The sequence below is a fragment of the Brachyhypopomus gauderio genome, chromosome 3, assembly GCF_052324685.1.
Source record: "Brachyhypopomus gauderio isolate BG-103 chromosome 3, BGAUD_0.2, whole genome shotgun sequence".
NCBI classification, from domain to species: domain Eukaryota; kingdom Metazoa; phylum Chordata; class Actinopteri; order Gymnotiformes; family Hypopomidae; genus Brachyhypopomus; species Brachyhypopomus gauderio.
The window spans coordinates 37526634-37596633 of record NC_135213.1 but is presented as its reverse complement, the minus strand read 5'-3'; the positions used below and the strand labels follow the sequence as shown (position 1 = coordinate 37596633).

At 43.7% G+C, this 70000-nt stretch overlaps 1 protein-coding gene and 3 long non-coding RNA genes across 7 annotated transcripts; 2 read left to right on the top strand and 2 right to left on the bottom strand.

The window, feature by feature from the left end:
- Window positions 1–36554: 36554 nt before the first annotated feature.
- LOC143509408 (uncharacterized) lies at window positions 36555–68167 on the bottom strand. Of its 4 annotated transcripts, none has more exons than XR_013129654.1 (4): window positions 67739–68167; window positions 44355–44558; window positions 36953–39155; window positions 36555–36838 (listed from the first exon to the last, which is right to left on the bottom strand). It is a non-coding gene; the product is annotated as an uncharacterized LOC143509408 (long non-coding RNA). The 4 variants fall into 4 exon arrangements; XR_013129653.1 differs by lacking the exon at window positions 67739–68167 and adding an exon at window positions 44630–44780; XR_013129655.1 differs by lacking the exon at window positions 67739–68167 and having other exon boundaries at window positions 36953–38944; window positions 39076–39155; window positions 44355–44691.
- Window positions 41269–44904, top strand: LOC143509409 (uncharacterized). Its single transcript, XR_013129656.1, has 2 exons — window positions 41269–41527; window positions 44640–44904. It is a non-coding gene; the product is annotated as an uncharacterized LOC143509409 (long non-coding RNA).
- On the top strand, window positions 46005–53436 carry nr2f1a (nuclear receptor subfamily 2, group F, member 1a). The gene is made up of 3 exons (XM_076998094.1): window positions 46005–47321; window positions 48673–49200; window positions 52115–53436. Exons 1-3 carry the CDS (start codon window positions 46889–46891, stop codon window positions 52387–52389), a joined length of 1236 nt encoding a protein of 411 aa, XP_076854209.1. The 5' UTR covers window positions 46005–46888; the 3' UTR covers window positions 52390–53436.
- LOC143509410 (uncharacterized) lies at window positions 53462–62936 on the bottom strand. Its single transcript, XR_013129657.1, has 3 exons — window positions 62625–62936; window positions 58660–58741; window positions 53462–54434 (listed from the first exon to the last, which is right to left on the bottom strand). It is a non-coding gene; the product is annotated as an uncharacterized LOC143509410 (long non-coding RNA).
- Window positions 68168–70000: the final 1833 nt, after the last annotated feature.

The window sequence follows — 70000 nt, the reverse complement described above, 5'->3', positions numbered from 1 at the left end:
GTGCCGAGGTGAAACTGTCACCAATTCAGCCAGCTGCATCTCCACACCCATGAGCTCCACCCATGAGTATCCAAGGTAAAACCTCTCTGTTCCACTGTTACAGAGACACAATTCTAGAAACACGTTACCACAAACCAGAAACAACTAAACAACTGCAGACTGTGATCCACACTTGATTTACAGTGCTTTACAGAGCCGATCGGAGCCAATCGGAGTCAATCGGGGGCCGATCACGTGGACGTGAATTCTGGCATTCACGCCAATTCAATACAGTTCCACATTTCGAAATCAGACTGCTGCTTGATACCCTTACGCTGGAATGATATAGGTTGTTTTGGGTTTTTTTGCCCCTCAACACGCTCTTACCCCTCATTCCCCTGAAGGTGCCCCCTGCCCCTCTCTCTGGCCTCTTCCCCTCTGCTGTTAAAGCACACCTTCCCGCTAAAGGTCACCAGGGTCACACATCTGCATGTGAAATGTGAACCTTTTGACATTCCAGGGCTGGACCGAGCCCTTTTGCAAGCTCACCAACCTGAGTTGGGTCTAACGAGCTCCCTGCAGAATGGAGTGGCGTAATGTTAGCTGTCTCCAGCGGCCAGCCCGTAAACAGCAAACACTCGTGATTAACGAGTGGGCAATGCGTTAGCGTCAGACAGAGGGATAGAGTATCAAAACCAGGCATTAGTGTGGCACGAAAGGTCACGGCGGGTCTGCCTCGGTTTGTTGATGGAAAAGCAGAGATGTTCCAAGCCTGACACCATTTCCACAAAATAAAGGAGCTCTTTGAAAAGTTTCTTAATGTGGTTCCTTAATGTAGTAGAACACAATTCCTAATGTACTGTCTAGTCCAAAGGCAGCATCAGGGGAGTGTGTTTTCTTGTGTGTGTTTTAATTATGCGCTTGTGGAACTCGGGAAGGTAAGGTGATCAGGAAACACGTCGTTAAGGTTGGTGGTGAAAGGAGCCAGTCTCCTCTGGCCCTTTTATGATGCCCATAAAATGGAAGAGTGCAGCTTAACTTTAACTAATAACACGGGGGCTTACAGGCCGTGATTGATGATCTCCAAAGTGAGCCGGATCGCTCTCATCTTTCTCCAGATTTTTATCACTGACTTGTTTGCAGTCATGTGCAATCATAAGATCCAGGAGAGGTAACAAGTGTTTGATGTATGATCCCTACGCCACTTTTGTCAGAGATGCATTTCTGTGTTTCTTTGCTCTCGGCTGCCGCTGGCTTTTACACATCAGATGCCTCCACCGAGAATCCTGTGAGCACTCCCTGTTTGTTTAGTGCTCTCTCTCTCTCTCTGTCTCTCTTTCTCTCTCTCTCTCTCTGTTTCTCTCTCTCTTTCAGATGGTGGGAACCAGCCTCTCTTGGGGGTTGGGCCAAGAGGTGAGCCAAACATTTTTCTAGTTTGAGTTTTGCCAAGAAAGCAGTGCAGAAACAACAGTGGACCACAGCAACACCCCCTGCTCCTGAACAACACATGCACACACTCACACACACACACACACACACACACACACACACACACACACACACACACACTCTTCTCCCTTTCACACGTACATGCCCAAACCCCCTTCTCGTCCTGCTATCAGAGATTAAAGGGTTCTTCATAGGAGGAGAGAGCCCTCGCCTCCCTTTGAGGACTTAATATCCTTTATACTGTGCCAAGAACGCACATCTTTTTAAATAATATGAATCATGTTTATGGGATGGGCTGTTTGTGTGTGTTAACCCCTCTGCTGCCCGCCGACTCCAGAGGGGATCCTGTATGCGGCGTCTGGGATTGGCTCGCCCAGTGGTCAGCTGACGCCTCGGCGCCGGCGTTCGGGGGCTCGGGGGACAGGGACGTCACGCTCCTGCTCTGTGTTCAGGCAGGACGGGGCTGACTGTGCCTCGGAGCGGCCGGGAGGGAGGACCGCGGGTCGGGTGATGGAGTGCCGGCACTGGAGTGAATTGACGTAAATTGTAAACTGGGTCGACGTGGCCTTGCTTGCTAGTGTCCTTTCAGAAGCACGGCTGCGCTAACAAGAGTCATTTTATATTCATAGCACTCACTGTCCTCAAACCCTCATCTCTCTTTCTCTCCTTCTCTCTCCCTCTCTCTATCTCTCTCTCTCAACCGTTCTCTACTGTCTGCTTCTCCTCTTCTTCTCTTTTCTCCCATTTTCCCTGCCCCCCCCTGTGTCTTTTTCTTTTCCAGCTCTAAGATCCCATCTTTCCATCTCTGTATCTCTCTATTCGTCCATTCTCTCTCTTTTTCTTCCTCTACCTCTCTTTTCCTCCTTCCACCACTCCCTCCCTCCCTCCCGGTGTATCTCCTTCACTTGTTGAAGGATACTGAAATGATTGATTGTTTCTCCGTGGGTCCTGACAGGATAGGTAGTGGCAGGCCGCCCCTGGGCCCCAGGATGATGGTTCTTCTCTGATGGAGACCCCTGTGCATGCACCAGGCCCACACCACACACTACACAACACACACCACACACACTACACAACACACACCACACAACACACAACACACACCACACAACACTCGTCATCCACACAAAAGAACCAGAGAGCCAAACGTTCTTTCCATTAACAGCAAGTGTCGCCAAACGATCACATTCCCAACAGGGTTAAGGAGCTGCTGCATACACACACACACACACACACACACACACAAACAGCAAAGGTCTTAAACTCAATAAAGTTCTACTTTCCTTCACCAGTGTAAACCACACAAGGCTTTAAAACCCATCACAACGATGTAATAGTATTACAGATAGAAATCGCATCACTTCACAGGGGGAGGAGAGATAACTGGATGCACTCATCAGTGTCACACTAGTGAAGTGGGTGAGGATTGAAATCTGCCTGGACACAGGACACGTATCTTGTGCGGGTTCTACTCCTGGGACCACTGTGCCATCAAACTTCGGAAATGGGAGTGGGTTAAGCGCTCCGTGTTGTGCATGCCTGTAGTCTGAAGTTTCTTTGAGAATCTGAATAGTCTAGCCTGAACTGACAAGAGTTTTCACCGTGCTATTTCAGCTTTTCACAGAAACATCGCAATCTTGCTGAAAGTAAAATTCAGCAGAAAGGTGACCTGTTCTAGTCTTGAACCCTTGAATAAAATATACCTTTGTGTGTTTGTATGCCATAATGTCTGTGTCATTATCAATCTCTATGCATAAAGAACTAAAATCCCTTTGTGCATAAAGGATGGTTCATGTTTGGTCCAGTTTGCGAAAGACACAAAAGGACAATAATGCTGCAGCATTTCAAATTCAACGCTGTCTTGCACAGAAATGCACTGGATTTCGACAAGCGCCAGAAACAGGACCCGCGTCCTGATCACCTGGCTGTAACGAGCCCCAGGCAAGAGACAGCACAGATTTCTAATCATTGCTGCAGACAGAGAGCACTGAAAGCATGCGCAGATCAGATGGCATCGTAATTGGTCATACAGCCCCGTGTCCTCATCCACCGCCACAGCTCTGGGTGGAGGAGAGCTTGATTCGGTCTCTACGCACCACCAAACTACAGGCCGGCCCACTTCACCTTGGGCTGACCTTGTGAGCAGCTAGCTCTGACTTATTGGTGCCCTCAGACATTATTTGGTCTCACTCTGAGATTTTTAGGGGTTTTGTCTATTTGTAATGAGGCTAATTCAAAAAAGGAAAGTCTTGTGGTGCTTTGGAAAACGGACAGTCTAAGAGAATGAATGAATGAATGTGTGTGTGTGTGTGTGTGTGTGTGTGTTCATATGTGCTGTGTGTTTTATGTATAGTCTGAATATTTGCTGATGATTTGTAAACTGCTTCTCACCGAGGTCTTAACGAGCGGCAGATCTCATCAGAGCAGCTGATCCTGCAGTGCAGACCCGTGGGCCTGGTTCCAAACGGAGGTGTTCAGGGTTCAGGGCTGCTGCTCGGTGCCTGGACGTGCGCCAGGCTCCCTCCTTACATCACAGGTCCCTCAGTGGAGCTTTTGGCAAACGGTGCAAATCCCCTATGGAGCCTCAACACGTTCCTCCTGGTGTCCCTGGATGTTTTAGCCAAGGTCATGCCAGCGTTGCCCTCTGACTGATGGCGCCGCTCGGCCTGCCACCCCTCCAGCCCCACATCGTTTATCGGGTGTCGCTGCCGCAGGTAATATATGCTAATATATGCCCATTGATTTTTGTTCGCCGGCGTTAATTGATTCCACACTTCGCTAATCATATTGTTGATGTGGCGATCGTTAGCGTGGCGAAGGCCTGATAGCGGATTTGAGGGGTCAGTGTCGTCGTGTTTAGCCGGGCCAATCGGAATTAGCCCACGCGCTAAACTTTAACTTTTTGATGGAGGGTTAACAAATGAGACACAGAGATTCTGTTTGCGTCTGCGCCTGCGTCTGCGCCTGCATCTGCATCTGCGGCAGGGAGTGAAACACTGACTAGTCCCCGTTAATCTACCTAGTCTCAACACAGCTGCCTCCAGCTGCACACTGTACCACACACACACACACACACACACACACACACACCGGGACCATACAAGTGCTCAGCACACATAAAGCATGATTGGCTGTAACAGCAGGTAAACCATTAATGGATAACTATATTCAGGCAGTAAAAATGTATAAATGCAACACATGTTCGTTTGTGTCCATTCTGCATAATTAACATAAGTAAGATTCTAAATGATGCATAAATAGGACATTAATTGTTGTTATCCACTATTTCAAATACAATGGCTGCAGACGATTACTATATAGCATTAGAAAACCGTCTGTCTAGTTACATATATTTTACATCATACGACCGCTGTCTAAAGCAGAAAAAGAAAGAATGAAAGAAAGAGTTCTCAGTGTTGGAGGCCGTCCTGCCAAGTTAGTTTATTCCTGTTCTTCACTATCTCTGCAGGTACTCGCGTGAGCAGACACGACGCTGTCAGCCGTGCCGCTTTGATTGCGGCGAAACGGGGAAACATTGACTTTTGTCTTGTTAACAAAATTTATTTCTCCCCAAATGACAGTCCTTTAAGTGGGAGCTGGGCAGGCGGCCAGACTGTTGTGTCATGCGTGGCTGTTTTGCGATCACGGTGCATGTTTTAAAATTTTGCGGGGGGCGAGCACCCGTAGATCTTCCCACCACGTGGCTTTGGTAATGAACAGACCTGTCTAAGCTTATCCAGGTTTGGCGTTCTCTATTGAGAGAGAGAGAGAGAGAGAGAGAGAGAGAGAGAGAGAGAGAGAGAGAGAGAGAGACTATGGTGTAAAGACTGCCAAACCTGTATTCAGCAGGCATTTGGACACCGTCTCAATCAATAGAAATACATTAGTCAGCGTGTTGAGGGGGGACGGAGGGAGGATGTTATGCCAGTAATAAAGAGAGTGGAGTTTGGAGCCACTAATATATGAGCTGGTGACACCGCTACACACGTCAGCCTGAGAAGAAATCAATTGGAAGATGAGACAGAATTATTACTTCAGCTCACAACAGCCACCGAGCATTTGTAGCCCCGCGAGAAACCATGTGGGCCATTGTGGAGTTTGTTTCTTTGGCTTCTTCGTCTCGCTCCCTGTCCTCTCCTGTTCTGTCTTGTCCTATCCCGTCCTGTCCCATCCTGTCCTGTCCTCTCCTGTCCCATCCCGTCCCGTTCCAACCTGTCCTGTCCTGTCCCATCCCGTCCTGTCCCTTCCTGTCCTGTCCTGTCCTGTTCAGTCCTGTTCAGTCCTGTCCCATCCTGTACTGTCCCGTCTTGTCCTATCTCGTCCTGTCCTGTCCCATCCCGTCCTGTCCTGTCCCGTCCTGTTCAGTCCTGTTCAGTCCTGTCCCATCCTGTACTGTCCCGTCTTGTCCTATCTCGTCCTGTCCTGTCCCATCCCGTCCTGTCCTGTCCCGTCTTGTCCTATCTCGTCCTGTCCTGTCCCACCTTCCCTCTCAAGCTCGTGCTGTCACTCACTTTTGCACCGTGTCCGTGTAATTCACAAACACCTCCGATTTCTGTGTAAATATGTTTTAAGAGATCAGGATAAGAACTTCTGTCTTCAAACACGTCTCCTTGTCAGACAAACGGGTCTCGTAATGTAACTGAAGTTTAGAGTTTTCATCCATTTAATCGACCCGGTTCAACTTCTACATCTACCTTTTCCATGCTGTTTCAGGCACGACACCAGAGTTGATGAGGCGGATAGATAGATAGATAGATAGATAGATAGATAGATAGATAGATAGATAGATAGATAGATAGATAGATAGATAGATAGATAGATAGATAGATAGATAGATAGATAGGCAATAATGGTCAATAACATTCAAGTACATAATATTGGTGAACCCAGTGGTTGAACTGTAAATAAAAAAATAATAGCAGGTGATGGTCATTTTCACCTTAAGGGGTGCGGTGGGTGGGGGGGTGGAGGTAGGGAGTGATTAAATAATATATCTTGTGTTTGTCTGAATCTGCTTTACAGCAGCTGCACATAGTGAACAGAAGAGGAATATATGTAAAATATATGTAAATATATGTGTTTATATCTACAGTAAATGTAAGGCACATTATGTAAGGCATATTAATATTGCAGTACAGTTTGGGGACTTTAATCGAACATGATTGACAGTGTGTGTTGTGCAACTACAGTCTTTTTTATGTTCTTTACATATAAGCAGCCCTGCTTCATCGTTTCCCATTTGGTGTGTGCGTGTGACGGCGTGTGTGTGCGTGTGACGGCGTGTGTGTGCGCGTGAGGCGTGTGTGCGCGTGACGGTGTGTGTGCGTGTGATGGCGTGTGTGCGCGTGTGGCTGCCCGCGTGCTGTGTGCCACGTGGAAAATGCCACCGCTTCATTAACTCGGCACGGTCAACATATTGGATTTACACATTCCGCGTCTCGTATTCTCACTCGCTGTTATGTCTTTAGGTGATATATAAAAAAGTTATTATTTAAAACAAGCCTCTTTATGGATTGCTTATGTGGTATGCTTAGCACCAGATTGATTTGACCTTTCCCGGATGGTCGGATCGTGCAGAAAACACGATACTTGGCCTTTTTTCTCTGTTGTTGAGTTTCGTATCAAACAGCGTCACGCAGTAATGAGAGAGAGAGAGAGGGAGAGAGAGGTGCAGTGTCACGTGTCACTGCAGCATGGCAAAGGCGAAACTATTTTCATCCTTAATTGAAAGCGCATATACTTTAGGCATAAACTCCAACATCAGGACCAAAGCAACAGCAGCATTTCAAATACCTCTTTCAGCATCCATCCATCCAAGCTCGTCAGTTTGTTTAAACTTCACGATGTCCACAACGTGTGTGTTTCCGCAGAAATGCACACACGCACAGACTGATGTGTGATGAAGACTGATGTGTGATGAAGACTCGTGTGTGATGAAGACTGATGTGTGATGAAGACTGATGTGTGATGAAGACTCATGTGTGATGAAGACTGATGTGTGATGGAGACTCGTGTGTGATGGAGACTCGTGTGTGATGGAGACTCGTGTGATGAAGACTCGTGTGTGATGAAGACTCGTGTGTGATGGAGACTCGTGTGATGAAGACTCGTGTGTGATGAAAACTCATGTGTGATGAAGACTCGTGTGTGATGAAGACTCGTGTGATGAAGACTCATGTAGTGATGAAGACTCATGTGTGATGGAGACTCGTGTGTGATGAAGAGTCATGTGTGATGAAGACTCATGTTGTGATGGAGACTCATGTGATGAAGACTCGTGTGTGATGAAGAGTCATGTGTGATGAAGACTCATGTGTGATGAAGACTCGTGTGATGGAGACTCGTGTGTGATGAAGACTCGTGTGTGATGGAGACTCGTGTGTGATGGAGACTCGTGTGATGGAGACTCGTGTGTGATGGAGACTCGTGTGATGGAGACTCATGTGTGATGAAGACTCGTGTGATGAAGACTCGTGTTGTGATGGAGACTCGTGTGTGATGGAGACTCATGTGTGATGGAGACTCGTGTGTGATGAAGACTCGTGTGTGATGAAGACTCATGTTGTGATGGAGACTCGTGTGTGATGGAGACTCATGTGTGATGGAGACTCATGTGTGATGGAGACTCGTGTGTGATGAAGACTCGTGTGTGATGAAGACTCGTGTGTGATGAAGACTCATGTTGTGATGGAGACTCATGTGTGATGAAGACTCGTGTGTGATGGAGACTCGTATGTGATGGAGACTCGTGTGTGATGAAGACTCGTGTGTGATGAAGAGTCATGTGTGATGAAGACTCGTGTGTGATGAAGACTCGTGTGTGATGAAGAGTCATGTGTGATGAAGACTCGTGTGATGGAGACTCATGTGTGATGAAGACTCGTGTGTGATGGAGACTCGTGTGTAATGGAGACTCGTGTGTGATGGAGACTCGTGTGTGATGAAGACTCGTGTGTGATGGAGACTCATGTTGTGATGGAGACTCATGTGTGATGAAGACTCGTGTGATGGAGACTCGTGTGTGATGAAGACTCGTGTGTGATGGAGACTCGTGTGTGATGGAGACTCGTGTGATGGAGACTCATGTGTGATGAAGACTCGTGTGATGAAGACTCGTGTTGTGATGGAGACTCGTGTGTGATGGAGACTCGTGTGTGATGGAGACTCGTGTGTGATGGAGACTCATGTGTGATGGAGACTCGTGTGTGATGGAGACTCGTGTGATGGAGACTCGTGTGTGATGAAGACTCATGTTGTGATGGAGACTCGTGTGTGATGGAGACTCGTGTGTGATGGAGACTCGTGTGTGATGAAGACTCGTGTGTGATGAAGAGTCATGTGTGATGAAGACTCGTGTGATGGAGACTCATGTGTGATGAAGACTCGTGTGTGATGGAGACTCGTGTGTGATGAAGACTCATGTGTGATGAAGACTCATGTTGTGATGGAGACTCGTTTGTGATGGAGACTCGTGTGTGATGGAGACCGATGCTACAACTCCGTCGTCTCCAGATAATTAAAATCAAGCTCATAAAGATAATGGAGTCCTGCACAGGCTCACCGCAGCCCTCTCACTCCCACACATACGAAATAGAGCATATTAAGCAGTGTATATTTCCCCTTTATGTAGCACATTTAGATGTGGTTAAGTTGTCATAATGTGCAATAAACCCTACATGGGAAATTTGTAATCCACTTTGGTAAATTGCTTGCGATACGGCCTTACCGCGGTCGCTGGAAAGAGACGCGCCTGCCAGGTTTATAGTGGCTATAATTCAAACATCCTTAAATGCAAAAGGCCGTAAATATAAATGTGTTGATTCTGCGCTTGAGCGCGTAAACTCGCGGCTGGAGCGGACTCGACAAGATCATGACACAACTTTCTGTGTGTAGTTAGCTCGCTGGCTTCGGTTTGAAGGATGACTGTTCTGAATTAGGCCTATGTTAACGCCGTGGGCGGGAGTTCTGCGGAAATGGTTTTAATCAGTCTATGGTTCAGTCCTGAGGAAGGCATCAGGGCGAGGACTTTGACCGGAACATGCGAGCTGGTGTGAATTACACGACAAATAATGTTCTGCGACTCGGCCGTCTGAAGAGTCCCGGTCATTCTCTCTCTTCAGCGAGTTCAACATCTGACCCAGTCCCTGAAGGGGTCGGCAGAAAGCATTTAGTAGTAGATAAAGTAGAGACAGTGAGATGCTTGCTCAGTTTTAATTTTGGTCACATATACACCTTTCTGCTCGTTTGTTACTGCTGAGTATATGGCCTGCCATGAGTAAGATATTCATATTTCATATTACGGTGATGCAATTACCAGCTGTTATCTACAGCTGGGCTGTAGGAGAAGATAGGAAGCTCTAGACATCAGCACAGACATCTGTGTGTGTTTAAATGCTGACCCTCAGGAACTGGGCCTTGGACTTCTTCTCCATGGCAACCTCTCTCTCTGCAGGTGAGACTCTGAAAAAAAAGTCTTTCCTGGGTTGATGTCACGGACTCTATAATTGCTGAATGATAGAGAATTGAGAATTAAACTGTGTGTGTGTGTGTGTGTGTGTGTGTGTGTGTGTGTGTGTGTGTGTGTGTGTGTGTGTGTGTGTGTGTGTGTGTGTGTGTGTGTGTGTGTGTGTGTGTGAGGGGTGGGATCTGAAGAGAGAGCACGTGTGACATGTCATGTTCTGGACCTCATTGAGAGCAGCATTCGGGACAAACACTAAAATTTCCACACACACTTTATTCCCACACACACTATTATCTATACATCACTCAGCAAAACAATTTGAAAACAATTAACACTAAGGCTGCCTGTCAGTGACTGAGTGAAACTCATCCACCGTGCAAAGCACACAGTGTAATTACTGTGTATCTAACCACTGAGCCCCACCATGCATTAAATGTGCCGCCACAAGCATTCAGAGTGTGTGTGTGTGTGTGTGTGTGTGTGTGTGTGTGTGTGTGTGTGTGTGTGTGTGTGTGTGTGTGTGTGTGTGTGTGTGTCCACGTGGCTGGCACTGCATATGCAGGAGGTTATTTTTCACACAGATGGATGGTGCTGTTTCTCCAGGAGGAAGCCCCCCTACCCGTCCCTTATTTCAGCTTGCGCAGGGTAAACGGTTCAGGCCTGACACACACACGGCTTCTCCACACAGCCGTGCCCTCACACAGAACCCTTCACGACACCAGTGGAAGACCACGCTAACCTAGGAAGCTCTGAGAGTGCCCGGGGGGAGGGCAAAGGTCGTGGCCCGGGGTCGGTGGCGGTCCCGTGACCTCCGGCCACGACGTGGTTGGCCATCTTGGTTCAGACTGTGCTGCCACTCCAAATGTGGACATGCTCGTCTTACAGGTGAGAGCACAGTGGGGGGGGGGGGGGGGGGTGGTATTTCACCTCGTCTGGATTTGCCCCACCCCACCCCCCCCCCCAACCTCTCAACACCCCCCTCCCCCACAGGTGCCTTTCAGAAGCACTTAGACTTGATGCTTTTGCAAGTTGCTGGCTGGTTGACGAGTCACATCTGGGCTTGTCTGAGTAATAAGGACATGGCACTTGCATGTTGGACCAGATACAGCTGCCATCAAACGCTAAATATAATCTCCTAAATCGTGCTAGAAAGGCCAAAAAGCTAGAAGCTTGTTTTGTCAACATTTACCGTGCAGCGGCCTTGAATTACAGTCGTAAAAGTAAAATGCCATTTTGTTGTAGTATTTGAAACACCATGTTTGTCCAATACTGTGATCCCTCAACCAAACACTGAGCAAAATCGCAACGCAGCGGTGGTCCAAAGTCAGCCCCTCCCCCACCAAACTCCCCTTCCTGTCATAACTCCTTGTTACCTGTGAGCTAATCGTTAGCTCTCTGAGAGAGTCCTTCTCTCCTGGGGGCTTCCAATCCTATTAGCCTAAATGTCCCGACTGTACACATGTGAAGCACTCTGCAGTTTGATCACTGCCTCTTAGCCCAGAGAGTTGTCCTCTCGCAGAAGGAGCCAAGGGGTATGAGAGGGCTTTAATGCACACACTTGGCAACCTGATCTCCTTAACTCTGCTTGGGGAGACGGAGAGTTCAGCACCCCTAGCTCTGGTTTTGACACACCGCAGTGCCTGCAGGGCTTTTAAGCTCTGATAGCGCACGAGAGGCGTGACCTGGCACATTACTCCTCCAGCTGAGAGTTAGTGAGGGTGAACGCACTCCTGGGTGCGTGGGGGGAGGGAGTGTGATGAGAGGGTGTTGCCATATTATCAACCTCATCAAACCTGGAAATAATCCATTCATGGGGTATTATCTGCGATGGAGAAGTGTGTGTGTGTGTGTGTGTGTGTGTGTGTGTGTGCACTCATGATGTCTTCCACCTCTGGCCCTTTTTGTTTCTTCATGATGCCCCCCCCCCCTTCTTACTTCTCTCTCTCTCTCTCTCTCTCTCTCTCTGTCTCTGTCTGTCTCTCTGTCTCTCTCTGTCTCTCTTTGTCTCTCTGTCTATCTCTCTGTCTCACTCTCTGTCTCTGTCTCTCTCTGTCTCTGTCTGTCTCTATCTGTCTCTTTCTAACTCTCTCTCTCCCTCTCTCTCTGTCTGTCTCTCTCTCTCTGTCTCTCTCTGTCTTGCTCTTTCCGTGTTGCTCCAGCAGGCGTTAGGAGAGCCAGCCGGGTGTAGTTTGAGTAGACACTGCTCCATCAATGCGGTGCAGGGAGCCCCTCTCACCCACCACTCTCTCGTGCTAAAAGACTCATGTGTTTCCAAATGCTTCTGGATGGAAAATCGAAGCTCCACTTCTCTGTTTATCAAGCACCCGTTCTGTCACCACCTGGCCAAAACGCACCACAAATTGGTGACAGTGCCCCTACCACACACACACATACACACACACTCACTCTCTCTCTCTCACACACACACACACACACACACACACACACACACACACACACACACACACACTCACACTCACACACACACACACTGGGAGTACCCTGGTCTGTTGTTCATTTTTATTACCTGTGTCTGGAGAAAGGAGAGGGGTGAAAGGTGGCTAATGCACATACACACACACACACACACACACACACACACACACACACACACACACACACACACACACACACTCCACCTAATGATAGAGGGCTCTGGTGTGTTACCCTGTGACAGAACTATAGTTAGTTAACCTACTTGTCTTCACAGGGGTGGGGTAGAGGGGGGGTTCAGTGTTACCCAACATATCTGCCTGCAGTAACCACACTTGTATACCCAGGTATGAACTAGGACTGCTACACCAACCAGCCCACACACCTTCGCCCCATTCTGCCATCTGACTGCCGTAAGGGAGGAAGAAGAAGAGAACAGGAGAATGTCCACGTGCGAGAAAGCACACGTGAGACGACAACGCCACACTGTTAGCTCGATACCTTTCCCCTCCTCATCAATACTCTCTGGACTTTTTTCTAAACCCGAATGGACTTAAAGCTGTAATCGATGTCACAGTTACTGCTAATGTGCACCAATCATAGCCGGCTCCGATGCGATGCCACGCCCACTATCCAAAACCCCACCGTCCACAGATATGCATGTTTGCCACTTAGCCTCCATGTGCTTAGCTACATGCACGGGTTACGTGACAGGCAGTGAGACTGACCAATACAACAAGACAACAGGCTTTTACTTTACTTACAGATTACTTACAGATTACAGAGCGCAGAGATCACAAACCATCACTGTGATGTTTGTGTGTTTTCTTAGAACACTATGCTAAGCTTAGATGTTAGGTTGCAAAGACAATGTAGACGTGTTCTTTTCATAAAATAACTTTTATATGGAATATATAGTTTAATCACATCTGTGATTAAATAAGGACAGTCAGAACAGTGGTGTTGGGGCATGAGACATAAGACACTGTCCACCAAACCCGTCCTGATTGCTAGACATAAGATCTCACAGGATGATCCTGCTACTACATCCATGCTCACACTACTCAGAGTTCATGTGTTAAGATAACAGTCTCCTGTGATTAGCAGAAGGATCAGAGCCACTCCACTTCTGCAGAGATGAACACGACGAGAATGCAAAGTTCATCTAATACGCACAAAGCTTTGCTTCAGACTTTTATGCAGTTATTGCAGACTAATAACATATTTCCCCCCTTTTTTATTAAACACATATGCACTTTCAGGTCAAGACCCTTCCTTTGAAAAGGTTTTTCCTCCACTGAAATCGCCCACCATTATTAGACAAAACATGCCCTTTGAGGAAGGTGGTGTCTAAGGGTAGACACAGCCTTGAAGCCTTTTGAAAACGGCCCACGGAAATGACAGTTATTACGGAGGGCTTCATGCACTACGGGTGTCTGCCGCACGTGTTTCTTCTGCCATACATTCAATATCTGCTTTCACCACCCTAATGACCTCCACCTCCATAATGCCGGCCGTGGCGGAGCTGAACAAAGAGAGCCGTAGGTTAGACCACCGCGAGCTCAACCTGTGGCCTGTTGTACCTCGGGCCCACAATGACGGCGTTTAATAGGGCATTGATCCGTAAGGAGCCGGGTCAATTTGTGGGGATCGATACACTATGTTCAATGCCACGTGAGACGGAGCGCGGGGCGCGTCACGGCGTCCGCGGTCCGAGCGGAGCTCACACACTGCTGCTGAGCGACCCCTGCTCGCGTGGGTCCTGAGTGTGTATCCATACGGTGGAGATAATGGCTCCACGATCACAAAGCAACAGCAAACCACAGACGGGCCGCTAGTCAAGCGCTTCTGTTTATTATTCATTAGCAACAAGCAAAGTTTGCTGTGCCGCACAAATGTGGCGTAATTAGTTTCAGTCTGTCGGGGTTCATTTATGTTGTCTAAAAATCAAAATGCACAACGTTCTTTTCATGAGTGAATCACTACACTGTAAAAAAAAAAAAGTGTAAAAAAACGGTAATTTTCTGGAAATGGGGGCGCCAGAAAATTACTGTAAAAAAACAGATAAGTACTGTAAATTTAAAAACATACATAAACTGTAAAAAAACTGTTTTTTTTACAGTGTACCTGGGCAGCCATTTTGTCTCTGGATCATTCACATGTATAGGACAATTTGTGTTTGGAGAGAGAGAGAGAGAAACATTCTTAAAAGTGATCAGTTGTGATCTACTGTCAGCATGCGTGTCTTGTTGTCCTATCCCAAACATTTGTTTTAAATGGGTTCGTTCATGATTCTTTGTGTTAAATGGGTTCTTTGCGAGTGGAGGCCCCCGTTCACCAGTCAAACAGGCAGCACAGAGCACTGCAGCATTAAAAATTGATCCTCAGTTGTGGTGGGGTGAGGAGAGCTTAGCGCTCTGCCAACGACTGATTAAAAAGAGTCGGCTTTAATCTTTGCTTAAAAGCGTCGACAGGCTTGGCATGCCCTCTGCCCTACGCAGCACCAGCTCTGAGGGCTATAAGGGGGGCAGGGTGGTGTGGGTGTGGAAGAGAAGGGGTCCAGCTACAGAGGGGGGGGGGGGGGGGGGGGGGGGGGTTAGGTGAGCTCCTGGCCCTGTGAGCAGAGCCGGGGTAGCTGGGTGTGTCGGTGTGTGGCAGCTAGTGGAAGCGAACGGTAGTCACTAATGGGCCATTTTAATTGTGTGATTGTTTTTAATGTCATTTAAGCTGTGGTAATTTTGCATATGGTGTAACATTATTAAGAATGAATGGTGTAACGGGTATTGATTTTGTAATGTGTTATGTTTGGTAACTATAGAGAGAAAGACATTGAACAAGAGAGAAACGCAAGTTGGAAGAAACACATGGGTTAAAGAGACAGTGGTTATAGGAGCTGGCCCTTATTAAGATATGTGTGTGTGTGTGTGTGTGTGTGTGTGTGTGTGTGTGTGTGTGTGTGTGTGTGTGTGTGTGTGTGTGTGTGTATGTGTATGTGTGTGTGTGTGTGTGTGTGTGTGTGTGTGTGTGTGTGTGTGTGTGTGCCTGTGTGGATGTGTGTGTGTGTGTGTGTGTGTGTGTGTGTGTGTGTGTGTGTGTGTGTGTATGTGTATGTGTGTGTGTGTGTGTGTGTGTGTGTGTGCCTGTGTGGATGTGTGGATGTGTGTGGGAGTGTGTGTGTGTGTGTGTGTGTGTGTGTGTGTGTGTGTGTGTGTGTGTGTGTGTGTGTATGTGTATGTGTGTGTGTGTGTGTGTGTGTGTGTGTGTGTGTGTGTGTGTGTGTGTGTGTGTGTATGTGTATGTGTGTGTGTGTGTGTGTGTGTGTGTGTGTGTGTATGTGTGTGTGTGTGTGTGTGTGTGTGTGCCTGTATGGATGTGTGGATGTGTGTGGGAGTGTGTGTGTGTGTGTGTGTGTGTGTGTGTGTGTGTGTGTGTGTGTGTGTGTGTGTGTGTGTGTGTGTATGTGTGTGTGTGTGTGTGTGTGTGTGTGCCTGTATGGATGTGTGGATGTGTGTGGGAGTGTGTGTGTGTGTGTGTGTGTGTGTGTGTGTGTGTGTGTGTGTGTGTGTGTGTGTATGTGTGTGTGTGTGTGTGTGTGTGTGTGCCTGTATGGATGTGTGGATGTGTGTGGGAGTGTGTGTGTGTGTGTGTGTGTGTGTGTGTCTATATGGTTTACAAAGACTAAAAACAAGGTTACTGACCAGCCTTACAAGGACACCCAGGTATACAAGGACATCCCAAGTGTCCTTGTAATTCCGAGAGCATGAATGTTGTTTTCTGACTTAAATAAATCAAATCAAATCAAATCAAATATATTTGTATAGCGCTTTTCACAACACATGTTGTCACAAAGCGCTTTACAGGATTAAGAATCCCCAAGAGATTTTTGGAGTTTCCAAAAAATGTCCTTTTATACCACAATGTGTATGTGTGTTACAATGATGTCCTCTGAAACCAATGAATGGTATAGAAGTATTACACAATTTGGCGGGAATTTTTACAACATTTCCCGCGAAACAATGTAACCAATTTCCTCGGGGAACGAAGGCATCATTTTTTCCTGTGAAAGAGGAGGATTTTCACAGAGGCAGGATCTTCACGGAGGGGCAGGATCACAGAATTTAAAAGTAAGTAATTTGTTTGTATTATTTCCTATATTTCATGCCATGTGGGGAATACACATATTTGTCATATTGGGCCATCCACATGACGTCTGACGTTTAATATATGTTTACGATGACAAAACAAGCATTCATTCAAAACAATTAAAATCATAAAAACAGGTACGGTGACAGATAAACGCGCACTCTCATAAGCAGCTGTGATCATCGCTGTGCGTGTGGCGGTGTGGTCTGTCGCTGACTCGTTAAAGGAGAGAACGGGCCTCTACGCCTCCATGCTAATGTTATATTGGAAATTCCGTAGGGTCGCTAGCGGAAATTAGCATTATAATCGCGTTGCTAATTTGGTTTCTAAAACATCACGTACAGCATACTTTCTCATGTAGGAGCATCAAAGCACTGATAAATGTTTGTGATCTAAACAGCAGGCTAGAGCTACTCATTCTATATTATGTTTTGTACTGTGCTGGTGTGAATAGCTAAGAAATTATATGGCACAATTAGCTTGATGCTAATGTTATATTGGAAATCCCATAGGGTCGCTAGCGGAAATTAGCATTATAATCGCGTTGCTAATTTGCTTTCTAAAACATCACGTATAGCATACTTTCTCATGTAGAAGCATCAAAGCACTGATAAATGTCTGTGATCTAAACAGCAGGCTAGAGCTACTCATTCTATATTGTGTTTTGTACTGTGCTGGTGTGAATAGCTAAGAAATTATATGGCACAATTAGCTTGATGCTAATTTTATATTGGAAATCCCATAGGGTCGCTAGCGGAAATTAGCATTATGATCGCGTTGCTAATTTGCTTTCTAAAACATCACGCAGGGTTGCCAACTCTCACGCATTGAGCGTGAGACACACGCATTTGACCGTTTTCACACGCTCTCACGCCACACTTCCGATATCTCACGCCGGAAAAAAATATCCAGTTTATTTATCTCACTCCAAGCGAACGTCAAAAGTTGGCAACCCTGCATCACGTACAGCATATTTTCTCATGTAGAAGCATCAAAGCACTGTTTCTGCTTCTATCATGAATCTGAAGAACACACCCACGGCAGCTCATACTAACTGAACATACCCCTAACTGAAAAGAAAGAAATCAATCAATCTATCTATCTATCTATCTATCTTGGTATTTGTCCTTAATTCTGTATATGTGTACATTTAGTTATGGTTTAAAGGGACATGATTTCTGTTTCAGGCCTCAATTATTTAGTGTATTGGTATTTGTTCATGATTCTGTATGTGTACATTTAGTTATGGTTTAAAGGGACATGATTTCTATTTCAGGACTCAAGTATTTAGTGCCTTGCTGTTGGTTATGACTGACATCATTGTGCATTTATATATGGTTCACAGGGGATGATAGTAGCTATATCGTGACAACTATTTAGTGTCTTGGTATTTGTCCTTAATTGTGTATATGTGTACATTTAGTTATGGTTTAAAGGGACATGATTTCTGTTTCAGTACTCAAGTATTTTGTGTATTGGTATTTGTTTCTGATTCTCTATAATATGTGTACATTTAGTCATGGTTTAAAGGGACATGATTTATGTTTCAGGCCTCAATTATTTAGTGTATTGGTAATTGTTCATGATTCTGTATGTGTACATTTAGTTATGGTTTAAAGGGACATGATTTCTGTTTCAGGCCTCAATTATTTAGTGTATTGGTAATTGTTCATGATTCTGTATGTGTACATTTAGTTATGGTTTAAAGGGACATGATTTTTGTTTCAGGCCTCAATTATTTAGTGTATTGGTAATTGTTCATGATTCTGTATGTGTACATTTAGTTATGGTTTAAAGGGACATGATTTCTGTTTCAGGCCTCAATTATTTAGTGTATTGGTATTTGTTCATAATTCTGTATGTGTACATTTAGTTATGGTTTAAAAGGACATGATTTCTATATCGGGTTGTAGGAGTGCTCAGATGTGTTCCTGTGGGGGATGCAGGATCATGTGTTCCTGTGGGGGATGCAGGATCTGGTGTTCTTCCATAAAACCATGGGGGGCAACAAATGGTGGTTTACCTCAAGAGGTTCCCAGAGCAATGGGATAAAACTGACCATTTGTATTTTAGTTATGTCAGTATGTTTGTGTGGCATGTTTAGTCTTATTTTGCAGCTTGTTGTGTACTGGGTAAAGGTTATGCTAACAGGATAAGAGTTCCATCACTCCCTTATAAGGTTTGTAGACTTCACCCCAAAGGGGACAGTCCTGTATGGAATGCACACTGTATGCAAATGTACTCTGATGTCTTTACCAGCAACCTGATTCCCATTGGTTAACCTGGTTTTTGTGACTGCTGTCCCTTTGAGATGCTGGGGGGATATAAAAAGAGAAGTTTGTGGGTGCAGGGCTCTCTTTTTTCATCTGGGCTCTTCTTTTCATCTGGGCTCTCTTTTTTGCTTCCTTTGGGGTCCTTCTCCGTGAGGCAGCCTGCACCGGTTGGTATCTCTGTTTCCATTAGGTATTATTGTTACTTTAATCTAGTATGGTTGTTATTGTTTTATATTTTGTTGGTTATTGAATAAATCTGGTTAATTGTGTACCCACGGTCTTCCTTGATTATAGCTATACTGGGCCAGATGAGCTCATTATTAGTATCAGTTAAAAGGTAAATCAATGCTAATGCCAATTCCCTCTAAAGTATCCCATCTGCTACGCATGTTTATGATAAACCTCTGACAAAGCAGGCTATTGTTTATAGCAAGGTACTTTATAAAGTTGGTTAGGTATATTCTATAACCTGTACTGATCTATTTGAGAAGTGAGTTCTTTTAGATTCTTACCAACTATAATTTGGAGTCAGATATTTAAGTTTTATGCACGTCAATCCTTCTTCTGCACCTATTTCCGTCCTTGGTTGTAGGCAAGCAGGTAGGTTAGTTTTATCTCATAACTATAACCCCTACAGGGTCATGTATTTAGTGTCTTGCTGTTGGTTATGACTGACATCTTTGTACATTTATATATGGTTCACAGGGGATGATAGTAGCGGTATTTGTCCTTAATTGTGTATATGTGTACATTTAGTTATGGTTTAAAGGGACATGATTTCTGTTTCAGGCCTCAATTATTTAGTGTATTGGTATTTGTTCATGATTCTGTATGTGTACATAAATGTACAAAGATGGCAGACATAATCAAACAGCAAGACACTAAATACATGACCCGATATAGAAATCATGTACCTTTAAACCATAACTAAATGTATACATATTATAGAGAATCAGGAACAAATAGCAATACACAAAATACTTGAGTCCTGAAATAGAAATCATGTCCCTTTACAGTTTTTGACGACTGCTAAGCTGCGTTTGTCCAATCTGTAGTCACATTTTCAAAACTCCAAACACAGTGAACACAACAGCAGTTTTCAGTGGCTATACTATTAGTTCAATTCATGTTGTTATGGCACAAAATGCAGTCATTTTACATGTTTTTATAATGCTTAAATTTTCTATACACACAAGGTTATCCAATAACAAAATTCTGGATTGTTTTTGTCTTATTTACAATTGCTTGTACACAGCATGCCAAAAATGAAAACCTAAGGTTCAAAACCTTAAATATTGTATAAAATGCCAAGTTCTGCAAAAACAAAGGCAGCTGAAAAGTTATTACTGTTGTACACATTTTTTGCACATATAGATCAATGAAATAAAATGAAGTACAGTAATGTACCGGGTCAGAGAGGAGCAAATATAACGATTTGTCCTGCAATCTCAAGTGCTGGTTTGGTCCTTCACAAATGCCAGATTGGTCCCTATAACAGTGACCTCCTTCTTTGATTTTTGAATGAACTCTACCAACAACTGGTTCCAGAAGCAGAAATGGAACAGGTGGGAGGAAACACCAGGACATTTGTGATGGGACAATGTAGCATTCTCATGTCATCACAAACTGGTTTATAGACCATCCAAGAGTGATGTCCCTTTTCCTCCCACCCTACTCGCCTTTCCTCAACCCCACTAAGGAACTTTTTTTAGTCTGGAGGTGGAAGGCGTATGATCATCGGCCCCATGACCAAATGTCCCTCCTGGATGCAATAGATCCCGGCTGCAGAGACATTTCAGCTGAAGACTGCCAGGGGTGAATAAGAAATACCAAGCTTTTCTTTCCCAGGTCCATGGCAAGGGCCAACATCAGATGTGATGTGGATGAAAACATGTGGCCAACTGCTGAAGGCCGTTTAGATTAGACCTAACAAGACTGTTCAGTTGTATATTCTGTTTTTCCCCCTTGTGTGGCTTTTTTTGTATATGTGTATTTTTACACATATGGGACCATGGCTAATTATGTTTACAATTACGATAATTATTTTTTGGGTTAGGCCACAATTTACAGTAATGTCCCTAATACAGTAAAATATACCCTTTACTGCAAAACTGTTACTGACTCCTTTTTTGTCTAATCTACATTCCATATAGTACCTAACAGTAAATATCACTCATTGTGTAGACAGTATGTTGCCAAAAATGCACACATTTGAAAAAAAAGTCCAAATGAAGCGGATTACAGTAAAAATGAACTGACTAAAAAAACAACAGAAGTTACTGTAAAATGTCTGTTGTTTGCTGGGAGAGGGTAAAACATTACATGTAATACTGTTTCTGTATTGCCATCAAATGTTAGTCAATCACTGCACAACCACTGTAAAAAAACTATGTTCATCTCGAAAAGAGAATATGTGCTAGTGTTTGAAAGAATGATTGGATACTGAACCAGGTTCAGGTGTTTTAACAAAGTTGTTTGCATTGTGAAATGCAGAGTTGTTATTTAGTTAAGAAAATGCGCTTTTGAACACGATATTTACTATTTGGCTATTTGTGTGAGGTCAATGTGTTGCTGTGTTTAGAGTTTTGACAATGTATCACAAGTATTTGGAAACGCATGTTAGCAGTCGTCAAAAACTGTAAATCATAACTAAATGTACACATACAGAATCATGAACAAATACCAATACACTAAATACTTGAGTCCTGAAACAGAAGGGCTGTTAGAACAAAAAGACAAAAATTTAATAATAGAGATCAATAGTTATGTCCCAATGCTTCTTTGTCTACTGAAAACACTCTTATTCTTCTTGGACATCATCTGCACCCTGGTTCTGCTGGAGTCCAGCAGAGAGTTCTGTAGTGTGTTCTGAGATGACATTCTATTCTCTGCTGTTAAATGCCTATGTGATTTGTCTGGCTGATCTGGGGCTTATTCCAGTCCTAGCAACTTAATCAACAGATCTTTGACTCAGCCAGCTTCCCTGCTTCCTGCTCAGTGGGTCTTCAACCTCCTGTTTCTGAATCTGTCTTGTCCCATCTCTGGTCCATCACATCAGCAGTATGTGCATGTTCCTCTGGCTGAGGAACTGGCCTCTGTCTTGCATTTAGTAGAGAACATGTAGTGTTCCTGTTTCCCTGTTTTTACGTTGCGTCACAGGCCTCTACTGAGGCATCCAGAAACTAGAGCCCTCCACTGAACTTTCCAAGCTTTCACCGGACTTCCTAGAGCTTGGAACAAGGGTTTACTAGTCAGAAGACCAGGCCTGAAGTCTCCTTACCTGCAGTTGACATTGTTGTTGCTTCTGTTTCCCTTCATGGAGGACATCACCACTTTGATTAATTCTAACATTAATCAGCCTGTGGCTGTTCTGGGACTTCAGGTACTGTCAGGCCATGGTTGGGCTCCTTAAGCAACACTGTATCCCCAAACCAGGTGCCCCACTAGGTTCCCCAAGCCAGAGTCCCCTACCTGACTCCCGAAGCTCTAGGCCTCAGATACACCAAAAGCTAAAAGACACCTCTAGGCTCCTCAAGCCAGGCGCTCCCTGACTGAAAAAGTCACCTCTTAATCTATCGCTGCCCAGGGTCTTCACCTCATGTCAAACAGGCTCAGAAGCAACTAGCCTCCACCACTACTCCCAAGCCACAGGACCCTCCAAGTTTCACCAATCTTCCATTGGGCTTCCAATCCCTAGGTCTGAGACCTCTGCTGTAGTGTCTTTATCATCACTGATCCACAAGCCTCCAGCCATACAAGTCACGTTCGTCACAGTGCAAGCTTCTCAAGTCAGAGGCCCCTACTGAGCTACACAAGCTAGATACCTCCAACATACCACAGCTGCCTTCCCAAACTGCCAGCTTCATCTGCCATTTTCAGTGTGAGGCCTTTGCTGTGATTCTTAAGTCAAAGGGCTCCACTGGGGTCCTCAATCTAAAGGTATCTGTCAGGTTCTCCAAGCCAGAAACCTTCCCAAAGCCAGAGGCCTTCACCAGGCTACACTACAACGTTCCCTTCAGTCCTGCTCCATAAGATAATATTCCTAAAAGAAACTTTAAAGTTTTCCAATGTTTATTGCTAAATTATAATACAATAAAATATGTCCTATACTTGTAATGCTGTGCCATCAAAACAGTCAGTTCTTTTGTTATGTTCAAGTATTCATATGTATTAAGGAATTAATGTTTTGAGGGCTGTAGTACAAGGATGGATTATAGCTCTACATATGTTTAGAATTGTGCACGTTATCAAACTATTGCAAAAACGATTTCTGAAATGTACTGTTTAGGTGAAAATATTGGCGCAGACACTACTGAGACTTCTGTTGCTGGCAATAATGGTAGGATTTTTGATGTTCACTCTATTTTATTTGTGCATGTTTATTTCTTAATGACTGTTTAAAAATCCTATTAAACTGTATTAATTATTTATAATAGAGCTCGTCAGAAAAAGGAAAAGGGCCTACACAAAGAAGCCTTGGATCACCACGGATGTCAAAGCCGTCATGACACATTTTGGGCGGCACACCAGGAATGGGAAGTTAGCTTCTTTAATAGAATGTGATGCTTGCAGAAAGGCAGAACACCCAATTCTGGAGACACGGACAGTTCAAAATATTAGAGATTTTGTACGTAACAAGGGATTATATTACAAGGGTGCTCCACTTAAATAACTCACTATCTGCTGTAGGTGCCTTTAATAAGGCTTTATGAGTATGTACATCACTATGCATTGTAGGTTCTTTTCATTTATAGGACCTTATGAGTTTTTACACCCCCATTTTTAATATAGGGCATTCTGAGTTTGTAGTTTGCTTTAAAGAGGACCATATGAGCTTGTAATGTTCTGTAGGTTCTTGGAAGGGCCTTATAAGCTTGTACTTGACATTTGGAGTCTTTTCTTTTGTAAGGGCTCTCAAGAAGTCATACTTAGTGGTTCTTAAACTGGAGCCTTGAGTTATACTGATAGCAGACTTTTATAGTTGTGATTTATATTGTACAGTGGGGAAAATAAGTATTTAGTCAGTCACCAATTGTGCAAGTTCTCCCACTTAAAAAGATGAGAGAGGCTGGTAATTGACATCATAGGTAGACCTCAACTATGAGCGACAAAATGTGAAAAAAAATTGAGAAAATCATTTTGTCTGACTTTTAAAGAATTTATTTGCAAATAATGGTGGAAAATAAGTATTTGGTCAATAACAAAAGTTCATCTCAATACTTTGTTGTATATCCTCTGTTGGCAATGACAGAGGTCAAATGTTTTCTGTAAGTCTTCACAAGGTTGGCACACACTGTTGCTGGTATGTTGGCCCATTCCTCCATGCAGATTTCCTCTAGAGCAGTGATGTTTTGGGGCTGTCGGCGGGCAACACGGACTTTTAACTCCCTCTAAAGGTTTTCGATGGGGTTGAGATCGGGAGACTGGCTAGGCCACTCCAGGACTTTGAAATGTTTCTTATGAAGCCACTCCTTTGTTGCCCTGGCAGTGTGCTTGGGATCATTGTCATGCTGAAAGACCCAGCCACGTTTCATCTTCATTGCCCTTGCTGATGGAAGGAGGATTGCACCCAAAATCTCACAATACATGGCCCCATTCATTCTTTCATGAACACGGACCAGTCGTCCCTTTGCAGAGAAACAGCCCCAAAGCATGATGTTGCCACCCCCATGCTTGACAGTTGGTATGGTGTTCTTTGGATGCAACTCAGCATTCACTGTCCTCCAAACACGACGAGTTGTGTTTTTACCAAATAGTTCTACTTTGGTTTCATCTGACCATATGACATTCTCCCAATACTCTTCTGGAACATCCAAACGCTCTCTAGCAAACTTCAGACGTGCCTGGATATGAACTGGCTTAAGCAGGGGGACACGTCTAGCACTGCAAGATCTGAGTCCCTGGCGTCGTAGTGTGTTGCTGATGGTAGCCTTTGTAACGTTGGTCCCAGCTTTCTGCAGGTCATTCACTAGATCCCCCCTTGTGGTTCTGGGATTTTTCCTTATCGTTCTTGTGATCATTTTGACCCCACGGGCTGAGATCTTGCGTGGAGCCCCAGATCGAGGGAGATTAGTAGTGGTCTTGTAGGTCTTCCATTTTCTGATTATTGCTCCCACAGTAGATTTCTTCACACCAAGCTGCTTGCCTATTGCAGATTCAGTCTTCCCAGCCTGGTGCAGGTCTACAATTCGGTTTCTGGTGTCCTCCGACAGCACTTTCGTCTTCACAATAGTGGAGTTTGGAGTGTGACTTTGAGGTTGTGGGCAGGTGTCTTTTATACTGTTAACAACTTCAAACAGGTGCCATTATTACAGGTAATGAGTGGGGGAAAGAGGAGCCTCTTAAAAAAGAAGTTACAGGTCTGTGACAGCCAGAAATCTTGCTTGTTTGTAGGTGATCAAATACTTATTTTCCACCATTATTTGCAAATAAATTCTTTAAAAGTCAGACAAGATTTTCTCAATTTTTTTTCACATTTTGTCTCTCATAGCTGAGGTCTACCTATGATGTCAATTACAGGCCTCTCTCATCTTTTTAAGTGGGAGAACTTGCACAATTGGTGACTGACTAAATACTTATTTTCCCCACTGTATCTAGTAAATGTAATGTTCTGTAGGTTCTTGGAAGGGCCTTATGAGCTTGTACTTGACATTTGGAGTCTTTTCTTTTTTAAGGGCTCTCAAGAAGTCATACTTAGTGGTTCTTAAACTGGAGCCTTGAGTTATACTGATAGCAGACTTCTATAGTTGTTGTGATTGTATCGTATATAGTAAATGTAATGTTCTGTAGGTTCTTGGAAGGGCCTCGTGAGCTTGTACTTGATATTTGGAGTCTTCTTTTGTAAGGGTTCTCGAGAAGTCATACTTAGTGTTCTTAAACTGGAGCCTTGAGTTATACTGATATACAGTTAGGGAGCCACTGTCGAAGTGTTTTTCTGTTTTGTTTATTTCCAGGTTAGTATTTCAAGTTAGTTGTTGGATTGGCATTACGTTCTGGTATGCTGTCATACATTTTTTTATGTTGCATGCTAGATGGCATTTTTTAAAATGTTTTATACCACTGTATAATTAAATTTTTTTTAAAATTTTAAAGATTTTTTGAAGATGTTTTTAAAGAATTTTCAAAAGATTTGTAAGCCAGGGTAAAAGTATTCATATGTATTAAGGAATCAATGTGCTGCAGGGCAAAAAGTAAAATATTGAAATTGTAAAAACTGACTTTGTAATACACTCTCATAAACTTTTACATGTAAATCTGTTCACAAATAAATGTTTTCTCAAATATAAAATGTTTTTCCATGTGTTTTAAATAGTTGAGATAAACAATATTTTAATGCATGGATTTTATTTTATTTTTTAATTAAGTTACATATGATATTAAGTAATTTTATTAATTGCAATACAAAGGGGAGACTTAAAAAGAACATTAAAATATGATATAGGAATTTATAAGTAACAAATAAATAAGTAAATAATTTACTGACAAGATTTTTACTTGTATTATCAACATACTTTTGATTAAAAAGAATGATTCCATAGTACAGTCCTAGTAAACCATATATGACCTTGTAATCCACCTTCAGGTTTGTGTTTGTGTATTTTATATAAACAGTCCTAGTAAACCATGTTGTCCTGGTAATCCACCTTCAAGTTTGTGTTTGTGTATTTTATGTAAACAGTCCTAGTAAACATGTGTGTCCCTGCAAACCATGTTTTGTTGTGTCCCCTCAAACCTGTAAAAAGTCAGATGCTCAGTTCACATGATTTTATTATCCACAAACAAAATTTTAAGTGGGATGTATCTTAATGGATCCAAACTGAATTATTTGACATATATATTTCATTGATAGGGTATGAGGAAAGCAGTGTCCTCCTAAACCATGGTGGTTGCATGCTGTCCTCATAAACACTGTATACCTGTATGTGTGTGTGTGTGTGTGTGTGTGTGTGTGTGTGTGTGTGTGTGTGTGTGCCTGTATGGATGTGTGGATGTGTGTGGGAGTGTGTGTGTTTTCACTGGCATTGCAGAAAGGAGCAAGGGGAATAGAGAATCTGATTTCACAGAAACTGGAGCTTGCTTCAAAGAAGACAGCTACTATCCCCTACTGATAGAGCTAAGGCTAAAAGAAAACAGCACGCAACACACACACACACACACACACACACACACACACACACCGAGAGTACTCCAACACTCTCTCTCTCAACCTACGTCTGTCTCTCTCAGTTCCAGACCTTCGCCGCTGCTCCCTCCTCTCTCATCATCACACCGTTCTCTCCTCACTCCGTCCCTGCAACAACGCCGTCTCTGTCTGTCCGTCCATCAAGTGCTTTCTGCTGCTTACCCTCACGTCTTCCTCCTGACTAATCCTTCCTCTCCCCCTACACCTGAGAGCTTTGCTTCTTGACATGCTGCCTGCGTAAACATCTCCCTTCCCCTCTCTGTCTCTCTCTCTCTCTCTCTCTCTCTCTCTCTCTCTCTCTCTCTCTCTCCTTCTCTCTATGACGGGAAGGTTTTGACATAACCCATCTGAGCTCCAGTAAGACCCAACACACACAAATCCGTCTGCGCGAAAACAAGCTGGCGGCTGCGCCCGAACGCAGCTGAAGCGGGCCAGAGTCGTGGCATCCGCTCTTTCCTCTCGGGAGACGGGCCTTCATTAGCCAGTCTCTTTCCGAGAGGGATGCGGGGCGCGAGAGTGTGGGGGAACTCGCTGAATTATTTACCAAATCCAACTTAATTGGTATCAAGTTTTTAAATGGGGTCAAGTGTTGTGGTGCAGTCATCACACGCGAGGCCTTTCTCTGCTCTTACTTCAGGCCATCTCCACCGCCGAGGCTTTGCACTAGAGTAGCACTGATTGCCTTAGAAGCCTTTGATGAAGGAATCTGGTTGTGCCAGACTAAATCAGGAGTGGGGAGGGATTGGGGGGTGAAGAACACATGTAAACTGTCCCCTATCAGTCTTTTGGTTCATTAGTTTGTTATTTGGATAAGTAGCTAATGGCTAGGAGATGCTGGAGCCATGCTGCAGACCATGACTAGGCCCTATTAGATTGTATTTTTTTTAATAAAGCTAATTAATGCTGTAGCTCAAACACTTGTTAGGGTAACCTTAGCTTATAAGGCTAGCCTTCTCATTCTCTCCCGCTGTGAGAAATAGTTGCTGGAGTAGTTTGCAAAAGCCCAGAGGCTTTAGAGTTGGCTGAGGACATTCACAAACTGCAGAGAAAGCATGTCTTTTGTTGTGTGTGTGTGTGTGTGTGTGTGTGTGTGTGTGTGTGTGTGTGTGTGTGTGTGTGTGTGTGTGTGTGTGTGTGTGTGCGTGTGTCTTCATAAATGTGTGCAATTTACACACTTGAATTTCCATTTCTTGTCTTTAAGTGTCCGTTCTTTGTCTCCCCATGGCCAAATAACTGTCTCTCACACTGCATGACCACCTCGTACCCGTACAGGAAAGGAGGGCTTGTTGAGAATGGAAGGTAGCCTAATGCATGTAACACACAGTTTCACCCCCCCCTCTCTCCGAGGCTCACACAGGTGGGCTGATCCAATCTCCACTCACCCACACCACGGAGAGGCTTTGGTCCGGTCCGCCACGGGGGCCGCCGGTGTAACCCCACACCTAACCCACACCCCCCCCTCAGCACCCCACCACCACCCTCCCACCCCCTGCGTGCAGTGACGCTCCATTTGGTGGTATGAAGAAAAGCCCTCCCCTCCGAGAGAAGCTCTCGCATGCCACGGCGGCTGAGGGGAATCGGGCGCTGTCTGTGCTGGAGGAGCCCGGAAATGGCTTCTCATCCATCACGGTACGGGAGAGAGCTGGCAGGAGCCGAGGTCTCGGGGGGAGGAGGCGGAGGGAGTGGGCAAAGCTTCAGCTGCCTGCGTGGGCCACAGCCTGGAGACCGAGACCCAGACGTCCCCGTCCCCCGCACAGACGGTACCAAGACGGGAAAGGAGGTGGGGGAGAGAACAGACAGGTGAGAAGGAAAGGAAGAGTAACACCTGCAGACGTTGTGTGTGTGTGTGTGTGTGTGTGTGTGTGTGTGTGTGTGTGTGTCGGGGGGGTGGATTTAGTGTGTTCCGGTGAATTCCTGTAGGAGTATTTAAACAACTGTTCAATTTTTTTGTGCATTTGACAGAGATGCATGCATTGCTTTTTTCGTTCCAGTACCCCACCGTCACCTCCTACAAACCCCGCCTCCCGCTTCCTCTCACCCAACACCACAGCCTCACACTTAACTTCCATCCCTGCACCTTGGATGTCTCCACCAACTCCATCTTGGCTCAGTTTCCTCACCTCCCATGCAGAAGCCTGCATCAGCAGAACATCCGTCTGCTCGTCCACGTGTGCCTGCAGTCACGTGTGAACGCCGGAAGACCCGGAGCCGTCACGTTTGCGTCTGAGAAGCGCCGGCCGCCAACAGCCCCGCCTGCGGCCACAGGTGCGTCTGACCTAAGCCAGGTCACGGCTCTGGACAGGGGGATTATGGGAAGAGCCTTAATGGCCGCCAGTGCTTCTCCCCGGATTCCGCTGGTTTCCTTTTCCATGTTTTTCTGGAGGGTTTTTGGGCCAAAGTGAGCGTGCACTCCCAGACGTTCGTCTGTCACCCTGAGTCATACTTTTGGAACCCTTCTGTATCTTTTGTAAGTCGTTTCACGGTGAGCTGATGCTGTTTGAAGAATCCCTTCCTCAATCACTCCCATGTGTACTATGTAATACACACAGCGCTGCGAGAATCCGTCCAGGTTTTTATTTTTTGTGTAAACCTGGTGTCTGTACGGTTGAAGTCCGTGCTGTTTTCTCTGGATAAGGAGGTAGACGGGCCTCTATCCACTCATAATCTGTATTTCTAACCACCAGAAACCTTGTTTGCATAGCAGGACTCTGCTCCAATGTTGCAATTCAGTTCCTTCACAAATTTTCATTTTAACTTATGCACCCTGTCGTGTTATTAGATAATATACTGTACAGTTTTATGTAAATATGTGCTTAGGCTGGGATGATTATTTTTAAGTATCAGACCAATAAGGAATGATGACATGCATGATGTTTTTATTGTCCTGATAATACCGATGTCCAAATGTCAACCTGTTGTATCATCTGTGTGCTGTAGATTTCACAGGACTCGCATGTCTGTGTTCTGTGTGGGGGCTTTAGTGGACGATGCAACACTGTAGTCTTAACACATCACCACTGCTCTGCCAGACATTGATTCCAGACACTGAGGGCTCATCAGACTACCTTTGCTTTAGTGAATGAACTCTGTTCAGTCGGGTTCCATTTCTCTCTCTCTCTCTCTCTCTCTCTCTCTCTCTCTCTCTCTCTCTCTCTCTCTCTCTCTCTCTCTCTCCCCCTCTCCGACGCTATATTGATACACTCATCAATATCTCTATTGACCCCCTGGCCAACATGACGCTGGTGCCACTTTGCTTCATGGGAGATTTACTCCAGCTCGAGTTGTTCCACGTCTTCCTCCCACCGCTGCGCTCTTCGTGATTTAGCAGCCGAGCAGACAGACGAGTTATTGTCACGCGCGGGCGCTCCATGGCTGGGCAAAATGAAGAGGCTGACCGTAACTCAGTAGCCGAGTCTCTAGTTAGTCAATCACTTGATCTGTAATCACAAATGCTGCCAGATATTACATGAATGATGAGTGGTCATAAAAGCTCTTACTTTTCCTCGTGCTGAGGTCTTAAGTGTTATTGGCAGGGGCCACCTAGTCCCAGGAGACCCAGGGCTGTGAAACTCAAGCCCTGGTATAAACTGGCTCACCGGCTCCAGTAAGTGTGGTTGTGTGTGTGGTCGTGTGTGTGTGGTCATGTGTGTGTGTGTGTGTGTGTGTGTGTGTGTGGTCGTGTGTGTGTGTGTGTGTGTGTCTGTGGTCGTGTGTGTGTGTGTGTGCGTGTGTGTGCGTGTGGGTGTGTGTGTGTGTGTGTGTGTTTCTTGCCTTCTTACAACATGTTGATACAATTTCTCCACAATATGATTTAATTTCGGTGTTCAGTGCACAGGCTGCAGTGTTATCCCATCTGTGATGGTGTCTGTTCTTTTCCTCCGTATCTACATCTGCACGTATGTGTGCTTGTAGATCTGCGTCTTAATCCAGCTCAAGTTGTTTAAAGCTGGAGCATCAGACGAGATCTCACACAGATCATCCTCCAACAGAGCAAACAGCTCGATCCCTGCTCCAAAGTGCTCGTCTCTCGTCTCTGCGCTCATCTCTGTGCTCGTCTCACGCTCGTCTCGCGCTCATCTCGTGTTCCGGCATTGCACCTCTCTCCAGGCCGACGCACCGAGCATGACGGCTTTATTGATATCGAAGAGGCCGTAATAATTACGACTTGCACTATTGATCACACCTATTGGTAAAATCATATTTTACTGTAGAGCTGTGTGTGGCGTTGATGTAAGCCTGCGGCCAGAGTGGATAGCAATCACACAATCTCTGTGTGTGACCCAACCTAAACATTCACACACACACACACACATACACAAAAACGCACACAATATATATATATATATATATATATATATATATATATATATATATATATATATATATATATATATATATATATATATATATATATATATATATATATGCTATCAAAGGCACTTTTTTGTAATCACAATCACATTATTTCCAGGGAAATGCAACTTTGATCAATCCTATACAAGTCCATGTCAGATGGGCCCCTCTCAACCACATCACATGATCTCAGGAACACACTGACATTGTTTAGATGGTGCAGGACGGTCGTGTGTGTTGTCACTACTGTGCTCCACTAGAGAATATGATTTCGTTGTTATTGTGAATAGATATTAATTGGGGTGGGCGGGATTTGCACTACTCACATAAGTGTGTGTGTGTGTGTGAGTGTGTGTGTGTGTGTGTGTGTGTGTGTGTGTGTGTGTGTGTGTGTGTGTGTGTGTGTGTGTGTGTGTGTGTGTGTATTTCTGTGCTTTGATCACTGCTTAGACAAGCATAACAGGACACTAAAGTGAGCAGCCTTATGAATTACTTTCGAAGGGAAGGAAAACAGACCACATCACTCAGGTTCAAATGTGCTGCACTAGACTGTGATTCCGTTTTGGCCCACAGTTCAAAAGAATCCATTTCTTCATTTCTCCATTTCTGTCTCGTCATGTCCGTCCTCTCCCCGCTGGCCAGGCTGTGAGCCGCTGCCGTACTGATCCAGTAAGACCTCACCGCGGGACGGCGCTCAGATTTAAGGGCCAGGGGCTTGGCCTTGCGGTTCAAAGATGTGTCCCGGCTTGGGCAACATTACCAAGGCCACCTTTGGCAGGAGTGTAGCGTCATCAAACACACGCGCTGACCCTCCAGACCTGCGCCATTCATATTTCATAACCATTATGCATCTTGCAGCAATCTGGACAACAGTGAGCCATAGCTAATGTACATTAGCTACTATACATTAGATACTGTACATTAGCTACTGTACATTAGCTACTATACATTAGCTACTGTACATTAGCTACTGTACATTAGCTACTATACATTAGCTACTATACATTAGCTACTGTACATTAGCTACTATTCATTAGCTACTATACATTAGCTACTGTACATTAGCTACTGTACATTAGCTACTATACATTAGCTACTATACGTTAGCTACTATACGTTAGCTATTGTAAATTAGCTACTATACATTAGCTACTATTCATTAGCTACTGTACATTAGCTACTATACATTGGCTACTATACATTAGCTACTATACATTAGCTACTGTACATTAGCTACTATACATTAGCTACTATACATTAGCTACTGTAAATTAGCTACTATACATTAGCTACTATTCATTAGCTATTGTAATATACATGCACACGGGCGCCATGATTGTTATAAGACGTGGTGTCAGCCAGACATCTGAAATGGTGCATATATGTGAAGTTGTGAGGTTGTGAGATTGTGAGATTGTGAGGTTGTGAGGTTGGGCTCCAGTCTGCCTAGCTCCTCTTGTTCTGAGTCTCAGGCCGTAGCCGGTCTTCTGGCCGCGCTAACCTTTGACTTGCTTTCCTGTTTTAAAGGCCTTGCACTTTGCCCCAGATCCATTAGACCTGGCTGAAGTATACTTTAATAATTACCATGGCAGCCATCAAACGAACAAACGAGGGGATGGTCTGGGTGGTGAGAGGAGTCCGTCGGCTGACCTTTTGACCCCCGGGGTCAGACAACGTAGCATATGCTTCTGCTGAGACCATCCATTTGACATGCTGCCCCATACAGTACGAGACTGCATGGCTGTGTTATTGATAGACCCCGCTGGATGTTTTATAACCTGCTCTCGACCTTTGACATGGGCAGACCAAAGTGACTGCCATCCACCACCACCAAGCTCCAGGATCAGATGGCTGTCTCAAGGCTGAATTCGAATTCCCAGAAAGATTGATGGTTTTCGTGTGCTCATAAGCACTAGACAGGCTTATGAGTCCTTAAATGCTGTCTGCAAAAAATGCAGATTCAAAAACATTAAAGTTGTGGGAAATTGAGTTGAGGCTAGGTCTAGTTTTAGGTGATCAGGTGTAGTTTTATTTGGTTTGGTCTAGTTTTAGCTGGCTAGGTCTAGTTTAGTAGCTGTGCTATATATTGCAACCTGAGTAATATAAAATCACTTATCACTTTTAAATCACTTATAATATTTCTTTCACAAACTTTTTCATGAAACATACACTTGACATATATACTTTAAATATCGATGCTATATAAAACCTTTTGACATCTTGCTTTTGTAGAATATATTCTAGTAGTTCATACGTGAGTAACACCACCTGTATGGGAATAATAGTCAAACAGTCTTTTTTAAGGAAGTTTCGGTGTATTCGATTCACTTGTCCGTGTGACACTCGCGTAAGATGATTGTGTAAGGACGTCTCCTCAGAACATCCCAGCATTGCTGTCTAGACGCATCACGCCCAGACCCGGACCCGTTTAGCAGCGATGTGGCACCAATTGACACTTCAAAGGCTTCAAGCTGCTCCCAAGATGCTGCTCTTTGCACTGTGGGGAAGACATACATAACAAGGCGTAACAAAGTGATTCTGCCTTGGCACTGGTTTCTCCTGGACCACTGTAAGGTGCCGTTCTTCTTCCTCCTCATTGTCTTTCTTTTCCAGCTTTCGTCTCAGACCGATAAACTTGCCCCGCAGCCACTCGCCATATTCTAACTCTCCCAGTTCCTTTGGTCAATTGTAGTCTGCACTCCAGGCTAGAGAAAAAGAGGGAGAAAAAAAAAACGACCCCCCCCCCACACACACACACACACACACACACACACACCTCCCCCACACCTCCCCTTCCCCTCGTGACGCCAGCTTCTTCATAACAGAAGAACTCGGCGCAGAGCTCAAGTGCTGTGATTAAGATAAGCCCAACCAGATCTGGACAATTACCTGACGACTAACCTTTTCTGGAGCCACTTAAGGATGTAAGGACCCCTGAGAACTGTTGTTTTCTCTGAGAGAGACACGGCACTTGACAGCAGCAGCAGCACGGGGAGAAGCCAGTGGCTAGGAGAATCATGTCTGAGATGACCTAATCCTCCCTGAACATCAGAGCTGAAGGACTTTGTCGCATCAGAGGGGAAATGGATTTGGCCAACTGCTGTTAGATGGTGGTCAGGTTTCAGTGTTTTTGGTGGCAAATGTGAGTTTGAATAGAGAAAGTCCCGGCTGTTGGCTTGGGCCTTATGCGACTTTACTGGATAGCAGCACAGACATGACTGTGATCGTAATGTTGTAATGGCATAACAAATATCTCATCACAAATGTACTTTAAACAAAGGATTTAGTGAAAGAAGAATTTCAGGAATAATAATTTCAGTTAACTTTGGTTATAAATTATTTGATAGACTGAATGTCAGCAGTTATTTACATTCCGTTGCCCCAAAGTAATTTTTTATATGTATTTGTGATCCATAATTCAATATTTACTTTCTTGGAATGATGAATTTTTTTTTTTTTATCCATGCAATTTAATGCCTAAAATTGTAGGATTTGTAATGTTGTTTGCCATCAATCGTCGTATTTGTGTGTGTGTGTGTGTGTGTGTGTGTGTGTGTGTGTGTGTGTGTGTGTGTGTGTGTGTGTGTGTGTGTGTGTGTGTGTGTGTGTGTGTGTGTGTTCCAGGACCCTGAGGGAGGACATGGGCACCCCTGGCCAGAGAAGTACACACATTCTCTCATCGTCTGCCCAGGCCGGCAACACCCCCTCCCCTCACCAAAGCCCTCGCCACTCACACCGCGAGCGTCACCCACAGGGATTACTACTGCCATATGACTTTCAGCGGCTCCATTACGCTTACATATCATTTAATACCCATTCCCAATTGCTACAATCAACACATAGGATGTGTGGCTAAGTAAAGCGATGTTCAAACCTAGAAAAAAACGTCAACAACGACGGCACAATTGCTAGCTCGTGTTATCAGCGATGGAGGGCCATGGCTAACCTGAGCTGTCAGACAGACGGTCATTACTGAGCCGTGTGGGGCCACGAGTGTGCTCTGTGGCCTGCTGTGAGCGCGCCCGCCCGAACCCAGCAGCCCTGCTTCCTCCACTCGCCACGCAAAGTCAGGGGTTATTTGCTGCTATTTTTACAAGAAACGGGTTGATTTGTCTTAGGCCATTACCGTCTATTACGGGCAGGAGTCTCTGGGAAAGAGGTAGGAAGCAGCAAACGCTGGCATTCTGCCTAAAGAGAAATCAATGAAACAAATTAATCCTTCGCAGGCCGCGGTGACACAGTAATCCATCATTCAGAGGCGCTTTTACACACCAAATCAGAGAGGCTGGGCTCAGGGAGAGACCCCCGAGGGGCCAGGCTCACACAACACACACACACACACACACACAACACACACTCTCACACACACCCACACGAGCACACCCGCTCACAGGGTGAGATCCACACGCGTGCACATGCACGCACACACACACACACACACACACACGCGCGCGGGAAGCATCCGCCACACAGCTGCAAGCCCACAAACCTGCTTCTGAACACAAGCGGGATGAAAGCGTGAGTATAATCACAACCATGGCACAGGACATAATCCAGCAGCGTGTCTTCAGAGTGGCGCATCTTCTGTCTGGAGGCACGCATCCTCGCAAGGCATGCACACGCACGTGGCCGGTGGGGTTGCGTTGTTTACTTATCCCCCCCCCCCCCCCCCCCCCCCCAAAAAAAAACACAGTTTGAGGAGGATGAACGGCACAGAACAAGGGGGGATGGTTTCGCTGGAAATGACCCTGAGGAAGAGAGGAATTGAGAGGAAGGGAGAGAAAGTGAGTGGGGGGGGGGGGGGGTCACAGTGGGGGTGAGCTCTGAGAACACTCATCTCTGCTCCACCCATCATGTGGTGGTGCATTGTTCACGTGGCAACGCATTCAGGCACATTGTTCCAGTAGACAGCGTTCGGTAACAGGGGACCGTTTCCATGGCCTCATCCACAGATCAGTCCTCAAACACCAAATTAAGGCCCCGCTCACCTCTTCGTCCAGTCAGAAACCCGGTGTGCCGTGTGCGTATAAGGTTAAGCCCACAGACCACCCCCACCAACAGGAGAAGGAAAGGCAAAAAAATAAAAAAAAACAGAAACACATGCCACATTGTTCTCAGCCAATAAGAAAATCATATCTACGCACATGATCAGGTCATGTGATCTGGACTGGGAAGTATCTCGGTCCTTTGAGAGCTGGGTATAATAACGCTCTCGATAAAGCGTGTGATATCAGACAAAGGGGCACCCCAGAATGAGAAAAAGAAGACACGGCGAGATTCAGACGCATGTGGTCATTTTATTTGGTGGCTCGTTCAAACACATTTCCTCCAGTGCTGGGTGTATTTTATTCTCACAGATTCTACACAATCACAACAGAACACAGAACGTACAATTAGAGTATTTACAGTATTCACTGGAGCTTAGCAGCACACGACGTAACATGGTTTCCTCTCCACTAGCTGTATCTCCAGTGGATTTGCCGGCTGGCGTTCACCTGTAGCGCCCACGTGCTCTCATAAAATGTAGGAAACAGACGTGCTGCAAACCCAGGGAGGATGGTTCACCTATAAATAAGTAATGCTGAACGCAGGAACACACTGTGCCATCGCTTGCCTTGTCATCACGGCGAGGTGTGGTGGAGGTGCTGGAGGCTCACGTGGGCTGTGGGGGGTACTTACCTTTCACCAGGCTGGGGTAGATGAGACGAGGAGTAGTTTGTGGCCGTGTTGGCACAGAGAGCTGCAGATAACTGGGAGGAACAGCTCAGGACATCAGGACGCCAGCAGCATCAGACTGTGCTCAGTCTCTCCTGTACCAGACGTGGCGTTAGCATCAAACGCTAATGACAAACTTCCAGTAAGCCAATAATCATTTTGTAGTGGTGAGTTATTTAGCAACCACATACCAGACATCCATTATTAGAATAAAAAAGATATTAAAAAATTAATTATGCTTTCTTTCCTTCTCTTTTGTTCTTTCTAAGATTAGTTCATTCGTTCATTTGTTAATTCATTCGTTCATTCTTTCCTTTTCGTTTGTATTTCTCCTTTTATTATGTCTTTTTAGGCCGTTTTATTTCTTTGTGTTTGTTTTCTGTTTCTTTATCTCTTTGTTAAGACTTTTATGGAATGTTCCTTTAGGGAGTTTCCTGCTTAATGGGATTTAACATGTACAGAATATTCAATTTACTGACAAAAAAAAGAGAAAAGGAAAATGAAATGTGGCTTTCATGCTGGAAGTCCCACACGCACTGCTGTCTTAGCCCTAGCATGAAGGGGAACACGATTTAGAGCAGCTAATGCTAATACTAATACCTCAGCCTCTCCTGCCTTCAATGGGCATTAAAAAAACATTGTACTGTACTTCTAAAATAATGTTTTGGATGAGACTCTGATGAATCTAGCCTGGAGGAATGTGTGTGCTTAGAAATGATGACTGCTATCTTCTCCGCTCACACACACTGACTGAGCGAGTGGATAGGGGAGGAAGCACAAGGCAAAGTGTGTGTGTGTGTGTGTGTGTGTGTGTGTGTGTGTGTGTGTGTGTGTGTGTGTGTGTGTGTGTGTGTGTGTGTGTGTGTGTGTGTGTGTGTGTGTGTGTGTGTGTGTGTGTGTGTGTGACCTCATCCCATATACTGTTCCATGTAAGTCCTAAAGGCTACAGAAGCTGAAACAACAACAAAACAAAAACAATCACCCTGTTTAGAAACGAAAACCTCAACCTTTATTTTGAAACATGATTGGAACTGTGGTAGTCATGTCCGCTACAATGTGTATAATGCAAGGGACGTCTTTATCGTCTTTTAGAGTGCAGGTGGGGTGTGTGTAGACACAGCAGGACTCTCTAAAGCTCCCCTGGGTTCCCGCGGCCAGTTGGGACCAGGATCACAGGGAGGCATGTTACCATGAAAACGCAACTATCTGCACTGTGGTCCTTTTTAAAACCACATGTCCATGACTTCACGCAGTCCCATGGGACACACACACCCAATTCAAGGCAATGAGGAACAGGACACACACTTGTACTCTCTCTCTCTCTCACACACACACACACACACACACACATGCACACACACACATGCAGCAGTGGCCAAACGGCATCATCTGGTTGTCAGATGAGAAGAAATGGCAGAATGTGTGTTAGTGTCCAAAAGCCCACACTTAGTCAGCCGCTTTGTCAAAAAATGACATTTCTGCGTGACAGTAATGATGAGGGACTATTTTACTCTTTGACAAGATGGACAGGACTGGAAAGCTGACATTCTCAACTGCCCCGCTAAATCCGGAGACGTGCGATGTTTAAGCCCACAGCATCTAGACTGAACTACCTACAGGACGTCTGACACAGCATGTTTTTACTAGATCCGCTCTCCCTTGTGTCTTTTGCCTGTAGTCGGTTCAGCTGTGCTGTGTTATATATGCTAATAGACACTGAAGCTCAAAGCTGAGGAGTAAATGCAGAGAAAAGTTCCAAAACTCCACCTTACGTCCAGCGCTTCACTGTCTCAGGTGAAACTCAGTCCTTGGTAAAGATCTATTAAGAGGGTCCCGGGAGAAAGAGCCGTGTTTCATATTCCAACTTATGTCTATATATCTTTGTGGTATTATTACGCAGTGTGTTGGCATGTGAGCACAGACATACCTGCAGCTGCCAGAGTGTGTTTGCCAAGTCTGTCAGGAAATCAGAAGAACTCATTAACACATGTAGATGATTATGTTCATCATACACACACACACACACACACACACACACACAGTATATATATAAGTGTCAAAACTCATGATGTCAAATGTTGACTCACAGAATGTATATTTTGAAGATGTATCGATGCTACAGACAGGGGTTCATGAAAACGAGAATAATGGTCTCAAGGCAAAACACCTGATGGTAGACAGAGGGAATATGCCCATCAGCTGATTAGTAATTATTAAAGGAATAATGTTTATTTTGAGTGCGAATGGTGGAAACACGGTGTGTCTTTCATTGGGAGTGCATCGCCATTACTGCACTGGACTCTGTGTATAGGCGTGTGCATGGACGAGACAGAGGGGGGGGGGGGGGCAAATGAATACCGTTATTACCACAGCCTGTGAAGAATTTATGCCAAACCTTACACGGCCATATCGCACTTCTGTATTTACATTTAAAGGTTATTTTATTAAGCAGCCGTGATTTTGGTACTGCAGAAGTTCAATGCTGACATGGGGGTGTGTGCCCTTTCTCAACCACTCTCACACGTACCGCGCTCAGACGCCATCTCTGATCACACGGCCTCCCTCGTACACAAGGAAAGGTCAGTGTGGACACATCCCACTTCTCTCATGCCACTGTCTCAAAGGAGGACAAACGAGGGACACAGTGTTGTCCCCGCGTCCCTCACTGTGCTTTCCCTGTAGTTACAAAATGACTCAAATTCCAGTTTTGATTAGCTAACGAGGCAGCATTCCTGGAGAAATTCCTTAAGTTCTTATTTAATCTATTTAACGGGAATTTTCACAGGAACTGTTCGCTCACACTTATTTGGTGTCTATTTAGCAACAGTAAAAAATTATTGTTTTAATATGAAATGTGGTTTTTTCAAATATGCTGGGTGTGTGAGTGTTTATCTGTGACTATGACTGTGTGTGTATGTGTGTGTGTGTGTGTGTGTGTGTGTGTGTGTGTGTGTGTGTGTGTGTGTGTGTGTGTGTAAGCAAGCGTGCGTTGGTGTTTGAATGCTTGTATGCAAGTGTGTGTGTTGTCTGATCTGTGAAACTACTTCAGTGCATTACCTTGTCAAATCCTCCATAAACTGACTCACAGCTCCTCACAAATGCATCAGAGGCATCAGTGTGTGTGTGTGTGTGTGTGTGTGTGTGTGTGTGTGTGTGTGTGTGTGTGTGTGTGTGTGTGTGTGTGTGTGTGTGTGTGTGTGTGTGTGAGAGTGTGTGAGAGTGTGTGAGAGAGAGAGAGTGCTCACACATACTTTGTAACTACACTATATAACTGCTCTAAGCATTTCTCAACTAAATCCAATCAGTCATACTTTCAGATATTTATTTAACCCGCTAGGAACTGAATTGTGACAATCTTCACCTCTTCACCTCTAAACATGCACATTGGCCTTAAGTCAGACGGGTTTCCCCCTTCTTGTAGCAAAGCGATGACTCAGACAGACGGAAGTCCAATTAAGCGTCTGCTGACTGGTTTAAGGAAACCATTACGCATGTGTACGGTATCTCCCTCAGACTGGGCACACGGGACAGAAGACGGTCTGTCGTGCTAAAGGACTCAGGCGGTGTCCATTTGCCCCAGTCTCGTAAGGGCGTAATCTGCGTGTTAGAGTTCACGCCCTCTTTCCTCAACCCCATCAGACCTTCACCTTTACTCTGTAGTTGCTCTGTAGTTTCCTGCAATTAATATTAGGGACGTTGAAATTAATTTGGCCTTCGTGCGAAAGCCTTTTCAAGTCATGGGATTCCAAAAAACACTTTCTCTGCCTCGCTTGTGACAGATCTCATCTAGTCAAAGGCTAAAATGCTGAGAGGTTAGATCGTTGCTGTTGTTGTTGTTGTTGATGATGATGATGATGATGATGATGATGGTGATGATTATGATGATGAAGACGACGATGATGAAGATGATGATGTTAGAACATTACTTTCAAGGAAATACGTCCTCTTGTTTGTCATTCACAGCTCACTGCAGAAAATGTACACAGCCTATGATCCTGTAGTTTGACCAGTGTAAAGAACACAAACGTTTATATCAATCTCATACAGCATATTAAAATGCGCCCACAAACGTTGCCCGATGCCTGTGGTTTGACAGACACTCCCTGGTATTGATAGAGCCCGCACACTTCACAGCCTTTTCTTCAAAAACAAGTTTAAACGTTAATTCGTGGAGAACGAGACACAGCCTTCTGCGCATGCGTGTTCGTGTTTTCCTTTTTCGTTAGTTTTTTCTCAAGGAGCGTCAGAGGTGTAAGATGGCGTAATTGCTGTAGGTCCGGGCTTGCTTTAACTACCGGTGAATTTATGATCTTGGTCTCTGAGACCATCCAACGCAATTAGCACATATGCTCTAAATAGATGATGGTTTGTGAGCAATAAAGCCATTACCCCCAGTATAAATTGACAGAGGCTCTCTGTAAACTCCCACCACAAACTAATTAGAAAAACCACTTCGCCTCTATGGCCGACGTTTCTGCAGTTTTCCCTGTTCGAGCATGAAAACAAATCTGAAAGTGCATGATTTAACCTCGACTTTCTGTAAGTTTATCGCCAACACATTTTGCTTTTTTTGTTCCTATTATTGTTTTCTCCGAGTCTGGTGTGTAGTATCAGAGTTTCGTGTAGTTATAACTGACCACTGGTTACGGGGAGAGTTGTGGCAGGACTGGTTAGAGATGTTAGTCTGTGTGTAGCCTGCTTGGAAATAAAAACGGCCTTTACATGTGTGATTTTAGAAAAACAGAGACTTTCCCAACCGGTTCTCTCTCTTGGTTATCTCTTTAACATCACTCATACATATACATATACACCAGACATGATAACGAATAAGTTTTCTGTGTTCACGGCCTATACGTTTCCTATAATAGCGTCGTGTCTGGTTAAATCCACAAATTAGTACATCTACATATTGCTTGTCTTAATAGGTACGGTTATTGTTTCATTTTTTAAGAAAGATAATTAAGTGAAATTTAGGATGATAGTGTTATCTGTCCGCCAGCCCTTAAGTGTGGTAGTGAGGTATTTCTCCATCTCTCGCCATTACGCGTTTCCATTAAGTGCCATCAGATGATATCCATTGAAAATCGCTGATCCATAGAGAAAATGGCAACGTATAAAAGGCGATTTCAAGTGACCTTCTCGTCCCTTTCACACCAATCTGAGCCAACCTACCCCCAACCCCGCTACCCCACCCCTCACCCCCACCCCCACCCCACCCTCCCCCAAAATAGTTAGGGATCAAATCGGACAAAAGCCCCCTCCTCTTCCCTTTCAACTCGAAATGAGTGAAAGCGAGGGGGTGACGGGTCTCTCCAAGGCGCTGTAGTGGGGCACGACGCGTCTTAGCGCCACTAAAAGCGTCGCAGCGGATCAGCGGACAGGGGTGCACCCCAAATGTGTTTATAGCACCACTATGAGAGCTTATTCCAGATAAGCGAGGTATTTTAATACAAGGGACACTTGTTATTATTATTAATATTATTATTATAGGGCAAAGTTTTGTATTGTGTATGAATTAGGCCTACATGTCACTTTATTATGTTACAGTTATTTTGCTGGGGCTGCATCGCACTGTATCCTCATTTTTTGGTCATTTAGGCTGTTGTGTTGCTCATTTAACTGATTAGGAGACGCACTGTACAACACTGAGGTCAGTACAGACATCATAAATGTATCTTTCCGATATTATGGTTTGGACACATTTTATATAAAAATGCAATAATCTGTGGAGCTATTTATCACAATCTGTTATCGGTATTTACATGGTCTGAGCAATAATTCATAATTAATAATAGATAACCGTAATATTTTTCTATCATTTACTCGTGGAAGGCCCGGAGTAATACAATGGAGTTAGACTATGTTTAAACCATGTTTTTGAAGATGGTGTATTCTGTCTGTTTTGCCTTGGGGTATGAATGTAACATCCGTTTTACTGCTAGCATAAAACGAAGACTCTTTCAACAATTCCTGGAACACAAATATATATATTTATTTTATTTAACTGACTGTTTTAGTAAGAACTGATCCTTCAGTGATCCACGCTAGTGTGAAAAGTCCCTGTTCGTAAGTATAACGTGGGATTTTCGGCGCCTGCTGCGCCCTGCAAGGGTTTTAACTGTCAAACCCGAGCAAATGTAAATGTTTCAACTATATAACCCGAGTAAATGTGCTTTTGAACACATTTTGTAGGAGGTCTGTTCGTGTCGTTTCATTATTTTAACACTTCTTCCCAAAGAGAACATACATGTTAAAGAAAAAAGTGCCTTTGGACAAACTTGTAATAGTTTACTACGGCAAAGACAGGGAAAAGTTCTCTGAAATTTTGCGGGGTTGAGTGAGACACGCGCACGTAAGGTGAGTTCTAATACTAATAATATTATACTCATCATTTTAATAAACAAACGCTGGCAAACACTGAAAACTGCATAGCTATGTTTTACAGGGCCTGCTAAAATGATTGGCTATTGAACAAAATGACAAAATATTCAACGATTATTTTGAGAAATTTAATCTATATTGTTAATTGTAGCCTAATTGATGCTAAATTGTTAAGCATTATTAAATATTTAATCCCTCTTAAGGTATTATGCTATTGACACTATATTTTACTTACTTTTCTGTCATTGTTTCATAGTAAGCCTCGTGTTCAAAAGAAGCATTTATATTTACATGTTCAATTTCCTCCCAAGAATTGCTTAGCCTAGTAGCTGTTTTTAAAAGATTACAGACTAAAGCTATTTAAAGATTAGGGACGTAAAATGCCTTTTGAGCCTGCAATGTAGCTTATCGGTTGCATCTAGATATTTAACTGTTTAAATATTTTTATGAGTCTGCTTTAATCAAAAATGATGCAACGTGATTTAAACGCAAAACACTGGGGTGTTTTTTATGAAGAATACCCCCTTCCCTAAAACCAGTTCTTAAACACACTGTTTCTCTGTGTCTTGTACTTTACTTTTAACTGACCAACTCGATCGTATAATTGTCCTTTTAATCCGCTGACATTATCGCTGAGACAAACAGAGCCATATCGATCTTTCCATTATGTGATTTCCAAACAAGCCGTGCAGCACAGGTGAGAGTCTCGCGACAAGGCAAAGTGGGCTACTTTTACCTTTAAACACGCAGCCAGTCCTCGTCAACACAAAGCGATAAGTTGGGCACATTGAAGACAAACAGGTAGCCCAGCCTAACTGATCAATAGATGAGTAAGGAGTCACTAACAGGTCGCAGCTTTCTCCTGAAGTGAGACGTTAGTCCTGTATGTTTATACTCCTAATGGCGATGCAACATCACTGACTGACTCGATATTTTTGCACAGTGTAGCCTATTATATCATGCAATAAAGATGCACTTTACTTGCCTTTCAAATATGAGCCAAACTGAGGAATCTCTTCACATGGCGCTGCGGTAATCGCCGTGGCTGGGCGCTCGCTCTTCTGAATGTCCTAGAGTCCTCTTTCCCTCTTTCCCTCTTTCCCTCTTTTCTCTCTCCATGTTTTCGTGCTTGTCTTGTGCGCCCATTCTCCGTCTCTCTCCCTCTCCTCTCCCTCGCTCTCGTCCCAATCTGTGGAGTAAAATCTTGATGATACACTTACAGAAGTTTCTCTTTGTCCGATTTAATCTTATTCGTTTCACCTTTTCACAGAACAGAGGAGAGCCCCGTCCGTGTTGTGGAGTGGTGAGACAGGAGTGTTACAAGCCTCCGCTGTCGAGATGAAAACACCTATTTGCAGAGCACTCTGTCCTAGACGACAATTGTTTGGCGGTAGTTTAATTCAACTTAATTACTACCACGAGCTTTTCGGTTCCGGAACAGGGTCACTGTTTTAGGCTGCAATTTTGTAAATATAAGTATATATGTGAGACGTTTCAGATCCTGTCTGTCCTAAATAAAAATATACAAAATGCTATTTTGAATCGTCATCATAAAGTCGTTCAACTTTTGTGTATTTGCGAATGGATCGTCATTCATTTTGAGTGTTTAAGCTCAATATCCCAAACGTGTTAAATCATTTATACACAACCGTCAGCATTATACCGAGATGCAGAAAATTGTGAAGATCAAAGGAAATAATATAAAAACAATAATACAGTCATCGCTGCCTTCAATATTCATCTGAACAATATTTTATGTAAAAAAATAGACTACACGATAACAATAAATGATGCATTTGTGCTGCGCTGTAATTGTCTACTGTACGCTAGATGGCAGCGCGATCCAGACATTATAGGCGCAGGCTGCAGCGTTCATGCACAAAAAGCCGGTTTGCTTGGGTATTAATCCTGGAACTTCCGTCGTTATTGAATCAGTAAAACAGCACAAGCAAAGCGTGATATCTAAAATCATGTTTTAAATTTCAAAAGATGGGTTTCGCCCTCTTTGTCTAAGCTATCGGTCTGAATTTTACTCTCTTTATTAGTTCATCGCACCCCGTGACGCTGCCAGCGCGAGCGAACTGGCGGCCGCTCGCGCATCCTGGTTAAGACGTTTACGTTCGTTTAGCCGAGCTAATTCACTGACAACTACATGATTCACATGTGAGTTATTGTGTTCATAATATGGCTGAAGTGATTTCAACCAACTGGCAATTCAAAACGACGCCTTTAGATATTAACGGTACATGCACAGTTTAAAATGTCGCTGTGAGACTGGCCAGGCTGTATTTGTAATTAAGACTGCAGCCTCGAACAAAGCATTGCAAACTTTAAGGGGGATCCGTCCGGGTCCTTCCACCTCGCGCGTGTGTTTATTTCACGTGCGTTTAGCTTTGTCTTGGGGGGGGGGGGTTTATATCTCGGTTTTTACCCCCTTCTAACTAGGGGCTTCTTCCTCTTTTAGCGACAATAGACGGTCCATTCTAATCAGGTTTCAAAGTAAATAGCAGCGCAGGGCGAGCGCGATGTAAATCGTGCATGTCAGACCCCCCCCCCTCATCTCTCTCTCTCTCTCTCACTCCTCTCTCTCCCTCCTCTCTCTCTCCTCCTCTCCCCGTCCACCCCAGTCGTAGGTAGCAAGGAACGAGGACTCTAACCAATGGAGTGAAGGAGGCTTGGCTAACCTTACTCTCCCTCTCTCCCCCCTCCGTGCAGGGCTCTGACCAGTCAGTCGCCTTTCATTACCGCTCGCCCACATCCCTCTGCACGGCTCCTTGACACCAGCGCCATATAAGGCGCAGCGATCTCCATAGAAACGTGTCAGTTTCAATAGTAGTGTCAAAGTTCACTATATACAGACACTCGCGCAGATCTCCGCGTCGGAACCGCCGCTCCGCCGTTAAAGCGCGCGCAGTTTTTGGGTCTCTGCTTTTTGCATATTCTATTAGTTGTTGTTTTTTTTCCCTCTTTATGCTCCGCTGCGACTGGAGAGGTGAAGCTACACGCCCGGGTTGTTCTGCTGGACCAGATGAGCTCCATTCATGAACATAGATAGAGAACTGCGCTCCTCCGTGTTTTCTCCTCTCCACCCGCCGAGACGGAGGAAGGAGCAGGGAAGAGAAGAGAAGGGAATTTATTTCGCACCGGACTTTGGATCTCGGACCCACCAGAGAGCTTTTATTTTCGTTTCGACGTCAATGTGAAGAATTTTAATTAAGATATTTTGAACGAAACTGATTTTCATCACGTTTGGACCCGCTTTCTTCTTCACGACTGGGCTCCCGAATGGCTGACTGCAACCTCCCTTGGAACTGGCCTCCCGACCGCGCGTCCTGACCGGGTGTATTTCAGATCCACTCCCGTGTTCTGAATGCATTGATCGTTTAAGGTTCTTACTTTTTCCTATGAGACTGACTGATCCAGTCTGACTTGGCGCTGCGTTTCGTCCGACGTCTCCCGTTTTCCCAGCTCTGATATCCGAGCGACCAGTTCGCTTGAAGCACTTTCCGGGCCCGAGATATGGCAATGGTAGTTAGCGTGTGGAGAGATCCGCAGGAAGACGTGTCCGGACCACCTCCGAGCGGCCCAAACCCAGCAGCCCAGCCGGCCAGGGAGCAGCAGCAGGCGGCGTCGGCAGCGCCTCACACACCGCAGACCCCCAGTCAGCCCGGACCCCCGTCCACACCGGGCACGGCCGGGGACAAGGGGAACCAGAACTCTGGGCAAAGCCAACAACACATAGAGTGTGTGGTGTGTGGGGATAAATCCAGCGGTAAACACTACGGCCAGTTCACCTGCGAGGGATGCAAAAGTTTCTTCAAGCGGAGTGTTCGGCGGAACTTAACGTACACTTGCCGGGCCAACAGAAACTGTCCAATAGACCAGCACCACCGCAACCAGTGCCAATACTGCCGGCTCAAGAAGTGTTTAAAAGTGGGCATGCGACGGGAAGGTGAATATACAGATTTTTCTTAACACAACACACCACTGCTAGATTCCTCACACTCTTTCACAGCCGTGTTACGTAAAGGTCGCACAAATCACACAAAAGAACAGAGATTTATTTTTTTTGGTTCTGTTTTTGTTCTTGTAAATCGACTATAGCCGCGAAATGCAGTAGCATAATAACTGATACGTCCGTGCGAGCTAAATAAATATCCCTATAATATGAAGCATTTTGTGTACCCGGTTTAATATCACGTAGGTTAGCCCACAGGCTACATTCAAATCAGTCAATTACATGAAACGTAAGAGCCATCCATGAACTCGAGGTGTGTGTGTGTGTGTGTGTGTGTGTGTGTGTGTGTGTGTGTGTGTGTGTGTGTGTGTGTGTGTGTGTGTGCGTGTGCGTGTGCTTTCAGTATAAGTGTGTATAGTATAGTCAGTGTGTCCACCGGCTTCCATTTTTATGTACTAACTCAAATGTCTAGAGCGAGCGGTGTGTGTTATTGAAGGCGAGTTGTGGAGTGTATCCTGCTACAAGCGTACAGAGGCCTTAAACCCAAACGCATGTGGACAATAGCGATATAAGTTCTGGTGCACGTCTCTCTGGACAGTGAAACACAACTGTATTTTAGTCCGAATTACTTTCTCTATCTGATGGTAAATTTTACAAACTAAATCCGGGTTTATTTTAATATGAGAATGTAGTCTTTGACCTCGATTTATATTTAAGCTGACCCAATTCATTTGTCGACCTATCTAATAAATAATATGCGGTGATATTACTACAAAATATCTATTATTTGCATACAAATTTGATGGCAACATAACAGCCATATTATGAGTGTAATGACGTTAGAAAATATCGCATTATGTGAACGTTATTTGGCAGATGGACCTCTCTCTTTACAAGCTATGATGTTAAATGAATATGGCCAACGATCGGTAATACAAATACTAAAATAATAAATACAAGTGTGACGCCGTATTGTGTGTGTGTGTGTGTGTGTGTGTGTGTGTGTGTGTGTGTGTGTGTGTGTGTGTGTGTGTGTGTGTGTGTGTGTGTGTGTGTGTCCATGTTTAGCTTTGTGTAACTCCACACATATAAAGGTAAACAATTACTGTTATGAAGTTCGCTGAAGCCATGATATTAGGAAGACTCCAGACAATTACTGCAAAAAAAGAACTTTTTAAAGCAGCGCCGTAGTGCTCTGTACAGTTCAGGCTGCAGTAAACATTTAGCGGATGTAAATCCAGATACTACACAACTACATTTCCAGTCTAGGTCTCCACGCTTCCACGTGAATGATGTTTCTCAGTTCTGGATGTACATTTCCTCTTCCTTTCTTTCTTTTCGTCAGCGGTTCAGCGAGGACGAATGCCTCCAACCCAACCGAACCCAGGCCAGTACGCGCTAACGAACGGGGATCCTCTCAACGGGCACTGTTACCTCTCCGGATACATCTCGCTACTTCTCCGCGCCGAGCCTTACCCTACATCTCGATATGGCAGCCAGTGTATGCAGCCCAATAATATTATGGGGATCGAGAACATATGTGAGTTAGCGGCTCGCCTGCTCTTCAGCGCCGTGGAATGGGCCAGGAACATCCCCTTCTTTCCAGACCTGCAGATCACCGACCAGGTGTCCCTGCTCAGACTCACGTGGAGCGAGTTATTTGTGCTGAACGCGGCCCAGTGCTCCATGCCGCTGCACGTGGCGCCGCTGCTGGCCGCCGCCGGCCTGCACGCCTCGCCCATGTCCGCAGACCGGGTGGTGGCTTTCATGGACCACATCCGCATATTCCAGGAACAGGTCGAGAAGCTCAAAGCGCTGCACGTCGACTCGGCAGAGTACAGCTGCATCAAGGCCATCGTGCTCTTCACGTCAGGTGAGTGGAGGGGAGCGCGCGCGCTAGGCCTGCTCCAGGAGCAGATGGCAGGAGTGTTGTGCAGGACAAACAAGCGCGTCGAGGCCATGGCTGACTATGAAGGCGCTCGTGCTGGCTTGGTATTTGAAAAACAGCTTGTAGTGTGCAGTTTTTTTGTCAGAGGGAACTTACACGAGGCATGCACAGGGCTTTCTGTTTTTAGGAACTTGCAAAGAGAGGATTTTGTAGACTTACGAGGGCTGCATTTTGCAGAGGTTACATTCATTTTTAATTGTGCACTTATAATCGTCGTGGACGCAACAAAAAAACATAATTACGAAAACAAGCTTTGACTATTGTAATTCTGAATATATAATTTAAAACAATATTTATTTTGATCTGGGTTTTGCATATAAATATGATAGATTATGATTAATTTGGACACGTTTCGCTGATAAGCGTGTGGTCATACGAGGACATTTATGTGTTTCCTATATAGTGGCTGGTTATTACAGGCTTAAGACCACTTAAAAATTATTACGCCACCTTTAACAAGTTGGCAAATTGTTTGCGTTCTCACTAATCAAAAAATATAAAAACAAATGCGCCCGATTTTTTTAAAAAAGGAAATAAAGGCCTTAACTGAAAGGTTTAGACTGTATGGATGCGTTTAGACTTTTTAAACAAAACTCGGTTTCGCCTCAAATCCTTGACGGACTATTGATAAATGTATTGCCACTTTTGACATTCAACACCACTTTCTACAAGAGGCAATAATACATAATAAACAGCGTGTATTCCACGTGTCCTTGTCAAATTACAATTAATCAGAAAAAATATTAAAATCTAATGCATTAGAAAACATGGCGTTGTTTATAATAAATGAGTCCACCTTTTTCGCCTCGTAGAGGTTTTTATCAAGAAAACAACACCAGTAATAATTATTTTGGAAAAAGGCATCTCTGTTAATTATATTTATGACACATTATGTATGCTTTATTTTTGTAGACTGGAATTTTGGACATAGCATAGTATTATAATACGTTGGTGTTATTGCATCAAATTTAATGATAAACACCCCAAGTAAGTAAGTCGAGTGTTTTGCCCTGGGCCTCCCGAGCGTGCTCTGATGGCTGGCTAAAGGGGGCACGTAAAGGAAATATTTCACCACATGCAATTATCCAAACTACTGCTTATTGCCACTGACGTGGGATAGCCGATCAAACCAAAAAGGTGATCGTCCCATTTACACCCAGTTTATTTGTTATCGTGCGTATTCGGAAAATATGAAACGCACTACGCTGAGCAGTTTGCTTTAATAGGCCACAGCCTTTTGGGTACGACCTGGCATGGTTTCCAGACGCACGCGGTGTTACCAGTGAAAGTACTGAAAGGGAATTGCTTATTTCTATTTGTTTGTTTTTTTGTTGTTTTTTAAAGTCGGATCTTGTATTTCACATTGACCATTCAATCGCAAGCCTTCCTATCACTGACGTCGTCTTCGCAGTGGCCCCCAGTTTCCAACTGGCCGTCACGGACTCTTTAACATTTTGTTGTGCAACTTACGTCGACTAAGGATAAACCGAATATAATTGATCTAGTTTAATTGCGTCTCAGTTAAGCTTAGTTTAACCTGAAAACTAGGATTACATCGCGATTCTGTGCTGCGCCTCAGTGTGTCAGATCTAACCTGACATCACACTGTCCGACTGACTCTCAGGACCCTCCACTGGTATATAAGACATCAACTGGACAGGAATTAAGTCTTGATTCTTAATTCCATCGTGCTGTCGTTGTTATTCATTACAAAGTGATGTCTTTGGTTTGGTCAAGACTCCTTCTCCAGAACTGTGTGTTACTGGTGTCCTATTAAGCGCAAACCATAAATTAGCCTATTAAACGCGCTCATTCGTAGTTTCGCATCTTCATTAATTGCGCACTAAAGTATTATTTTCTTACAACTCTGCCACTGATACGTGAAGACAGAGCCACCGAGCACAGGGTCACGTTAGTCATAAATTAAACTTGGACGCCACAGTTCGTGGGTACAGGAAGCCACTGTACTGAACCCCGCTGTGGTCCTGTGTAATTACCAGTTCAGTTATACTGTAGGTGTAGTGCCACGCCCGTACACTATAATAACACTTGTGTTTACAAATCAATATAAAGTAAAATATCTTTTGTTCGTCCGCCATGTTGTAATATGCTAATAAATAGGCTAGTTCTGTCTTGTTAACACAGTCAATATTATGTGGCTTTTTGCTTAACTAAATTCCGCAAACTATAAGCTCAGTTATATTACGATGATAAGATTAATCATTTATAATAAATAGATTGTACCACTGTGCATTATAATGCTAAGTTACTGATGCATCTAACACTCTTGCATCTACCACTTCTGAAACGGAATGATTGGACCCCGATATATGTATTTTCTTTTAAATTAGGCTATTTTAATCCGTTTCTTAAATTCAGGGGGATTGTCGTATCGACTAAAGTTAAGGTAAAAAGCGACCTTTAGCGGATCCACATCAGAGCAGGTGAACGCACAGAAGAAATGACCATAGCATCTGGACAGTAATTGGGTCATAATTCCGTTATTACCGTATCAAATCCCTTTCAAATACGTAGCTGGATATGTTCATATTTAAAAGAAACCACGGCCGCCTACTGTATCACCGCCACAGAACCGAGAGCTCGAGGTTTAAACCGAACCATCATCTAAAGATGCTAAACTCTTTGTTTAGTCTGAATGTGGCATCTTTCATACCAGGAACACGTCCCGGTACTCTGGAGAGACTGCACATCCGTATTTATATGACAGACACTGTGTGCCGTGTGATGCATCGTGTTTGGGTCGGTGTTTGTTCACCTCACCTTGTCAATAACACGTATGGCTGATTCTGAATGATAACCTGCTCGTCTCTCTGCGCAGACGCCTGCGGCCTGTCGGACGCCGCACACATCGAGAGCCTGCAGGAAAAGTCTCAGTGCGCCCTAGAGGAATACGTACGGAGCCAGTACCCCAACCAGCCCAGTCGCTTTGGCAAGCTTTTACTGCGACTGCCCTCCCTGCGCACCGTCTCCTCGTCGGTCATTGAACAGCTGTTCTTCGTGCGCTTGGTAGGTAAAACTCCCATCGAAACCCTCATCAGGGATATGTTATTATCCGGGAGCAGCTTCAACTGGCCATACATGTCCATTCAATGATACCAAATGAGCGCGTGAAACAAAACAAAAGACTAAAAAATGGACCAAAATTCTACACTCATCTTTCAAGAAGACTATATATAGGACCTCGTTCCTGGTGACCTTGGAAGACGCTGTTTTTGTTGTCTTCTCGGACCGAGATGGAATAAGCAATGTACAAAGATAAAGGACCTGGACTTACTCCTGTGTAAATTCATCGCCATCATCGAGAACACTTTCCATTTTGTAAAATACTAGTCTTTATTTTCCTTTTTTTTGTAAAAAAGAAATCAAAAACAAAACAAAAACAAAATACGTACAGATAAATCGAAGAACATCATATGCGCAGTAAACATGAATCAAGACTTAGCGGGAAAGTAATGTTTCCAAGCAATTATAAGAAATGTCCTGTGTCTATGTATCTCTGTTTTGTATTTTTTCTGGTTCTAAACCAGTTTTTTTCTGTGATTCTATACTAATGATTTTGATATAACCTTTTGCTTCTTATAATGAGTGCGATATATGTTGTTGAAGCTATGTTCTCCAAGAATTAAAATTGAAGTGAGAATTTAAAACATAAAATAAAGAAAATTTTAGACAAATAAGAAATCGCAATGACAATATCACTGATGGTTGTAACCCCCCCCCCCCCCCTTCCACCTACACCCCCTCACGCCCCGCCCCCCGCGCGCAAGCCCCTCCCTCTCTCCCAAACTGGCGCTATGGACATGCAACTGCGGCAAAAAATGACCTCATGGACAATTTAAGGAGAGGACGCCGGTGAAACTTTTTTTCTTGGTTGTGTGTGAGTGCGTGTTTGAGTCAATCATCAGTCAAAGAGGAAAGACATGGAAAATCAAAAGCACTTTTAATATATCATTTTCAAATACATTTTGTTTGTTTCGTCTTGATATTTTCGTTTTGTTTTTTGTTTGTTTGTTTGTTTGTTTTTTTCCCCTATTGGTTATTGCTTCCGTTTTTGCTCAACCCATGATATGCTTGTGCAGAAGGGTCGCTTGATGAAGTTTGTGTGATGGTGACTATACTATTAAAAAGGATATAGGCCAACTATGTCTCATTCTCAGCAAATTTAATGTGTTTGATGTTAAGCAGGTGCGATGGTAATGGCGGGTTAATAATTCCAGTACAGATTTCTTCACTTTACAAATGAATCATCCCACCTGAGCAAACCTGTATGCACCACGAGATTCTGTGCATTTTTGTAATATTAATACGGAACAATTGCTCCAGCTGTGAGAGTTTTGTCAATTTTTATGAGATGAATGACGCATGTTACACGTGCCACAGCGTTTGATTTTATGTGGGGTCCACGTTATATTCTTCACAGGCTTTTGCTTGGTTTTGTAGCTCATATATTAGAAGGAGACGACTATTGTGTGCAGGGTACGATTTGTGTGACGTTGCTACTGACTGGTTCAAAGATCTATGTCTGTTTCAGCACATTAATGTTTAATATTTTTCCCATGCTGGATTGAAAGGGTTTCTCAAAGTCGAGAAAGAGAGAGAGTGTGTGTGTGTGTGTGTGTGTGTGTGAGAGAGAGAGAGAGAGAGAGAGAGAGAGAAATAAAGGCATTTGCTAGAAATAAAAAGACGAAGCCTGTCAACGCAGATGAGAAAGAGAAAAATCTCCCCCAAAACCTCGTACTAATGTTATTTTGCTGTGGGGCTACGAATGTTTCACCGACTGCATAGCGGCAGTTATGCGTGATCAATCTGGGAAATGTGCACAGCTGCATGTAAGCGGGTCGATAGGAACACTAAATGTGATGTATTGTACAAAGATAGTGAGAAATTCATATTCGGGCTCGTATCATTGGACAGGAGCACGTGAAGGGAACCTGCTTGTTTTTGCGCGACTCGCATTCACACGTCTGTCCTCCAGTTAGTCTGCTCGGGAGAGGAGACGATGCGAGGTTTTCTTGTGCAGGGACAACCGCGCTGGAGACTGTACTCGCTATTTGTCCATTTGTCAAACGTGGCTTTAGAAGACCAACTTTGGAAGCGCGTTGGTCTCACGTTGGCGCTCCGCTCAAAGACAGGCTGACCTAAAGAAACACAGAAATGTGTTACGAACCCAAACTGCTTCCGAACAACACTGACTCTGCCGTTTATTCGTGCATATCATTGATACTTAAAGCTCCTTTATAAGCTACTTGTTGGCCAGTGGGTGTAGATTTCAAAAGCAAGAGGGTAGTTAGAAGACACACCACGGTTGGATTTTATTTATAGTATTGTGAACAAGCAATAATGCTGGCAGTAACACTGATTTCAATATTATATGTATTTCAGTATTTCTGTGGTGTTGATATGATGTTGCATCTCGCAATTTCCTTTTTCGTAGCCTAAATATTCTCATTAAACACACTTGAATATGCTTAAAGTAAACCTTTCTCATTCACCTATAGGCTCTTTGGCCAGTCTGAACGCACTTTTGCACCACGCTAAAGTGAAACAGTCCTACGACCACGTAGAGCACAGACGTGTTTGATTGATTACCCCAAAGGACTCGAGACAATACCTCTTTGACTGCTCTCGGTTTTCAATGTTTCTCAAGTTGAGGGTTTTTGAATTGAAAATAATCGCTTAGTCGCTATCAGCAACGAGAGTTGAAATACACAAGGGGGGTTCCACGGAGCTTTTGTGCATGGACAAAAACCATGTAAATTGTCGATGTTTAAATTCGGCAAGTCACCCCGCGTATGCTGTGTGATGTGACCGTGTGGCTGTGGCATCAGGAGGGCTGATATGGGCTCGACCACTCGCTGCAGGCCACACCAAACGCCCGGCCCTGGTCCACTCTTATATAATGCTTCGACTAAACTGTTGACCAGAAACTTTGAACACTTTCACGTTGAGCAATAATGAGATCAAAATCCCTGAAGATTTTTTCACTGCATTCTAAGCAGCGTTAATTCTATCGAGATTCACATTTGTTAGACTAGAGGCTATTTAAAGCAATAGTTGCTAAGGACTGGATTCGTGCCACGTGTTACTAATTAACAAAGCAGGATTTATACATAAAGGGACATGAATCATATAGCTTAGGTTTACTAGATCTAGGTGCTTGGCTTTCCATTACATTCGCACTGATGTCACTGCGCGCGTGTATTTCAACCCTTACCTCTCCACGGGGCTTTTATTTTGCTTTGTTTTGTTCCTTTAAGGTTCTTTATTTATTTGTGTCATTCATCGCTTATATGACAGTTTTACCTCACGAAGTTGACCACTGAAACATCGGGGTACCAAACGCTTCTGAACAGAAAACAAACGGTCTCCCCGGGCTAGGTATGTCAGTGCTATTAGTTTAGTTGCGCTTGGCTGAGAGACGACTGTTTATCTGACACTTTTAGGTTGTTGCATCATAATTTATAGTTTTTTGCTTTAAAGGTGAAGAGAAATGTCTGCAAATCGCTGGGCTATTCCAGAGAAAGTTAGACCAGCTTTTTTGAGCTTTTATTATTATTATTATTATTATTATTATTATTATTATTATTATACTTTATTGTTATTGTTAATGTTAATTGATTTATATATATATATATATATATATATATATATATATATATATATATATATATATATATATATATATATATATATATATATAAAATGTAAACTGTTTCACATGTTAATATTTCACATGTTAACTGTTTGTGCGTAGCGTAAGGGGGAGGAGCAAGGAAACGTCATCACACATGTCTTTCTGAGAACTGATCATATAGACCGACTGATGACAACATGCACCGGAGAGCGCGCGCACTCAACCTTGGGTGACGCTGCATTAGTGTTAACGTTCCCTGTGATCGGCGTGATCACCGCATACTTCTGCGTCCTGAGTGCCCCGGCAAGCTTTAAGCCATGGATTAATTCCAACACAACAGGATATAAAATATCCCCAGTTGTGAACGTAACATAAGGCGACGCCTAAACATGCATGTGCGTGCGTGTGTGTGCGTGTGTGTGTGTGTGTGTGTGTGTGTGTGTGTGTGTGTGTGTGTGTGTGTGTGTGTGTGTGTGTGTGTGGTCGGGCCTGGTGTGAGGGAGGCAGGGAAGAAAGCACAGATCGCTGTGTAAGCGATCCCTTTGTGTTGATTTAGGAAGACGTTTGCTGTATATAACGTTCAAGGCTGATAATATCATTGCCTCGCCAGATAAATAAAGCAGTGGCCAAACCATCGGGTCAGCTATCGATCCCTTTCGCCAGCTGAGAGAAAGCGAATGAGACGACACAGAAGAGGGGAGGAGAGGAGAGGAGGAGAGGAGGAGGAGGAGGAGGAGGAGGGGGGTCGCTCATTAGCATTCCATACCCATGGACCACCACTGACAACTGAGAGAGATATCTAACTCAACACCATGTCTTTTCCTTTTTAGCGTTACCCATCATTTCCACGAGCACACGAAGGCAGCGTCTTAATGAGAGTCTGCACGTCTTAGAAGACCAACATTGTTTTCATACTGACAACTCGGATCATTTTAGACGCATCGGGCTGTTATTCGTGTAAATATCCAATGTGTTACTGTCGTCCTAAAGAGTTTGGGGATGTTTTCTACCAAAAACTTGAATTCGCAACAGTAGGAATCACGAGTTACATTATTATAGCTTACCGATTACATATTTAGACAAAGAAAAAAATATTTTGTTTAAACGTACGACCAACGCATCTTTAAGGAAGGCCTATAAAAGACGTAAATCTGAAGAACAAACGCTAATATTCTAAAGTAGCTGAAATACACTTTGTTGATGTGAAGTTAAGAACACGTTATTAGTAGCTATATGGGACTGAAAGTGAATACGAGTAAATTAATAGCCAAAACTTGTATGGGACCCGTAAATAAACGTTACTATTTTCAAAATATTTTGCAAGATGATTACTGGTTGACGTGAGAATGGGAGCTTTGGGAATACACAACTAAATAGGCGCTGAAGTCCAACAGTGACAGCTGTTTATCAGTGAGGGAGTTTTTCCAAGTTGTGTCTCCTCCCGCCCTGGTCCCCGTCTCTGTCTCGCTTTGTTGTTTTAAAATATGCATGTCTCTCCGGAATGCCCGTCACGAGTCCAAACTTTGCGTCCAACCTCCCACATGAAATGATCGCCCTTAAAGGGGGCTCAATATGTCTCAATCTTCACTTCATTCCCCTCAAAGCATTCGGGTATAAGGACAGACTCCAGAAACACATTAATTAAAGGACGAGGTCTTCGACACAGACTCACGACGGTCTTCCTGACGAGGAGGACAAGATGCGACTGTAAGGACACGGACGCCTTACATGGAGGTCCGACCGAGAAGTAAGAAATTTGTTTTCATTTCGTCCCCCTTAAACGTGTGTGTGAGTGGGCTTCGTGTGCGCGCATGTAGCCAGTTTGCGTGTGCCCGCGTTCGGGTAGGAAAGAGGCGCAGAGGCGGGCGGGCGGGCGTGCGGGCGAGCGGGCGGGTGCGCCGAGGGGGAGGGAGCTGCGTGAAAGGAGTAGAGGTTGTGTGGACGAGCGTGTGTGTATCACTCCGGCTGTCATTAACAACAAATTAATCAACACATAGCATTTAAAGTGGAGAGTGATAGTTCTCCGTGTTTGTCTCTGAGACGGCGGTATTAATCACGGTCGGAACCAGGACGACCCAAAACGCAAAGTTCGCTCTTAACGGAAAGCGTGAAACGAGAGGTAACGTAAAACGACGCAGAACGGATATTTAACGAAACAAAGTAGAAAATAGGCGAGTCTTTCCTTTTCCGGTTTCATTTTACTAGGACGGTGGACGTTTTTCCACTAAGTGGTGGTCGGCAGCGATAAAACTGAAATTGTGAGTTTTTCAGCCTAACAACATCCTACGGAACCGAACCCGTATATCGCGTCTAAAGTGCATCGTACCTGTTGCTAAAGTCCCACACCAGCACGAGCGCGCGCGGTATAATCCGCTTTATTCCCCACAAAAGACCTGCAGCCCGTGACGTCAGGCTATCGTCAGATCTTCCAAACAAAAGCGAATATAATTACTGTGTTAATTCGCTAATGCAGATATGTTTCCGAAGGCCTTTACAAGCGCGTTTCCCGATCCGCCCCTCGCATGATCAGCGACTAACCGGCTCTTAAATACCTGATAACGCCCTGGATTTTCACTAATATTTACGGGCTATTTTTATAATACACACCAGATGGTTTGCGCCTGTGCCACCACAGCAAGCAAGTTTCACAATTTTACTCACCAGCACTTTGTTGCAATTACACTTCATGCTGGGACCAAATGTAATGATGACCCATTTTTCATACTTACACAATTTCATGGCACAACGCTGGACATCTTCGCCCGTCCAGCGCCAATGGACACGTTCAGCTTGGTGTGAACGGGCCACGTACTGGAATACACCATATCAATGTAACGTTAAGTTCAAAGCCTTTATCTCAAACATCGACATGCTCCATAAAAAATATTCAAGGCCATGTGCATGTAGTGTACTAACTGAACACTTAGTAGACGTCCTGTTACATACAATATTATCCAATAACCTTTCAGACCTGATTATAGGTCATATCGTTGCATATACTTGTCTGTGTCGCCTACGTTTAAAAGCCAACTGGCTACTTTTACTTTAATATAATATTTTGTGAAGACATAAATCTATCTATCTATCTATCTATCTATCTATCTATCTATCTATCTATCTATCTATCTATCTATCTATCTATCTATCTATCTATCTATCTATCTATCTATCTATCTATCTATGTGTCTCACATTTGGCTGTATTTCATATAGGCCTATTGTAAAATGGCAAACCTACATTTAAGAATCGCAAAGCTAGTAATATAGGCATGTGTCCTGACAGGCTCGGTGAATTATGTTGTTGTTAATATCGCTCTAATTTAGTTTTTATTTGACTAATTTCTCAGCATGACTTCTATTTTCTTTGATAATAAATGACTGAAGCGTTTTGTGGAGGGATATTTTTCATCCTCGCCATATTGACCGGGTCTTGACAGAGGTATTATCTGCCTTGCTCTGATCCCCGGGCTTTGCTCCCTTTATCCCGCCTGTCTAGCCCATAGTCGTCGCACTTTGTGTGTGTGATAAATACACGCGCATTCCTCCACTTAACACGCGCGAGAATATGACCACGCACACCAGAACCACAAGGTTAGAAATTGGCTATTACGACCGAAGCCCCAATACTGAGCAGTAAATACCAAAGTCTTGTCGGCCCATATATTACACATTACCCGTTATTATTACACGCGTCTTTGTACGAGCACACGACGTTACTGTGACAGTGTGCTGCTATTCGGTGCAAACCATTTCATATGCATTAACCAATGTACACAGTTTCATCAATAAACATGGGGTTACTTTGATGACCGTTGAACAATACGTGTGCAGATACACATTCCTCCTGGGCGCTAGAGTCAGCGGCGCGTTTGCCATCTCTGTCCTGATAGACCAGCGTGGCCTTGGCCTACACAAAACGGTCTTTTCTTCACGTTCAAGAAGCCAAATCCCAAATCTACTAACTGTATAGCTGTGGAGCCGGTTTGCTGGGGAATATGCGTGCGCGCGATCGTGTGTGTGTGTGTGTGTGTGTGTGTGTGTGTGTGTGTGTGTGTGTGTCTGCGCAGCTAACGGTGGGGGTCGTTCGAAAGAAGACAAGGATACGGAGAGAGAGAGAGAGAGAGAGAGAGAGAGAGAGAGAGCAGGCGGCAGGGGTGTTAAGGGGGGGTCGGAGAATTTTCTTTCTTTCAGAGTGACCTGGCCCCTCTCTTCAAAGGCAAGACAGAAACTAACGGTCTTAATCTGAATGCGAAATTTGTGTGGCATTCGCGTCTCCCATTAGAAACGGGGACGTGTTTTTCTGTCCCCGCGTATTTTCTTCTCGTCTCCTTCTCCAGTCATTAGAATGCACGACGGTCCAAACCGTCACCACGTGCGCCCCGAAATATTCCATGCGTGCTGCACGCATCTCCGTGTCGTGTGTATCCTTGAAACCTCGCGCTCCCCCCTCGCTACGTTTTGCACCCGTTGATGATATCAGCGAAGAAAAGCAGGAATGCTGTTTAGTTGTGTCAGGCTTGGGGGTAGAGGGGCTTATTAGGTCAAAACAGGACAGAGTGGACCGAGACCCAGAGGTCAGCTGATCATTCACGGCGTGGTGGTGTGGGAGGGTGTGGGAGGGTGTGGGGGCTGCCCAGCCCGCCACTCTGGTTAGGTTTGTTTGAGAACAGGACTATTTGTGGCCACGGAGTGAAAAGGAGCTCGCCACAAAGCTCACATACTTCAGAAACGTCTCATCAAATGTCCACTCTTACCGTCACTTTGTGGCGAGGCGAAAGGACGCGGCTAGTGTTCATAACGAGAAGTCTCGTGTCATTTTACTGCGGCGTATAAAACCTGCAGAACACGCTCGCGCAAACATGCGCCATGCAAAAGTTCTTTTTTTGTTTTGCTTTTTTCAAAATAATAATTTAAACTATTCGTAATAAAACGACTCGCATATGATCTTTGTATAAAAAAAGGCGATTCAGTGAGAGTATAAACGGATACAGGCGCTGAGCATCAAACGCACGTCAGTCTGTAATGCGGCCCTTACAAATCAAACGCATCCAGATTTATTGTCTTTATACCTGTTTGCACTGTGTGTGAATGCTCTCTACTTTAAATAAAAGGCAAATGACAAACTCCACTCTTCACTGGAAAACCTGCAAATGTACCACTAGGCCTGTTGTCAAGCGGCTGATTGGACAAACTACGGCCAATCCGCACCTCAACCTGCTGTATGTGCAGTTAAAGGACCAGATATGTGCAGTTAAAGGACCAGGTCTCCGCTCTCTGCGGGCTCGTCCTGAAGGCAGACAGCATCATTTCTGCGTTCATCACTGAACCGCAGGATCACTGGACCGTTTGCTCGTGCCACTCAATGCGGTTAAAACACCGCACGTATAGCTGTGATGGGGGTGATCGCAGATGGAGCATATCACGACTGAAACGATTTATAGTATTAACATTATATTATTCTGTTTAGAGTCTGCGTTGACCAGAAACCGAAAAGTAGAACGGGGATCCTAAATGTGGACCACGTCGAAGAACATATTAATATTAATAATGATATTTTATATAGTTTATTGATCACCCAAGGTGTATCTTTGGGTTTACTAATTAGGTAATTGTCCTTGTTTTATGTTTGGACTTTATAAATCACCAATAGAAGAAAATTGCTTGACTGCTCTCTAAATCTGCGAAATAATACTGACAAATTTGGGGAAAGTATAATAAATATAGAACGTTTTTGATGGCTGGTAAACTAACCAGGTTCCAAATTAACTTGTTTAATCAGAAATTGTCACGTTTTAGATTCTTTCAAAGTAAATTATGTAATATTCTCTAGATTAGGTTATTAGTGGTACATTGAATTGTTTTTTTTTTGGGTTTACGTCTCATAGCACGAGATGTTTGATAAATCTACGAGAATCCATGTTATTTAGGCTGTATGTTTAGTGTTCAGATTGTGTGCCCCGGTCAGGCATCTCTCCGTCTATAATAAATCTAGATAACACTTTGTGGCTAAACCTTTGCTGTGTCCAGACTGATTTTATGCACAAGTAATAATTCAGTTAGTTAAAGACTCCCAAATTTATTACTGCCGTTATTTACGTGCCACATCAATAGAACAACTGTTTACTTGTAGGTAAATTTCAAAGTTTCACTTTCAAAGTTATGATAATAATAATTATTATTATTGTTATTTTAATTATTATTAAATTAAGTAGCAGTATCAGTAGTAATTCTAGTAGTTCTAGAATATCAGTATGTCAGTATGGTTGTAGTTCCGTAATGAATGTTGTATTTTGCCAATGAAATTTTTTTTAATCCAAAAAAAATGGAGTGTTGTGAACTCTCCAGAACTTCTATACCCTGAAAGAGTATGGCAGAAACCTACACAAGACAATACGCTAATATGTTAGCACTGGGCTTGTAATGACCCTCATAGAGGTCCGTGTCTTATTGTGGAAATGTTAGCATCTTGAAGCTATTTACATACGAACTCTTAAATACTAATATTAATACCAATAAGGAGAAAGGAAGAATAAGAGAAAACAATCTAGATGAAGGTGTATGGTATAATGGTATATGGTATAATGTTTTCATTCGAGGTTTTGTGTGATATAAGGTAACGTGCTTTCACGTCGATTTACACACATGAACACGAAATAGTGCTTGGCATAAATGATGTGGAATCAAAGTGGTCGTACCTTTGTTTGAATTGAGGATCTTTAGCCGCGTGTCATTCTTTTTACAGGGCACTACTCTATTTTCATTCAATCATTTATGCATGACCACTGTGGAAAAAGACCTCGGGCTGACAGTTTCATATTAATACCCAGCACCAGCGCTGCTATGAGCTCGGAGCCGCTTCTGGTCTGGAGTCCTGTGAGTTGAGCTCGTCCTGACAGACCGTGTGTTCTGGTGCTGTGCTGGGCTCGTGCTCGCTGAAGGTCTCGAGCTGTTTGTTTCTCTCTTTGTTTGCTAGATGGCGCTCTGTGTTCTGGGACCTTGTGATGGGGGAACACGCAGTTCCCAGTTCATTCCCTGCCCGTTTCTTCAGCGCATATCACACTGTTTTTGTTTTTTTTTTCTTATTACGTCTCTTTCCTCTTTGCCCGTCACACTGTTGAGTTAGACTTTGCTAAATACATTTTATGTTAAATGATGCCTAGCATGTGAAATAATGTGATAATCATTCGTATAAATAGTTTTAATTCTAGGCAGTTTAAGATATTTTTTACAAGTAAAACAAACATATTTAAAAGCGTACTCAACATAGTAAATTATTGTTTACTTGTAGGTATTTATACAAAATAGGCGTATCGTTATCATAATATCCATTAATGTTTTGTAATAGACAAACGTTGCAAATATTTAAAGAGTTCGTATGATCATAAACTCATCTAACACTTTTTAATTTTATTTATATAAGTGTCTCCCCTGAATATTTGAATGCATTGTTTTTAAGAACAGTGTGCTTTTCTCATTCAAATATTCAGATATATTTCATTGTACCACAGAGTCCGAAAAAAATAAATGTTTACATAGTTGAAGAAACAAAATCTCGGTGTTTCTACACGTGGCTTTCACAGATCATATATTCTGTTAAACGAATGGTGTACGTCTCAGTTTGCTTTACAAATCCAGCATTGAAACGGTGTCCAAGGCAGAGTACTAAACGGATTTTGCGCAAATTTGCAATAATGTATGCCTTATTTGTTGGGGAGTATATATATCATTACATTTTGTAAAGCAATGCGGAAATCAGAAGGCATATTCACACGTTGTAAAAATGTATTGTGTGCTGTGAGTGCTGTGAAGATATATCGCTGCGCCTACACTTCTCTAAATAGGGGCTTGTCCACATTTTGACGTTGATGAATGTGCCCAAGATGTGGAGAACATTTGAAGATGTCTTTTAAATGTTATACCAGACAACGGAGCGGCCAGTCAGCTGCTGTCGTCTAACCACATTCTCACACTTCACAAAGAACAAGAAAGAAGAACCGCTTATGCAGCAGTTCTACTTAAACGTGCCTCAAATGTAATACATGTATCCATCCGCTTTATAGCGCTAAACATTTACCAGAGGCGCCACACACACACACACACACACACACACACACACACACCTTCATGCATGCATCGCTTTCACTTTGATTTGCACATTGAAAATGTATTTTTCATTTAACCGACGAGTAACCATCCAACTGTTAAGTACCAATAAATCTAGACGGTTTTTACAAAATATAATTTTTTTGTTGTTATTTTTTATTGTGTTTGTTCAAACAAATAACTGCATGGTGTTAAATCTCAGTGAGATAATTTGACAGTTAGATGCACATTTCTAAAACTTAATAGAAAACTATATGTAAGATGTCAGAAATGTAAAATATGTTGTAATGAATGGTCTTTTGTTCGTTAGTTTACGCCACCCCCTATTGGAGCCTGTATGGTATCTCACCACAGGTGTTCTTGTATAGAGACCCTCCACCTTGACCATTGCAGCCCCACCAAAGACGCTCTCGGAGCGGACAGATTTCAAAGCTGCAGTCCTTCGTCGCTATTGAGCTCGGGCATGGCGCAGAACCAGGCATTCAAACGGTTTAATCGGGCAGTGTTGAAACGTGTGTGCAAGCGGTCGTTTGATATCCATGTTCTAATGGACAAAGATTTACATTCACATTTTAATGCTGTTATGTTTTTTTTTCGATTAGAGTTCAGGAGAAACGTACACACCTTATAAGACCTGTTCATTTGTCGGTCTTCCGAAAATTGTTTCAGTTTTCGTTTATTTTAAACTAGTTTCTATTGTTCTTTTATATAACAAATGTATCTTTTTAAGTCTGAATACGAACAAAATATGTACCCAATCATAATTTAGTAATGCAATCTATTCCAGCGCATCCAGAAAACATATAGAGTAGCCGAGCATGAGATACACAGTTCCTTTTATACTATGATGTATTCCCTGATTCATAAGAATCAATACAATTTACAACATGAATGATCCAAGCAAATGTGTACGTTATACTTAAAATATTAGAACAGAGTCTTTCGATGTGATCGAATGAATTGATCAGGTCGGGGTGTTCAAATACAAACAGGACTAAGTTTGCAGGACCTAACACCGTTAGACCAAAATCTGCTAGAATAGGGAATATGAACAAAGGCTTTCGCACGTGTGCCTGTTAAGTTGCTTTTTGTCAGGATAGTTAGCAGTGTTCAGATATGGACCACGGCTCCAGAACCCATCTCTTGGGGCTTTAATTAACAAGCTGTCTCAAATCTGCAGAGATCCATCAAACAGTCTTCCCTCAGTCGCAAATCCCCCCTTTCGTCTCAGCAGACTCGCTGCCTTTCTAGTCTTATGTCTCAAGTCCACATTGTTTCTGTGTAAACGTTTAATTCAGATTAAATGTAAACGTATATGGGGCTCTGTATGCGTCTGTGTGTGCATCTATGTGTGTGGTAGGGTCAGAGTGGGGGAGAATATAACTGTGTGAATATGATCAGGCGGGTATAATAACTGATGAAATAGCTCCGTTTCTCTTTCATTCGGCTTCATTGACTACTCACTCACTCGTTCACTCACTCGTTCACTCGTTCACTCACTCACACTCTCACTCACTCAATCACTCACTCACTCACTCACTCACTCACACACTCACTTACTCACTCACTCACTCACTCACTCACTCACTCACTCACTCACTCACTCACAACTTTATGGTCTTTCCCCATGTACCGCAGTGGGGGGTAATTTGATAGCGGGTCGGGGGTGAGTTCAGGGTCAAGAGAAAGCGCTGTCCAGGGTCCTACACGGAGGTGCCCGGATGCTCTTATCAAATTAGACAGGACAAGTTTCAAATCGATGCCATCGCCAGTATCTGGAGACCGCCAACAGTTTACAACCTTTAACAAGCTACCTTGACAGACGGCGATCCAAGCACAAACACACACTCCTGTCACGGTGTGTGGATGACCATGGCCGCTAATAGACGGAAAAGATTGTGTGAGATAACACAGTTGATAAGAGGTGATGGTGAATAACTTCGCAAATATCACGCTTGGAGAACTAGACTGCATTCATTCAATATTTCTGAGATGTAAATATCGTTATATTGGGTACCTATATTTACATGTTTAAAACATTGTTTTTCTAACAAAATTTAAATACAAAAATGCAAATAAAATTACTTAGAAATATAAATATATGTGATCTAATGAAATAAAACTTCCTATAAGATAAAGGCATACACAATGTCTTAATATCAGCCCGGGTCTTTGGTAAAATTATTTATCACTTTGTTTATGAGTTAATTTATTTGTTTATTTGCTTTAAACAAATAAATTTGTTTATTTGCTTCATATATGAAATGAAGTAGGCTACCGGTTTTAAAAATGACAACGAGAGCCGCGGGAAAAACTTTCTTTTGCCCACCTTAATTTAAGATAAATTATCTCAGTCAGGCTATTCTTACATGTATTTTAAAATGTATAACCTATAACAAATACATTGCATTTTAAGCTACATTTTATGCTTAAATAAATATTAATATTTCTGACTAAATATATATTCTAACATTCTGAAAGCTGCAAAGGAGATAATTTTACAAACTTTATTGATATTGCAACTTTCAACTAATCATAACCGAGCGGCAAAAAAGGTATAGGCCTACAGATTTTTGTGATAAGTTATCTATTTTCCAATTTATATATAAATTTTCAAAATGTGTCACATATTTTTAATGACTCTTGAACCACACGAAAAAGACAAAAAAAATCAGTTTGTCTTCTTTACACATCGGAAACTGTCGATTGTCCACTGAATGATCAGTTTGTTTAACAGACTTCGTCTTGTTCGTTTGGTGACTTTACAAATCGACTAATGTTTTGGCCTTCACGCGGACGTGACGGACCTCTTCACGCGCACTTCTCCCATCAGGAGCCGCGCTCGTCATCCGCCACGCGCGTCTGCGGTCGCTTTTCATCTTGGTTACTGACGCAGGTGGAGAGACGCGCGAGGAGAGACGCGCGAGGAGAGACGCGCGAGGAGACGCGCGAGGAGAGGACAGGCTACTGTTAAGGGGACTTTTGTCAGAAAGAGGCGAGGAGACGAACGCGTCCTATTCTCGCGGTTTGCTTCTTTTAAAAAGGAGAAAAAGGTAGAAGGAGCATTTAGGTGAATATGGAGGAAGATGAGTTATATTACAATAAAGAAAACGAAGGCCCTCGTGCAGGCGATGGTCTAATATGATAATGGGGCCCCATCCATCCGCCCTCTTTATCACCATCATCATCATCGTCATCTTCATTATCTCTCTCTCTCCCTACCCCCCCTTCCTCCGTGGCCACCTTGTTGCCTGTCAGGCTGTTTTTAACAGCAGCCCGTCAGGCGGGCACCTCCGAGGCCCCGCTAATTTGGGTTCATTGGATGGCAATAACTTAATTTGGAGCCTTCATCTTGTGGGGCGGCTCTTAATGAGGATGCGCGCGCGAGGCGGGGACGTGTGCGCGTGCAATAACGCGTCTGCTATTCAGGTGGGAGCGGCCGATGTCACGCGCCGATGTGGTTATCCTCCAAGGAAGCAGTTAGGCTTGATGAGACTCATCTATAATGTGTGAGCACCAGGTTGATTCCTCTGCCCCTCAATAAACTGCCCCCCCCCCCGAACCTCTCCGTATAAACAGTCGGTCCGACTGACCCAGCAGGACTTGACGTCTCACATTAACTGTTATTTCAACTCCACACGTAATCCGGCTGCGTTGAAAAGGCCTCTTGTTTTGTAGACGGGATCAGGTTCTAACGTGTCCTTACCTTTGGGTCGCTCGATACCAGACTGACCCGCCTGGCGCCCTGTGTGGCAATTCCATCCCCAGCTGTAAAATGACAGGTTGTAATGTCCCGAGAGGTCCAGTGGGCTCGGGTTACCCTGCAGCTCCGAGTCATTTAGGGCCGAGTGTCCTCGTCCTCCATCTCAAAGGTTTCGTCCGTGGGCAGAGCAGCAAATGTGTTTTAAAGGCGAGATGGAAAACAGTGTATAACCGTGTTGTTCCCTTTCAGTCTTCTGTGTGGACCACTGCACATCCGAACACAAATCCTTATAGTAGTTCTTGTTCTTATGACCCGGAAAGAGCAGCACCAGCGAACTTTACTAAATACACCAGCTGTTAGGACGCGAAACAGGTCTGCAGCCCTTTTAGGGGAAATCTGATCATAAAGTTAACTGCATTGTATCATACCTAGAAAAAATATTTCGTTTGACTTTTAAACAACAACAATAACAAAACAAAAACCAACGACGCTTTTGTGTTTCTAGAATCGAACATATTTACAACAATTTTAACAGTTTAATGACCACAGCTTACGTTGAAAACTTTACAAACACAAAACGTCTTTAAAATAGATTTCAGCATACTTTTACATTTATTTTTTCTTATCATAATAAGGTATAATGTGTGATATTTACATATAAGCTGCATATTTATTTGGGGACGAGTCGGTGAAACGTTTGAAGCATCAGACAGGACGTTTCACTTCGTTTCTCTCCGTCCACACGTTTATTATACACGTTATATATCGTTATACCTATATCTTCTACCTGTTTTCACGACGCTCTTGGATTTTGAAAAAACGAAGATTTAAACATAGCACAATAACACCTCGTCTTTATCCTACTAACTGAATTGGTGACATTCATCGCTGACCTACACATAATTTCTCACTCTTGTGATCGCTCATATTGTTGAATAGCGCAGTCCGTTCATCAACGTCAGGCGCAAATGGTAAATTCTCCTATTTCCACCTCAACACCTGTGAGATTCGTGGAGATAATGAAAAAACACTCGCTACACGAGTCGATATTTCAGACGGGAACATCTCGAAGGCTAATGGCAATAATGGGCCAAAACAACGTCTCGATATTTCCTGCACTTTTTATTGTAATTTCTCATCATATCCTCACATGAACTATATGGGGAGAAGTTTTCTTTTTATACGTTCCCGGCTCGTCACTCCAGTCTGATCCAATTGCTAAAATGTATTTGATTCCAGTCGCGGGGTTTATTATGGGATCTCTACGACCTAGAGTATCAGGGAGGAGGTAATGTAAGGACGGCGTGGCCCAGAGTACCAGAACCTAACAGCTACCATTAAAGCCAGATAAAGCGTCTCTTCCAGTATCTGCTGCCCAGTGCTGTCATGATCCTCCTGAAAGATCAGACCCTCCTTCACACAGCCAGTCCGGTAAGTGGTTATGACACAGAAAGCTTAGGCGGTCACTTCAGAAGACCAGGACGCGTGTGTGGGCCACGTGTGTTATACCAACTAATAACCATTCATCAAAAAAGTGTGTGTGAATGTGTGAGTGTATGTGTGTGTGTGAATGAGAAAGAGACGAATAGTTAGATCTGAACAGCATAGATAAACCAACAGAATACGATAGATAGATAGATAGATAGATAGATAGATAGATAGATAGATGGATAGATGGATGGATGAATGGATGGATGAATGGATGGATGAATGGACTCTTCAAATACGAAGAGATCTACGTAAACAATTTGAAAATGTCTATAATTCAGGACACAATAAAACATTGATTGTTGCAGTTTGTTGACCCGTAAAATGTAAGGGTTAGATACCCCTTCAGAGCATATCATTATGCAAACAGAGATCTGACAGTGATCCGGCGAAGTTCTCCCGACCACAGGAGAGTGAGTGTCCAACCTCACCAGCTTGGCTCCGTGAATGAAGTTCATATTTACTAGTGCAGGAGAAGCGGAGAGCACGCGTGAGAAAACGCTCGCTGGTGAAATTAAAATATCAATCAAGGGTTTCATTACTGCACATGTGAGGAAGGTTCGGTAGGTCTCGCTGTCGTGTCCCAAAGTGCTGTGAACGTATTCTGCACAAAGACCATCACGACGTGGGTTAAGCAGGACTCCATGTTAATGAAGGATTCAATTAAGTTTTTTTTGTAATTCATTTAACACGTTTCTCAGTCCATTTGTACAAATGGTGTACAGAATTGGCACCTGAAGTGCTTACACAGAGGTGGAAAAACGAATATAAGGCCCA

What these genes read in the sequence shown, in the direction of transcription:
- nr2f1a (XM_076998094.1), top strand. Translation starts at nt 46,889, where the DNA reads ATGGCAATGGTAGTTAGCGTGTGGAGAGATCCGCAGGAAGACGTGTCC. An exon ending in AGTGGGCATGCGACGGGAAG is followed by an intron (nt 47,322 to 48,672) that starts GTGAATATACAG and finishes TCTTTTCGTCAG; the next exon opens with CGGTTCAGCGAGGACGAATG. An exon ending in CATCGTGCTCTTCACGTCAG is followed by an intron (nt 49,201 to 52,114) that starts GTGAGTGGAGGG and finishes CTCTCTGCGCAG; the next exon opens with ACGCCTGCGGCCTGTCGGAC.